General features: G+C 46.9%; 2 protein-coding genes across 6 annotated transcripts; one reads left to right on the top strand and one right to left on the bottom strand.

Annotated features, from left to right (window-relative positions):
• Nucleotides 1–719: 719 nt before the first annotated feature.
• Nucleotides 720–17401, top strand: LOC116371820 (uncharacterized serine-rich protein C215.13). 2 transcript variants are annotated; one of them, XM_031820886.1, is made up of 8 exons: nt 720–844; nt 2706–2847; nt 3400–3493; nt 10018–10093; nt 10425–10547; nt 10961–11024; nt 12585–12845; nt 15201–17401. In XM_031820886.1, exons 2-8 carry the CDS (start codon nt 2727–2729, stop codon nt 16904–16906), a joined length of 2445 nt encoding a protein of 814 aa, XP_031676746.1. In that variant the 5' UTR covers nt 720–844; nt 2706–2726; the 3' UTR covers nt 16907–17401. The 2 variants fall into 2 exon arrangements, with proteins under 2 accessions (XP_031676746.1, XP_031676745.1); XM_031820885.1 differs by lacking the exon at nt 720–844 and having other exon boundaries at nt 15201–16846; nt 17019–17401.
• Nucleotides 17402–19204: 1803 nt separating this feature from the next.
• On the bottom strand, nt 19205–59708 carry LOC109887543 (DIS3-like exonuclease 1). Of its 4 annotated transcripts, none has more exons than XM_031820882.1 (20): nt 59461–59708; nt 58830–58983; nt 49038–49166; nt 44539–44674; nt 43062–43229; nt 40628–40706; nt 38508–38684; nt 37225–37394; nt 36954–37115; nt 35740–35999; nt 27828–27920; nt 26829–26983; nt 25544–25622; nt 25280–25409; nt 24473–24633; nt 23284–23438; nt 22683–22861; nt 22275–22420; nt 20753–20924; nt 19205–20522 (listed from the first exon to the last, which is right to left on the bottom strand). In XM_031820882.1, the coding sequence occupies exons 1-20, from the start codon at nt 59588–59590 to the stop codon at nt 20154–20156; spliced, it is 3204 nt and encodes a 1067-aa protein (XP_031676742.1). In that variant the 5' UTR covers nt 59591–59708; the 3' UTR covers nt 19205–20153. The 4 variants fall into 4 exon arrangements, with proteins under 4 accessions (XP_031676742.1, XP_031676741.1, XP_031676743.1 ...); XM_031820881.1 differs by having other exon boundaries at nt 58830–58986; XM_031820883.1 differs by lacking the exon at nt 58830–58983 and having other exon boundaries at nt 59461–59578.
• Nucleotides 59709–72089: the final 12381 nt, after the last annotated feature.

Genomic DNA, 72089 nt, shown 5'->3' on the forward strand with positions numbered 1-72089 from the left:
AGCTAGGGCCATTCCCCCCAGAAATGTCTGGGAACTTGCAGGTGCCTTGGTGGGGTAACATCTACATAAAAAAACTGGCAAATCTGGTGCAGTCCACGAGGAGGAGATGCACTGCAGTACTTAATGCAGCTGGTGGCCACACAAGATACCGACTGTTACTTTTGAATACGAAGGAGGGAGGAGGGTAACCTTTGACCTGGTGTTATTTGATCTGACTTTATTAACAACACCATTCACCAGAGTAGCCTGTAATTCTCTGTAGATCAGAGAATGTGTGTAATGTAGATAATTCTGCACGGCAGAAGCTCAGATATGTTGCTATAGGGACGAGAGTTCCAGAGAATTCGGGAAATGCAGCTTCTCCGTAATTAGTATTCTAATTAACAGAATTGAATATAATAGCATAGTATAACGCTACTCCAAGACAAAAAAAACACCACGTAATTTCAGGTTGATTGTGCGAATGGTCGCATTTCTCTCATGTGGCACGCCACTAGGTAAAATGTATGCTTTGATTGAAACAAAACAGTTAGAATAGGCCAACAGTTTGTTAAAAACAGTTACTTTGGTAGCTATGTCTAATAAGGTGGAAATCAACTAAACAAATTTGCCATTACACAGTCACTTACATAACATTCTAGACATATACAGAAGAGGGCAGTGTAAACCCCAAAAAACGTTTCTATTCCCAACACGAACGGATAGTTTTGACGACACATGATTGGCTCTTGGTACAAGGAAGCAAACAGTTGATTGGTTCATTGTAAAAAACCCGGCAGAAGACAAGAGTGGACGAACAAAAATAACACAGGAGCCGCTGGAATAGCAACTGTTTATTTGCCAGGTAAAGTGCCCCGGCTACAGTTATTCTCCACATACTAACGACGAAATGTCTTATGATATATTTCCCGCATCACATTGATGGTATGTCGCTTAATTTGTTGAATATTATCAGTTTCCCCGCAACAAACAACAACAACTAGCTAGCTGGTTAGCATAGCGCGGTAACGAACTACTACACTATATCTACAGTAGGTTACTCATGAAAGCTGGAGAAATTAAGTTAGCTGCTAGCCAATCTATCTAGAAGCGCGGGTTTTTATTCGGGTTACGACTGTCTGTTTATATGTGTTGTAAACGTTGATTCCTCACGCTTTGATGTGTGTAGCTAATATTGCACCTAGTTAGCTACCTTGGCTAAGTTAGGTCATATAATGTGAGCCAACCAGTCGGTAAGTTATTAGCTAACATTAGCTAGTAAAACTCAAGAATGACACTGGCTGTAAATCCGGTGCAGAAGCCAGTGTTACATGTCTCTTAGTCCTGTTCCAATACATTACACATAAATTATTGGATGAAGGCGTTTTCTACAAGGGGGGCGTTTTAAGATCCCAACGCTCAGTCTGAACATTTAACACGCGTCGCTGTTTTGGAAGAATATAAGGACCTTATCTTTCATATCAACGCTTGTTTACAGGAGAGCTGACGACTGTAGAGGGAGACAGGAGAGCTGACGACTGTAGAGGGAGACAGGAGAGCTGACGACTGTAGAGGGAGACAGGAGAGCTGACGACCGTAGGGGGAGACAGGAGAGCTGACGACCGTAGGGGGGAGACAGGAGAGCTGACGACCGTAGGGGGGAGACAGGAGAGCTGACGACCGTAGGGGGGAGACAGGAGAGCTGACGACCGTAGGGGGGAGACAGGAGAGCTGACGACCGTAGGGGGGAGACAGGAGAGCTGACGACCGTAGGGGGGAGACAGGAGAGCTGACGACCGTAGGGGGGAGACAGGAGAGCTGACGACCGTAGGGGGGAGACAGGAGAGCTGACGACCGTAGGGGGGAGACAGGAGAGCTGACGACCGTAGGGGGGAGACAGGAGAGCTGACGACAGTAGGGGGGAGACAGGAGAGCTGACGACCGTAGGGGGGAGACAGGAGAGCTGACGACCGTAGGGGGGAGACAGGAGAGCTGACGACAGTAGGGGGGAGACAGGAGAGCTGACGACCGTAGGGAGGAGACAGGAGAGCTGACGACCGTAGAGGGAGACAGGAGAGCTGACGACAGTAGGGGGGAGACAGGAGAGCTGACGACCGTAGGGAGGAGACAGGAGAGCTGACGACCGTAGAGGGAGACAGGAGAGCTGACGACAGTAGGGGGGAGACAGGAGAGCTGACGACCGTAGGGGGGAGACAGGAGAGCTGACGACCGTAGGGGGGAGACAGGAGAGCTGACGACAGTAGGGGGGAGACAGGAGAGCTGACGACCGTAGGGGGGAGACAGGAGAGCTGACGACAGTAGGGGGGAGACAGGAGAGCTGACGACAGTAGGGAGGAGACAGGAGAGCTGACGACCGTAGAGGGAGACAGGAGAGCTGACGACAGTAGGGAGGAGACAGGAGAGCTGACGACAGTAGGGGGGAGACAGGAGAGCTGACGACAGTAGGGAGGAGACAGGAGAGCTGACGACAGTAGGGGGGAGACAGGAGAGCTGACGACCGTAGGGGGGAGACAGGAGAGCTAGGTGAAGTTATGGTAGCTGTATATGTAGTTTACCTTCTTTCCTGTCTTATTGCTTGTGTTTTTATATATTTAATAGTGCTATATATTTATTACTGCATTGTTGGGAAAAGAGTTGTCAAGAAAGGCATTTCACTGAACACGATAATAAAACGTCAAATGTAATCCCCCTCTTCTTCCTTGCAGGAGCCCAGTGATAAAGGAACCATGGTTGATCCGATGGAGAATGGCTTGTTTGACATTCCTGACTATGACAACACAGATGACGAGACCTTTCCTCCTCTCCCCCCTCCCTTCTCACCAGGAGAGGGAGGAGATCCTTTTACAGGTGAGGACAATGACAACTGTAGCTCACCAGTACCTAGCCTGGTTCCAGATCTGGTTGTGCTATTTTGCCGACTGCCATGGTTGCTGTCGTGCTTATGATGATCTGGGACCAGACTAGACACACAATACCCAACACAAACCTGTGTGTCTACAGGTAGACTGATATGACATCATCATTATTATTATTATATACACAGTTGGGAGACTTCCTGCTTACTGACATCACAGACAATATAATGGGTAGATATAGATAAGACATCATTATTATTATTATTATTATTGTTATGATATACATAGCTGGGAGACTTCCTGCTTACTGACATCACGGACAATATAATTGGTAGATATAGATATGACATCATCATTATCATTATATACACAGCTGGGAGACTTCCTGCTCACTGACATCATGGACAATATAATTGGTAGATATAGATATGACATCATCATTATTATTATTATATACATAGCTGGGAGACTTCCTGCTCACTGACATCACAGACAATATAATGGGTAGATATACTTTCCATTGATGGCTGTTGATGTTGTTCAGGGGAGGAGGGAGGAGAGATCTCCAAGCTGGCCGAAGTCCCTGTTGCCAAGAGGAGAGGCGTCAAGAGACCACAGCCGAAACTGGACTCTCAGAGGTACGTGTGTATTAGCCTGGTGACGGGCATGAATGAGCGTTTGGATCAGGAACCTCTACAGGCCAGAATGTTGAATACAATTATATTGTCACATACTTTACTGGTTGTCTGTGTGGCTGGTCGATTTGATGGTAGAAATGTGAGATAATATATTTCACAGGAAAGTTAATAATTACATCAAGCAGAACCATGTGAACAGTCTGGGCCAGTGTGCATGTAGCAGAACCATGTGAACAGTCTGGGCCAGTGTGCATGTAGCAGAACCATGTGAACAGTCTGGGCCAGTGTGCATGTAGCAGAACCATGTGAACAGTCTGGGCCAGTGTGCATGTAGCAGAACCATGTGAACAGTCTGGGCCAGTGTGCATGTAGCAGAACCATGTGAACAGTCTGGGCCAGTGTGCATGTAGCAGAACCATGTGAACAGGCTGGGCCAGTGTGCATGTAGCAGAACCATGTGAACAGTCTGGGCCAGTGTGCATGTAGCAGAACCATGTGAACAGTCTGGGCCAGTGTGCATATAGCAGAACCATGTGAACAGGCTGGGCCAGTGTGCATGTAGCAGAACCATGTGAACAGTCTGGGCCAGTGTGCATGTAGCAGAACCATGTGAACAGTCTGGGCCAGTGTGCATGTAGCAGAACCATGTGAACAGGCTGGGCCAGTGTGCATGTAGCAGAACCATGTGAACAGTCTGGGCCAGTGTGCATATAGCAGAACCATGTGAACAGGCTGGGCCAGTGTGCATGTAGCAGAACCATGTGAACAGTCTGGGCCAGTGTGCATGTAGCAGAACCATGTGAACAGTCTGGGCCAGTGTGCATGTAGCAGAACCATGTGAACAGTCTGGGCCAGTGTGCATGTAGCAGAACCATGTGAACAGTCTGGGCCAGTGTGCATGTAGCAGAACCATGTGAACAGTCTGGGCCAGTGTGCATGTAGCAGAACCATGTCAACAGGCTGGGCCAGTGTGCATGTAGCAGAACCATGTGAACAGTCTGGGCCAGTGTGCATGTAGCAGAACCATGTGAACAGTCTGGGCCAGTGTGCATGTAGCAGAACCATGTGAACAGTCTGGGCCAGTGTGCATGTAGCAGAACCATGTGAACAGGCTGGGCCAGTGTGCATGTAGCAGAACCATGTGAACAGTCTGGGCCAGTGTGCATGTAGCAGAACCATGTGAACAGTCTGGGCCAGTGTGCATATAGCAGAACCATGTGAACAGGCTGGGCCAGTGTGCATGTAGCAGAACCATGTGAACAGTCTGGGCCAGTGTGCATGTAGCAGAACCATGTGAACAGTCTGGGCCAGTGTGCATGTAGCAGAACCATGTGAACAGGCTGGGCCAGTGTGCATGTAGCAGAACCATGTGAACAGTCTGGGCCAGTGTGCATATAGCAGAACCATGTGAACAGGCTGGGCCAGTGTGCATGTAGCAGAACCATGTGAACAGTCTGGGCCAGTGTGCATGTAGCAGAACCATGTGAACAGTCTGGGCCAGTGTGCATGTAGCAGAACCATGTGAACAGTCTGGGCCAGTGTGCATGTAGCAGAACCATGTGAACAGTCTGGGCCAGTGTGCATGTAGCAGAACCATGTGAACAGTCTGGGCCAGTGTGCATGTAGCAGAACCATGTCAACAGGCTGGGCCAGTGTGCATGTAGCAGAACCATGTCAACAGGCTGGGCCAGTGTGCATGTATCATGTCAACAGGCTGGGCCAGTGTGCATGTATCATGTCAACAGGCTGGGCCAGTGTGCATGTATCATGTCAACAGGCTGGGCCAGTGTGCATGTATCATGTCAACAGGCTGGGCCAGTGTGCAAGTATCATGTCAACAGGCTGGGCCAGTGTGCATATAGCAGAACCATGTCAACAGGCTGGGCCAGTGTGCATGTATCATGTCAACAGGCTGGGCCAGTGTGCATGTATCATGTCAACAGGCTGGGCCAGTGTGCATGTATCATGTCAACAGGCTGGGCCAGTGTGCATGTATCATGTCAACAGGCTGGGCCAGTGTGCATGTATCATGTCAACAGGCTGGGCCAGTGTGCAAGTATCATGTCAACAGGCTGGGCCAGTGTGCAAGTATCATGTCAACAGGCTGGGCCAGTGTGCATATAGCAGAACCATGTCAACAGGCTGGGCCAGTGTGCATGTATCATGTCAACAGGCTGGGCCAGTGTGCATGTATCATGTCAACAGGCTGGGCCAGTGTGCATGTATCATGTCAACAGGCTGGGCCAGTGTGCATGTATCATGTCAACAGGCTGGGCCAGTGTGCATGTATCATGTCAACAGGCTGGGCCAGTGTGCATATAGCAGAACCATGTCAACAGGCTGGGCCAGTGTGCATGTAGCAGAACCATGTCAACAGGCTGGGCCAGTGTGCATGTGTCTCCTGCATCAGGTGAAATATGAACGACACCACCAGCGATTGGAACAGTTGTGTAATTCTACTTTCCTGTGGATATACTGAGTACGGTTACATGCACACGATAATGTGATTTATTATGGATAGTCAAATTATAATAATGGTTCAATTTAAAAATGTTTGCATGCTCTGTAAGAAGAAGGATTCCCCCTATTAACCCCGTTTCCACGGAGACGTCTGAAAAAGGCTCCCTGACGTCTCTCTCTGATAAATGCAGAACATCACCAGTCTAAATTAACATCCTACCACAGCGAACATGCATATTTGATTCTGAGTTGGGACATTATTCGTTGCCGCCTGCTATAGACCACCCTCTGCCCCCAGCTGTGCTCTGGACACCATATGTGAACTGATTGCCCCCCATCTATCTTCAGAGTTCGTGCTGCTAGGCGACCTAAACTGGAACATGCTTAACACCCCAGCCATCCTACAATCTAAACTTGATGCCCTCAATCTCACACAAATAATCAATGAACCTACCAGGTACCTCCCCAAAACCTTAAACACGGGCACCCTCATAGATATCATCCTAACCAACTTCCCCTCTAAATACACCTCTGCTGTCTTCAACCAAGATCTCAGCGATCACTGCCTCATTGCCTGCATCCGTAATGGGTCAGCGGTCAAACGACCTCCACTCATCACTGTAAAACGCTCCCTGAAACACTTCTGCGAGCAGGCCTTTCTAATCGACCTGGCCGGGGTATCCTGGAAGGATATTGATCTCATCCCGTCAGTAGAGGATGCCTGGATATTTTTTTTAAATGCCTTCCTAACCATCTTAAATAAACATGCCCCATTTAAGAAATTTAGAACCAGGAACAGATATAGCCCTTGGTTCTCCCCAGACCTGACTGCCCTTAACCAACACAAAAACATCCTATGGCGTTCTGCATTAGCATCGAACAGCCCCCGTGATATGCAGCTGTTCAGGGAAGCTAGAAATCATTATACACAGGCAGTTAGAAAAGCCAAGGCTAGCTTTTTCAAGCAGAAATTTGCTTCCTGCAACACTAACTCAAAAAAGTTCTGGGACACTGTAAAGTCCATGGAGAATAAGAACACCTCCTCCCAGCTGCCCACTGCACTGAAGATAGGAAACACTGTCACCACTGATAAATCCACCATAATTGAGAATTTCAATAAGCATTTTTCTACGGCTGGCCATGCTTTCCACCTGGCTACTCCTACCCCGGACAACAGCACTGCACCCCCAACAGCAACTCGCCCAAGCCTTCCCCATTTCTCCTTCTCCCAAATCCATTCAGCTGATGTTCTGAAAGAGCTGCAAAATCTGGACCCCTACAAATCAGCCGGGCTAGACAATCTGGACCCTTTCTTTCTAAAATTATCTGCCGAAATTGTTGCCACCCCTATTACTAGCCTGTTCAACCTCTCTTTCGTGTCGTCTGAGATTCCCAAAGATTGGAAAGCAGCTGCGGTCATCCCCCTCTTCAAAGGGGGGGACACTCTTGACCCAAACTGCTACAGACCTATATCTATCCTACCGTGCCTTTCTAAGGTCTTCGAAAGCCAAGTCAACAAACAGATTACCGACCATTTCGAATCTCACCATACCTTCTCTGCTATGCAATCCGGTTTCAGAGCTGGTCATGGGTGCACCTCAGCCACGCTCAAGGTCCTAAACGATATCTTAACCGCCATCGATAAGAAACATTACTGTGCAGCCGTATTCATTGATCTGGCCAAGGCTTTCGACTCTGTCAATCACCATATCCTCATCGGCAGACTCGACAGCCTTGGTTTCTCAAATGATTGCCTCGCCTGGTTCACCAACTACTTCTCTGATAGAGTTCAGTGTGTCAAATCGGAGGGTCTGCTGTCCGGACCTCTGGCAGTCTCTATGGGGGTGCCACAGGGTTCAATTCTTGGACCGACTCTCTTCTCTGTATACATCAATGAGGTCGCTCTTGCTGCTGGTGAGTCCCTGATCCACCTCTACGCAGACGACACCATTCTGTATACTTCCGGCCCTTCTTTGGACACTGTGTTAACAACCCTCCAGGCAAGCTTCAATGCCATACAACTCTCCTTCCGTGGCCTCCAATTGCTCTTAAATACAAGTAAAACTAAATGCATGCTCTTCAACCGATCGCTACCTGCACCTACCCGCATGTCCAACATCACTACTCTGGACGGCTCTGACTTAGAATACGTGGACAACTACAAATACTTAGGTGTCTGGTTAGACTGTAAACTCTCCTTCCAGACCCATATCAAACATCTCCAATCCAAAGTTAAATCTAGAATTGGCTTCCTATTTCGCAACAAAGCATCCTTCACTCATGCTGCCAAACATACCCTTGTAAAACTGACCATCCTACCAATCCTCGACTTTGGCGATGTCATTTACAAAATAGCCTCCAATACCCTACTCAACAAATTGGATGCAGTCTATCACAGTGCAATCCGTTTTATCACCAAAGCCCCATATACTACCCACCATTGCGACCTGTACGCTCTCGTTGGCTGGCCCTCGCTTCATACTCGTCGCCAAACCCACTGGCTCCATGTCATCTACAAGACCCTGCTAGGTAAAGTCCCCCCTTATCTCAGCTCGCTGGTCACCATAGCATCTCCCACCTGTAGCACACGCTCCAGCAGGTATATCTCTCTAGTCACCCCCAAAACCAATTCTTTCTTTGGCCGCCTCTCCTTCCAGTTCTCTGCTGCCAATGACTGGAACGAACTACAAAAATCTCTGAAACTGGAAACACTTATCTCCCTCACTAGCTTTAAGCACCAACTGTCAGAGCAGCTCACAGATTACTGCACCTGTACATAGCCCACCTATAATTTAGCCCAAACAACTACCTCTTTCCCAACTGTATTTAATTTTAATTAATTTATTTATTTTGCTCCTTTGCACCCCATTATTTTTTTATTTCTACTTTGCACATTCTTCCATTGCAAAACTACCATTCCAGTATTTTACTTGCTATATTGTATTTACTTTGCCATCATGGCCTTTTTTGCCTTTACCTCCCTTCTCACCTCATTTGCTCACATTGTATATAGACTTGTTTATACTGCATTATTGACTGTATGTTTGTTTTTACTCCATGTGTAACTCTGTGTCGTTTTATCTGTCGAACTGCTTTGCTTTATCTTGGCCAGGTCGCAATTGTAAATGAGAACTTGTTCTCAACTTGCCTACCTGGTTAAATAAAGGTGTTCTCAACTTGCCTACCTGGTTAAATAAAGGTGTTCTCAACTTGCCTACCTGGTTAAATAAAGGTAAAATAAATAAATAAATTATAAAGTTTGTACGTGAGAACTACTTCTAAAACCCAGTATATTCAGTTGTTCCTAACTCACTTCACTAAAGAGGGAGGCTCTCGGCTGGTGTCAGCACAGGTGCAGATCAAACACACCACTTCACTAAAGAGGGAGGCTCTCGGCTGGTGTCAGCACAGGTGCAGATCAAACACACCACTTCACTAAAGAGGGAGGCTCTCGGCTGGTGTCAGCACAGGCACAGATCAAATACACCACTGGGACGCCGGTTTAAGGTGTTTTACACGTCCTAATCATTTGAAAGATTGCTCAGAAAAGCAGGTGTTTTAATTGGCGTATGTTTACTTCAATTATGACCTCACGCCGATGTAAGACAAGCAGAGTAAGGTGTTTACATGACTAATGCCGTACTCGACCTTCTGACACAATCAGTTTAATATCAATAAATAATATCAAATATTTTAAAAAACGATGTAAACATGGTCATTGTCTCACGTTCCTACCTGCAAAAGGACCAACCACACAGACAACTGGTAAAGTAAGTTCAAATATAATTTTATTCAACATTATAGCTTTGTACAGGTCATGAGAGAGAGAGAGAGAGAGAGAACTTTCCTAATCCAAATGGTCATTTATGCCCGACCATGAAAATTGATGTCTGGTTTTGGCATATTGTCCCTGTTCTGTTACAACCGAAGGACTTGATCATCAAAACCTGTGATTTAAAAAAAAAAAGTCATTGTTGATTCTCTTTGTCTTTGCAGCAACATTGCAGAGCTGTTTGATGTTTGGAAGTTCAATAGCCAGTGTTTTTGTTCATGTGTTACTCCAGGCTGACATCAGAAAGAGGACTTCCGGCTCTTCGCAACCTGTTTGACAACGTTCATTTCAAAGGCAAAGGACACGAGGTAAAGGCTAACAGCAGATTCAAGTATTGTGTCTCTTGTTGGGCAGATGGGTCTGTTTTGTCTGTTGTTTTTAAACTCAAAGTGCAAGATGTTTGCCGAAAGGTTATCCAGTTGACTCCCACAGCAGCCAAAGGGTGTTGATGTATGTGTGTTTTCGCCTCCCACAGCAGCCAAAGGGTGTGATGTGTGTGTGTTTTCCACTCCCACAGCAGCCAAAGGGTATTGATGTATGTGTGTTTTCCACACCCACAGCAGCCAAAGGGTGTGATGTGTGTGTGTTTTCCCCTCCCACAGCAGCCAAAGGGTGTGATGTATGTGTGTTTTCCACCAGGCTGAGGACTTGCGGGTGCTGATGCAGAGGATGGAGAACTGGGCTCACAGGCTGTACCCCAAACTACAGTTCGAAGACTTCATAGACAAACTGGAGACGCTGGGCAGCAAGAAAGAAGTCCAGGTCAGACTGACAGGCCCTTGTTGTTCTAACCAACATCCAGGTCAGACTGACAGGTCCTTGTTGTTCTAACCAACATGCAGGTCAGACTGACACGCCCTTGTTGTTATAACCAACATCCAGGTCAGACTGACAGGCCCTTGTTGTTATAACCAGGCCCTTGTTGTTCTAACCAACATCCAGGTCAGACTGACAGGCCCTTGTTGTTATAACCAACACCCAGGTCAGACTGACAGGCCCTTGTTGTTATAACCAGGCCCTTGTTGTTCTAACCAACATCCAGGTCAGACTGACAGGCCCCTGTTGTTCTAACCAACATCCATGTCAGACTGACAGGCCCTTGTTGTTCTAACCAACATCTGGAGGTGTGGTGGTGTCAGTGGAAGTCGTAAGGTCTGAATGTTTTGTTTTCTCAGACGTGTCTCAAGAGAATACGGTTGGACATGCCACTAACACATGAAGACTTCATAGGAGACGACGGTGAGAGGACAACGTCACCAACTACATTTAGTGTTAGAAAGGATTCACCACGTATCAAGTGACTCAGAGTGGGAGTGCTGATTTTAGGATCACCTTGTACACAACAGTGAATAAGATTATACGTACAGGGAGGACCTGATCTGAGATCAGAACTCTGAGACGCTTAACACACACAGTCCCAGATCAATTTTAGTGTCTAGAGGTAGATATGACACAGTCCCAGATCAATAGTAGTGTCTAGAGGTAGATATGACACAGTCCCAGATCAATAGTAGTGTCTAGAGGTAGATATGACACAGTCCCAGATCAATAGTAGTGTCTAGAGGTAGATATGACACAGTCCCAGATCAATAGTAGTGTGTAGAGGTAGATATGACACAGTCCCAGATCAATAGTAGTGTCTAGAGGTAGATATGACACAGTCCCAGATCAATAGTATTGTCTAGGGGTAGATATGACACAGTCCCAGATCAATAGTAGTGTCTAGAGGTAGATATGACACAGTCCCAGATCAATAGTATTGTCTAGGGGTAGATATGACACAGTCCCAGATCAATAGTATTGTCTAGGGGTAGATATGACACAGTCCCAGATCAATAGTATTGTCTAGGGGTAGATATGACACAGTCCCAGATCAATAGTAGTGTCTAGAGGTAGATATGACACAGTCCCAGATCAATAGTATTGTCTAGGGGTAGATATGACACAGTCCCAGATCAATAGTATTGTCTAGGGGTAGATATGACACAGTCCCAGATCAATAGTATTGTCTAGGGGTAGATATGACACAGTCCCAGATCAATAGTAGTGTGTAGAGGTAGATATGACACAGTCCCAGATCAATAGTAGTGTCTAGAGGTAGGTATGACACAGTCCCAGATCAATAGTATTGTCTAGAGGTAGATATGACAGTCCCAGATCAATAGTAGTGTCTAGAGGTAGGTATGACACAGTCCCAGATCAATAGTATTGTCTAGGGGTAGATATGACACAGTCCCAGATCAATAGTAGTGTCTAGAGGTAGATATGACACAGTCCCAGATCAATAGTAGTGTCTAGAGGTAGATATGACACAGTCCCAGATCAATAGTATTGTCTAGGGGTAGATATGACACAGTCCCAGATCAATAGTAGTGTCTAGAGGTAGATATGACACAGTCCCAGATCAATAGTAGTGTCTAGAGGTAGATATGACACAGTCCCAGATCAATAGTAGTGTCTAGAGGTAGATATGACACAGTCCCAGATCAATAGTATTGTCTAGGGGTAGATATGACAGTCCCAGATCAATAGTATTGTCTAGGGGTAGATATGACAGTCCCAGATCAATAGTAGTGTCTAGAGGTAGGTATGACACAGTCCCAGATCAATAGTATTGTCTAGGGGTAGATATGACACAGTCCCAGATCAATAGTAGTGTCTAGGGGTAGATATGACAGTCCCAGATCAATAGTAGTGTCTAGAGGTAGATGTCGTAGTAGATTTGTATTGGTTTATAGCAGTCATGAACTGATTTTACAAAATGAGATTTGGCATTCAGTATTTCATCCATTGATCCAGGTGAGGACGACACCGCGGCGTCGAGAGACGGACGTGTCGTCAACCATGACGACCCAGACCCGTTTGGAGACGGAGGTTTCGCTGAAGACCCCCCAGGACGGGTTCCCTCTACCCCAGCCCCCTCCCTGTTCCCTTCCTCCCAGGCTGGCCCGGTCCACTCCACCCCAGCCCCCTCCCTGACAGAGGAACAGCAGAGACGCATAGAACTCAACAAACGGCTTGCCTTAGAGAGGAGACTGGCCCGCATGCAGCAACACACAGGTCAGACACTACATCACACTCAGAGAGGAGACTGGCCCGCATGCAGCAACACACAGGTCAGAGAGGAGACTGGCCCGCATGCAGCAACACACAGGTCAGACCCGACATCACACTCAGAGAGGAGACTGGCCCGCATGCAGCAACACACAGGTCAGACCCAACATCACACTTAGAGAGGAGACTGGCCCGCATGCAGCAACACACAGGTCAGACAGGACATCACTTAGAGAGGAGACTGGCCCGCATGCAGCAACACACAGGTCAGACCCAACATCACACTCAGAGAGGAGACTGGCCCACATGCAGCAACACACAGGTCAGACCCAACATCACACTCAGAGAGGAGACTGGCCCGCATGCAGCAACACACAGGTCAGACACGACATCACACTTAGAGAGGAGACTGGCCCGCATGCAGCAACACACAGGTCAGACCCAACATCACACTTAGAGAGGAGACTGGCCCGCATGCAGCAACACACAGGTCAGACACGACATCACACTCAGAGAGGAGACTGGCCCGCATGCAGCAACACACAGGTCAGAGAGGAGACTGGCCCGCATGCAGCAACACACAGGTCAGACCCAACATCACACTTAGAGAGGAGACTGGCCCGCATGCAGCAACACACAGGTCAGACCCAACATCACACTTAGAGAGGAGACTGGCCCGCATGCAGCAACACACAGGTCAGACACGACATCACACTCAGAGAGGAGACTGGCCCGCATGCAGCAACACACAGGTCAGAGAGGAGACTGGCCCACATGCAGCAACACACAGGTCAGACCCAACATCACACTTAGAGAGGAGACTGGCCCGCATGCAGCAACACACAGGTCAGACCCAACATCACACTTAGAGAGGAGACTGGCCCGCATGCAGCAACACACAGGTCAGACACGACATCACACTTAGAGAGGAGACTGGCCCGCATGCAGCAACACACAGGTCAGACCCAACATCACACTTAGAGAGGAGACTGGCCCGCATGCAGCAACACACAGCTCAGACAGGACATCACTTAGAGAGGAGACTGGCCCGCATGCAGCAACACACAGGTCAGACACTACATCACACTCAGAGAGGAGACTGGCCCGCATGCAGCAACACACAGGTCAGACACGACATCACACTCAGAGAGGAGACTGGCCCGCATGCAGCAACACACAGGTCAGACAGGACATCACTTAGAGAGGAGACTGGCCCGCATGCAGCAACACACAGGTCAGACCCAACATCACACTTAGAGAGGAGACTGGCCCGCATGCAGCAACACACAGGTCAGACCCAACATCACACTTAGAGAGGAGACTGGCCCGCATGCAGCAACACACAGGTCAGACCCAACATCACACTTAGAGAGGAGACTGGCCCGCATGCAGCAACACACAGGTCAGACACGACATCACACTCAGAGAGGAGACTGGCCCGCATGCAGCAACACACAGGTCAGACACGACATCACACTCAGAGAGGAGACTGGCCCGCATGCAGCAACACACAGGTCAGACCCGACATCACACTCAGAGAGGAGACTGGCCCGCATGCAGCAACACACAGGTCAGACCCAACATCACACTTAGAGAGGAGACTGGCCCGCATGCAGCAACACACAGGTCAGACAGGACATCACTTAGAGGAGACTGGCCCGCATGCAGCAACACACAGGTCAGACCCGACATCACACTCAGAGAGGAGACTGGCCCGCATGCAGCAACACACAGGTCAGACCCAACATCACACTTAGAGAGGAGACTGGCCCGCATGCAGCAACACACAGGTCAGACACGACATCACACTTAGAGAGGAGACTGGCCCGCATGCAGCAACACACAGGTCAGACAGGACATCACTTAGAGAGGAGACTGGCCCGCATGCAGCAACACACAGGTCAGACAGGACATCACACTCAGAGAGGAGACTGGCCCGCATGCAGCAACACACAGGTCAGACCCAACATCACACTTAGAGAGGAGACTGGCCCGCATGCAGCAACACACAGGTCAGACACGACATCACACTCAGAGAGGAGACTGGCCCGCATGCAGCAACACACAGGTCAGACAGGACATCACTTAGAGAGGAGACTGGCCCGCATGCAGCATCACACTCAGGCAGACATTTTGTACAGTCCAAAACATCTAAACTACCTGACATTGAGCTTATTGGTGAGGATCGGCCTGATCAAGGCACAATCACTAATCTATTTGGGATGCGAGATGATTTGTAGATCAGTGATGCGCTGACCCTGTCAATCACACTGACTAACTTCATGTGCTGCATTGTTGACAATCCAATCCATACATTTCCATTTTACCCTTGATGGTAATAATAAAGTCCCTCCCTCTCAGATGGCTCCCAGGAGATGGCCTCCAGCCAGTCAGCAGACAGACCATCTACCTCCCAGTCCCAGGAGATGGCCTCCAGCCAGTCAGCAGACAGACCATCTACCTCCCAGTCCCAGGAGATGGCCTCCAGCCAGTCAGCAGACAGACCATCTCCCTCCCAGTCCCAGGAGATGGCCTCCAGCCAGTCAGCAGACAGACCATCTACCTCCCAGTCCCAGGAGATGGCCTCCAGCCAGTCAGCAGACAGACCATCTACCTCCCAGTCCCAGGAGATGGCCTCCAGCCAGTCAGCAGACGGACCATCTACCTCCCAGTCCCAGGAGATGGCCTCCAGCCAGTCAGCAGACAGACCATCTACCTCCCAGTCCCAGGAGATGGCCTCCAGCCAGTCAGCAGACAGACCATCTACCTCCCAGTCCCAGGAGATGGCCTCCAGCCAGTCAGCAGACAGACCATCTACCTCCCAGTCCCAGGAGATGGCCTCCAGCCAGTCAGCAGACAGACCATCTACCTCCCAGTCCCAGGAGATGGCCTCCAGCCAGTCAGCAGACAGACCATCTACCTCCCAGTCCCAGGAGATGGCCTCCAGCCAGTCAGCAGACAGACCATCTACCTCCCAGTCCCAGGAGATGGCCTCCAGCCAGTCAGCAGACAGACCATCTACCTCCCAGTCCCAGGAGATGGCCTCCAGCCAGTCAGCAGACAGACCATCTACCTCCCAGTCCCAGGAGATGGCCTCCAGCCAGTCAGCAGACAGACCATCTACCTCCCAGTCCCAGGAGATGGCCTCCAGCCAGTCAGCAGACAGACCATCTACCTCCCAGTCCCAGGAGATGGCCTCCAGCCAGTCAGCAGACAGACCATCTACCTCCCAGTCCCAGGAGATGGCCTCCAGCCAGTCAGCAGACAGACCATCTACCTCCCAGTCCCAGGAGATGGCCTCCAGCCAGTCAGCAGACAGACCATCTACCTCCCAGTCCCAGGAGATGGCCACCCAGTCAGCAGACGGACCATCTACCTCCCAGTCCCAGGAGATGGCCACCCAGTCAGCAGATGGACCCTCTCCCTCCCAGTCCCAGGAGATGGCCACACAGTCAGCAGACGGACACTCTACCTCCCAGTCCCAGGAGATGGCCACCCAGTCAGCAGACAGACCATCTACCTCCCAGTCCCAGGAGATGGCCACCCAGTCAGCAGACAGACCATCTACCTCCCAGTCCCAGGAGATGGCCACCCAGTCAGCAGACGGACACTCTACCTCCCAGGAGATGGCCACCCAGTCAGCAGACAGACCATCTACCTCCCAGTCCCAGGAGATGGCCACACAGTCAGCAGACGAACACTCTACCTCCCAGTCCCAGGAGATGGCCACCCAGTCAGCAGACAGACCATCTACCTCCCAGTCCCAGGAGATGGCCACACAGTCAGCAGACGGACATTCTACCTCCCAGTCCCAGGAGATGGCCACACAGTCAGCAGACGGACACTCCACCAGGTCCTCCTCACACCCCTTCCCCAGCCAGCAGCAGCAGGATGGGGAGGATGAAGACCTGTACCAGGGAGACCCAGAGGACAAGGGCCAGAGCAGGCCAGACCACTCCAGGGACAGAGCTCTAAACACGGCTCCCCCTGCTGAGGCTGACTCCCTGGTGTGTGAGGGAGCAGTAGCCAGCCCTGTTCCTGAGATGAGCAACGACAGCAGGGCCTGAGACACACACACAACCGCTGACTCCCTGGTGTGTGAGGGAGCAGTAGCCAGCCCTGTTCCTGTGATGGGCAACGATAGCAGGGCCTGAGACACACAGAACCGCTGACTCCCTGGTGTGTGAGGGAGCAGTAGCCAGCCCTGTTCCTGAGATGAGCAACGACAGCAGGGCCTGAGACACACACAGAACCGCTGACTCCCTGGTGTGTGAGGGAGCAGTAGCCAGCCCTGTTCCTGAGATGAGCAACGACAGCAGGGCATGAGACACACACAGAACCGCTCACCCCCTCCACATCCATGGCTCCAACTGTCAGCATACATACTCACCCAGCACCAAGGGACGCTGTCTTCTAGGACTGACAACTCATCTGAGGATGTTTTCTCTCTGTTCAAGTACATTTTCAATTAAGTTTCTACAAATCTAAAACATCTCATGTGTTGTCAACCATTTTTACTCTTTAATAAATGTTGCCGTATGGGCCAAACATCCTGTTGTGGAGCTGATGTCCTGTTTCCTTTCCTTGTTGCTTTTCTGAGCAAAACACCTCATCACCAGCCGTAGAAAACGCCTCATCACCAGCCGTACAAAACACCTCATCACCAGCCATACAACACCTCATCACCAGCCGTACACAACACCTCATCACCAGCCGTACAAAACGCCTCATCACCAGCCATACAAAACACCTCATCACCAGCCATACAAAACACCTCATCACCAGCCGTACAACACCTCATCACCAGCCGTACAAAACACCTCATCACCAGCCATACACAACACCTCATCACCAGCCGTACAAAACACCTCATCACCAGCCATACAACACCTCATCACCAGCCATACAACACCTCATCACCAGCTGTACAAAACAGAAAGACAGGGCTATTTAATTAAGGTTCCCTGGCCCTTCTGTTGGGTAAAGACAGGGCTATTTAAGGTTCCCTGGCCCCTCTGTGTTGGGTAAGAACAGGTCTATTTAATTAAGGTTCCCTGGCCCCTCTGTGTTGGGTAAAGACAGGGCTATTTAAGGTTCCCTGGCCCCTCTGTGTTGGGTAAAGACAGGGCTATTTAAGGTTCCCTGGCCCCTCTGTGTTGGGTAAAGACAGGGTTATTTAAGGTTCCCTGGCCCCTCTGTTGGGTAAAGACAGGGTTATTTAAGGTTCCCTGGCCCCTCTGTGTTGGGTAAAGACAGGGTTATTTAAGGTTCCCTGTCCTCTCTGTGTTGGGTAAAGACAGGATTTTTACCCCCCCCCCCCCCCCTGGTCGTCAAGAGGAGTGCACCAGCCTTGGCGTCTACTCTGAGCTATTCTATCATTTCAGATCTAAAGGAGTGGGGATACAGAGGGGTAGTTTGGGCATTTAGAAAGGGTTGAGACATGGACATGTGGACCCTGTATGTATCAATGGTGATCCTGAACTGGCAGATCTCAAACATCTAGTCTCTCTCGTTCAGATCACTGTGTCTCAAACATCTAGTCTCGTTCAGATCACTGTGTCTCAAACATCTAGTCTCTCTTGTTCAGATCACTGTGTCTCAAAACATCTAGTCTCTCTTGTTCAGATCACTGTGTCTCAACATCTAGTCTCTCTTGTTCAGATCACTGTGTCTCAAAACATCTAGTCTCTCTTGTTCAGATCACTGTGTCTCAAACATCTAGTCTCTCTCGTTCAGATCACTGTGTCTCAAACATCTAGTCTCTCGTTCAGATCACTGTGTCTCAAACATCTAGTCTCGTTCAGATCACTGTGTCTCAAACATCTAGTCTCGTTCAGATCACTGTGTCTCAAAACATCTAGTCTCTCTTGTTCAGATCACTGTGTCTCAACATCTAGTCTCTCTTGTTCAGATCACTGTGTCTCAAAACATCTAGTCTCTCTTGTTCAGATCACTGTGTCTCAAACATCTAGTCTCTCTTGTTCAGATCACTGTGTCACTTGCATAATTTTGGGGCGACAGGGTAGCCTAGTGGTTAGAGCGTTGGACTAGTAACCGGAAAGTTGCAAGTTCAAACCCCTGAGCTGACAAGGTACAAATCTGTCGTTCTGCCCCTGAACAGGCAGTTAACCCACTGTTCCTAGGCCGTCATTGAAAATAATAATTTGTTCTTAACTGACTTGCCTGGTTAAATAAATAAATAATGCTTGTGTTAATGCTTTTATAAAAATCTCTCGTCATCATGTAGCCTTTTGTCCCATCCTAAATAAAAACAATGTAAACATATTTACCTGGAGCCTTGTGGACATTTGAGGTAACAGCATGATAAGATCTTCACCCAGATCCAATAAACATTTCACTGTTCAACAGGTTTGGTAATGCACTTTAATTCATGTAAAACATACGATGGAATAGAGCACTTGACAATACTTGTTTTTCCACAAGATACCAACTGCCCAAAAATATTACAAAAATATATTTAGGTTAAAATACAATACCAGGCTGTACAATGACATTGTTCTCAGTGCCAGAGGTCATTATACAGTTCAGTGTAAAAACGATGGCCTGAGAATCGATTCTACATCTCCCCAAATGTGTTCAATCAAATACAGAAAATGAGAAATGTTTTGTAAAAACTGAAGCTGCTGTTTGTTCCAGGTGTTGTTTCCATGGTAACTGTCCTGTTGAGTTAAGACCAGAGCTGCTGTTTGTTCCAGGTGTTGTTTCCATGGTAACTGTCCTGTTGAGTTAAGACCAGAGCTGCTGTTTGTTCCAGGTGTTGTTTCTATGGTAACTGTCCTGTTGAGTTAAGACCAGAGCTGCTGTTTGTTCCAGGTGTTGTTTCCATGGTAACTGTCCTGTTGAGTTAAGACCAGAGCTGCTGTTTGTTCCAGGTGTTGTTTCCATGGTAACTGTCCTGTTGAGTTAAGACCAGAGCTGCTGTTTGTTCCAGGTGTTGTTTCTATGGTAACTGTCCTGTTGAGTTAAGACCAGAGCTGCTGTTTGTTCCAGGTGTTGTTTCTATGGTAACTGTCCTGTTGAGTTAAGACCAGAGCTGCTGTTTGTTCCAGGTGTTGTTTCCATGGTAACTGTCCTGTTGAGTTAAGACCAGAGCTGCTGTTTGTTCCAGGTGTTGTTTCTATGGTAACTGTCCTGTTGAGACCAGAGCTGCTGCTTGTTCCAGCAGTGCTGAGCAGCTGTTCCCAGACCTGTTGTTCCTCCCTGCTCCTCCACCACCACCTCATCCATGTTGATGTACCGCAGGACTGAGCAGCTGTTCCCAGACCTGTTCCTCCTCCTACTTCTCCACCTCATCTATGCTGATGTAGCACAAGCCTGAGCGGCTGCTCCCAGACCCCCGCCTCCTGCTCCACAGGCAGCAAGGTCCAGCAAGGCCAGCTCCCTGACCTCCTCCAGGAGAGAGTAGAGGTTGGGACATTTACTCTGTCTGAACTCTCTCTCCTCCGTGGACAGTTTGGAGGCCCGGCCCCTCTTCTCCTCCGCCTGCTGAGAGGCCTCCTCTGCCTGCCGAACCACCTCCTGGACCAGCTGGGACCGGCCCCTAGCCCCCTGGGGCTGGGAGGTCTGGACCTGAGTCTCGGGGGCCTGGTGGGGCCTGTTGCTGACCACTTCCAGACGGATTGTGTCTGAGTGACAACGTGATGGTTCTACTGAGATACGCACCTGAGGGGAAGAGGGGGGAGGGAGGAGGGGGGTAGAACTAGCATTAGTTCATCTGTTAAGACCTGAAGCCTGAGGAGCAGCTGGTTAGACGAATCAGAGGTGTTAGAGTAGGGCAGGAACAAAATCCTGCAGGAAGATGAAGATCGCTCTCCAGGAGGAACGTGGGCCCCCTCGGGACCTGTATTCACAAATAGTCTAACGTAATTGTAAAGTAATTGCGTAGAACTCACGGTGATGTGTTGGAACAGGTTGAAGGTTGAGGTGCCAACAGCAGTAGTGGTAGTGATGTGGTCCAGGTATCTCTGTAGAGAACCAGTCTGCCAGTCACATCCTCCATCTTGTCTCTCACTCACCACCTGGCCCTCTCTGTTCTTCAGGTACACTGCCCCCTTCAGGCCATACCTGGGAACACACACAGTTGTCAGTGCGTTACGGTACTCTTTTTAAATCAACCTATTTATGGATATTTGTTTGAGAAATATCTCAACATAAATCACTGTAGTGATTTCTACTGTATGTTTTTGCTCAGTTCAATGCTAGCCTGGTCTCAGATCTATTTGTGCTGTCTTGTCAACTCCTATGATTTACTTGTTGGCAATGACCATATGAGTTGGTAAGACAGCACCAACTGATCTGGGACCAGCTCTACTGTTATGACCTTACTGTTATGACCTTACTGTGATGACCTTACTGTGGTATGAAGACCAGCTCTACTGTTATGACCTTACTGTGATGACCTTACTGTTATGACCTTACCGTGGTATGAAGACCAGCTCTACTGTTATGACCTTACTGTTATGACCTTACTGTGATGACCCTTACTGTTATGACCTTACTGTTATGACCCTTACTGTTATGACCTTACTGTGATGACCTTACTGTGATATGAAGACCAGCTCTACTGTTATGACCTTACTGTGGTATGAAGACCAGCTCTACTGTTATGACCTTACTGTTATGACCTTACCGTTATGACCTTACTGTGGTATGAAGACCAGCTCTACTGTTATGACCTTACTGTTATGACCTTACTGTTATGACCTTACTGTGGTATGAAGACCAGCTCTACTGTTATGACCTTACTGTGATATGAAGACCAGTTCTACTGTGATGACCTTACTGTTATGACCTTACTGTGGTATGAAGACCAGCTCTACTGTTATGACCTTACTGTGATGACCTTACTGTGATGACCTTACTGTGATGACCTTACTGTGATGACCTTACTGTGGTATGAAGACCAGCTCTACTGTTATGACCTTACTGTGATGACCTTACTGTGATGACCTTACTGTTATGACCTTACTGTGGTATGAAGACCAGCTCTACTGTGATGACCTTACTGTTATGACCTTACTGTGGTATGAAGACCAGCTCTACTGTTATGACCTTACTGTTATGACCTTACTGTGGTATGAAGACCAGCTCTACTGTGATGACCTTACTGTGATGACCTTACTGTGATGACCTTACTGTGATGACCTTACTGTTATGACCTTACTGTGGTATGAAGACCAGCTCTACTGTGATGACCTTACTGTGATGACCTTACTGTTATGACCTTACTGTTATGACCTTACTGTGGTATGAAGACCAGCTCTACTGTTATGACCTTACTGTGATGACCTTACTGTTATGACCTTACTGTTATGACCTTACTGTTATGACCTTACTGTGATGACCTTACTGTTATGACCTTACTGTGGTATGAAGACCAGCTCTACTGTTATGACCTTACTGTTATGACCTTACTGTGGTATGAAGACCAGCATGCCGTTGGCTCTGATGGTGTAGATGACCGCGTCGGCCACACAGCGCTCGTCTGTCTCTGGGTCTTTGTCTCTGAAGTAGAGGCACTGGAATAGCTCTGTGGACACCTTCTGGGCATGCTGTGCTGCCTAGGGTGTCAGAGGGTAGAGGTTAGAGTTCAGGGGTCAATGTCACAAGATAACCATCTTCACAGGGGATTTTCTACAGTAAAAGACTCCACGCACTGTGCTCTATACTCCCATGTCATTTATTGAAACAACGTTGACCCTTTGGCCTTCATCACCCCCAAGTCGTCTGTTTGGAGATGAATGATATCTTCTCTTATCTCATTGGATCTTTATTTCGTTTTTTAATGCTATTGTGGATGTTTGGTATTGCTACGATACTGACCCTGTTCTTGTTGTTGATTTGCTGAGCCACCTCCTCCAACTCTTTGTTACTGGCTAAGGCCTTGGCTGGCCCCGCCCCCTTCTCCATGGCGATGGCTGCGGTGAGCAGGCGGTGGACGATCATGTCGGCATAGCGACGGATGGGAGAGGTGAAGTGGGTGTATCGGTCCAGAGCCAGACCTGAAGGAAGAGACACAGAGGTAAACAAATCATCTCTGTCCAGATATAATCTGGGCCCTGAGAGTAGATCTGTCCAGATATAACCTGGGCCCTGAGAGTAGATCTGTCCAGATATAACCTGGGCCCTGAGAGGAGATCTGTCCAGATATAACCTGGGCCCTGAGAGTAGATCTGTCCAGATATAACCTGGGCCCTGAGAGGAGATCTGTCCAGATATAACCTGGGCCCTGAGAGGAGATCTGTCCAGATATAACCTGGGCCCTGAGAGTAGATCTGTCCATAGTGATAGTACTGGTTCTGAGGACATTAGTTACCATAGTGATAGCACTGGTCCTGAGGACATTAGTTACCATAGTGATAGCACTGGTCTTGATGACATTAGTTACCATAGTGATAGCACTGGTCCTGAGGACATTAGTTACCATAGTGATAGTACTGGTCGACAGGGCAGGCTCCGGTAGAGAAGTAGAGGGCATTAGACATGGCCATGGTAGCCATCACCCTCAGCAGCCGGTTCACCAGCGGGTCCCGGGGGTCCACGGCCCGGTCCAGAGAGTCAGCCAGGGCCTTGTTTGACCTGGGACAGGGAGTCAAGGTTATGGGTTGAACTTTACTGCTATCTGTACGTTTGGATTAGTTGTTATTTTGGTTGACTGGTGTGCAGACATGGGATCAAACACATTTGTCAAATACTTGGGAGTTTTCACTTTTGGGAGTATTCCATTTGTTCCATTGCACAAGGCAAAACTACATGAAGTGCAAGTCAATCATTTGACATATTTAATATGAGACATGTCTGGAATGTTCCACGTCTCTGTTCAAAGATGATAATAATTCCATGCATATCGATGCATATCCATATCGATGCATATCCATATCGATGCATATCCATATCGATGCATATCCATATCGATGCATATCCATATCGATGCATATCCATATCGATGCATATCCATATCGATACATATCCATATCGATGCATATCCATATCGATACATATCCATATCGATGCATATCCATATCGATGCATATCCATATAGATACATATCCATATCGATGCATATCCATATCGATGCATATCCATATCGATGCATATCCATATCGATGCATATCCATATAGATACATATCCATATCGATAGTTCCACGGCTTATAACATAGTTAATAGAAGTGTTATTAACACAGCTTATAACCTGTACCTGGTGTCTATGTATAGTTAAATGGCTGGTTAGTTAGTGACACCATAGTAACAGTCTACCTGGTGTCTATGTATAGTTAAATGGCTGGTTAGTTAGTGACACCATAGTAACAGTCTACCTGGTGTCTATGTATAGTTAAATGGCTGGTTAGTTAGTGACACCATAGTAACAGTCTACCTGGTGTCTATGTATAGTTAAATGGCTGGTTAGTTAGTGACACCATAGTAACAGTCTACCTGGTGTCTATGTATAGTTAAATGGCTGGTTAGTTAGTGACACCATAGTAACAGTATACCTAGTGTCTATGTATAGTTAAATGGCTGGTTAGTTAGTGACACCATAGTAACAGTATACCTAGTGTCTATGTATAGTTAAATGGCTGGTTAGTTCGTGACACCATAGTAACAGTATACCTGGTGTCTATGGTGAAGCCGCGTGCCCGGGCACTGTCCTGCAGCTGGTTGAAGAACTCCTGGCGTGGGGGCGGGTGGTGGCGCAGCAAGGCCTGCTGGGGGAAACTCTCCTGGATCTTACGGGCCACCCAGTGGTTGGCATAAATCATGCACTCTGCCACCTGGAAACACACCCATCTCCATCTTGTTAGCTAGGATGTACATTGGCTAGCTCCTTGATAGGAATGACAAGCAGGATTCGTTGGCTAACATGCTATGGTTTCTACTTCTTCAAATAGTCAGTTACAACAGTCAAACATTACAAAAACAAACATTACAACATTAAACATTACAACAACAAACATGACAACAACAAACATGACAACAACAAACATGACAACATTACAACAATCAACATTACAACAACAAACATGACAACAGTCAAACATTACAACAACAAACATTACAATAACAAACAACAAACATGACAACAGTCAAACATTACAACAACAAACATTACAACAACAAACATGACAACAGTCAAACATTACAACAACAAACATTACAACAACAAACATTACAATAACAAACATTACAACAACAAACATTACAACATCAAACATAACAACAAACATGACAACAGTCAAACATGACAACAGTCAAACATTACAACAACAAACATTACAACAACAAACATTACAAGAAACATTACAAAAACAAACATGACAACAGTCAAACAATTGTATGTATGTTTTTTTTGTCGCACAAGAAAACAGTGAACAGAAATATGAATTCAAACGTCTGTTGCTACAATGATTTGTTCCCCACCGTCTCATGGACCTCCAGTGGCTGTCTGGGCACCAGGGCTGTGATGTTCCTGTCCTCATCCAGCTGCGCCCTCACCTCTACCCCCTCCAGCTCCAACGCTCCTCCCTTGTCCCTCTGGGCACGCAGCTGTCTGGTGGACAGATGTATGGTGCATTTATGGAAGTGTTATCTAATCATTGTTAAAGAATGGTGAACAGAAACCCTCTAGTACCCAACAGACCACGTGGATGAGCCAGTGATTAACAGAAACCCTCTAGTACCTACCTGGCCACGTGGGTGAGGGTCTCCAGGGCCTGGGTGAGCTGGGCCAGCTTAGCATCCCTCTCCCCAGGTGGTAGCTGGGCTATAGAATAATAATCATATAACTTTATTGACAACACAACGAAGAAATAGTAGTAGTGCACTACTTTAGACAGTCTGGAGAAGGGTAGTGCACTACTTTAGACAGTCTGGAGAAGGGTAGTGCACTACTTTAGACAGTCTGGAGAAGGGTAGTGCACTACTGGAGAAGAGTAGTGCACTACTTTAGACAGCCTGGAGAAGGGTAGTGCACTACTTTAGACAGTCTGGAGAAGGGTAGTACACTACTTTAGACAGCCTGGAGAAGGGTAGTGCACTACTTTAGACAGCCTGGAGAAGGGTAGTGCACTACTTTAGACAGCCTGGAGAAGGGTAGTGCACTACTGGAGAAGAGTAGTGCACTACTTTAGACAGCCTGGAGAAGGGTAGTGCACTACTTTAGACAGCCTGGAGAAGGGTAGTGCACTACTGGAGAAGAGTAGTGCACTACTTTAGACAGTCTGGAGAAGGGTAGTGCACTACTGGAGAAGGGTAGTGCACTACTGGAGAAGGGTAGTGCACTACTTTAGACAGTCTGGAGAAGGGTAGTGCACTACTTGAGAAGAGTAGTGCACTACTGGAGAAGAGTAGTGCACTACTGGAGAAGGGTAGTCTCCTCTCCATTCAGCAGTATTATAACCTGATGGTACCTAGTTCTGGGACCTCTGTCTCCTCTCCATTCAGCAGTATTATAACATGATGGTACCTAGTTCTGGGACCTCTGTCTCCTCTCCATTCAGCAGTATTATAACATGATGGTACCTAGTTCTGGGACCTCTGTCTCCTCTCCATTCAGCAGTATTATAACATGATGGGACCTAGTTCTGGGACCTCTGTCTCCTCTCCATTCAGCAGTATTATAACATGATGGTACCTAGTTCTGGGACCTCTGTCTCCTCTCCATTCAGCAGTATTATAACATGATGGTACCTAGTTCTGGGACCTCTGTCTCCTCTCCATTCAGCAGTATTATAACATGATGGTACCTAGTTCTGGGACCTCTGTCTCCTCTCCATTCAGCAGTATTATAACATGATGGGACCTAGTTCTGGGACCTCTGCCTCCTCTCCATTCAGCAGTATTATAACATGATGGGACCTAGTTCTGGGACCTCTGTCTCCTCTCCATTCAGCAGTATTATAACATGATGGTACCTAGTTCTGGGACCTCTGCCTCCTCTCCATTCAGCAGTATTATAACCTGATGGTACCTAGTTCTGGGACCTCTGCCTCCTCTCCGTTGAGCAGAGCCTGGGCCAGCTCATAGTAAAGCTGGTAGGAGGATTGGATTAGTGTACGACCGTACCACACCGTGTTCACCGCCAGGGTCTGGGCATCCAGGTCCCACATGACGCTCATGGCATACCTGGACACACGGACACACACAGAGGGACACACAGACACACACGGACACGCACAGAGGGACACAGAGGGATACACACACAGAGGGACACAGAGGGACACAGAGGGAGACACACACAGAGGGACACAGAGGGAGACACACACAGAGGGACACAGAGGGAGACACACACAGAGGGACACAGAGGGACACATGGACACACAGAGGGACACAGAGGGACACATGGACACACAGAGGGACACAGAGGGACACACAGAGGGACACACAGAGGGACACAGAGAGGGACACACAGAGGGACACAGAGGGACACACAGAGGGACACAGAGGGAGACACACAGAGGGACACACAGAGGGACACACAGAGGGACACAGAGGGAGACACACAGAGGGACACACAGAGGGACACACAGACAGCTGTTAATGAGGCACGGACATACAGCCTCAGACTACTTGATAGTTCCAACCAACGTTATGAGAGTGACCTAAGACTAAATGAATCATCCTGATGAACTTCACTGAGGTTTACAGAGCAGAGGTCAGAGGTCAGTGTGTTGTGGTGTCAGTAAGTATTGTTCTTTCACCTGTCCACTCCTCCCAGCAGAGGTCAGTGTGTTGTGGTGTCAGTAAGTATTGTTCTTTCACCTGTCCACTCCTCCCAGCAGAGAGCAGAGGTCAGAGGTCGGTGTGTTGTGGTGTCAGTAAGTATTGTTCTTTCACCTGTCCACCCCTCCCAGCAGAGAGCAGAGGTCAGAGGTCGGTGTGTTGTGGTGTCAGTAAGTGTTGTTCCTTCACCTGTCCACTCCTCCCAGCAGAGGTCAGAGGTCAGTGTGATGTAGTGTTGATCTCTCACCTGTCCACCCCTCCCAGCAGAGAGCAGAGGTCAGCACTGAGGACAGCAGGCAGCATGTCATACCTGCGGTCGGCCAGGTAGTACGTGGTGGCCCTGAGAACATGACAGAAGAGAGAGTTTACTGGAGATAACACAGTCACCAGCAGGGGGCGACTGACCCCACAACATCAGACCGTACTGACTGTCAGACTGGGGGAGGGAGACGGACAGGAGGGACGTGTCAGAATTGTTGACTTTTGGGTATTCCAGGGTCACTTTAAGGGAGGAGATATCCAACAGTGGGTTAACTGCCCCTGAGGGCAGGGTAGCCTAGTGGTTAGAGCGTTGGACTAGTAACCGAAAGGTTGCAAGTTCAAACCCCCGAGCTGACAAGGTACAAATCTGCCGTTCTGCCCCTGAACAAGGCAGTTAACCCCACTGTTCCTAGGCCGTCAATTGAAAATAAGAATTTGTTCTTAACTGACTTGCCTAGTTAAATAAAAATGATTCACCAAATGATATTTTGAAAGAGGAAGCAAAATATTTTAAGCATTTGTTTTCTTTTCCGTCTCCTCCATTTCCACTGAATGATGTGAACTGTAAGGATTTATTTCCTAATAATAATAATAATGTATAATGAACACATTTACAGAAAGACCTGTGTGAAGGCCAACTTACAGAAGAGGAACATTTTGAGGCAATAAAATCTTTTCAGTCTGGAAAAACACCTTCCATAGCTTGATGGTAAAACACCAGGGCTTGATGGTAAAACATCAGGCCGTGATGGTAAAACACCTTCCATAGCTTGATGGTAAAACACCTTCCATAGCTTGATGGTAAAACACCTTCCATAGCTTGATGGTAAAACATCAGGGCTTGATGGTAAAACACCAGGGCTTGATGGTAAAACACCAGGGCTTGATGGTAAAACACCAGGGCTTGATGGTAAAACACCAGGGCTTGATGGTAAAACACCAGGGCTTGATGGTAAAACACCAGGGCGTGATGGTAAAACACCAGGGCGTGATGGTAAAACACCAGGGCTTGATGGTAAAACATCAGGGCTTGATGGTAAAACATCAGGGCTTGATGGTAAAACACCAGGGCTTGATGGTAAAACACCAGGGCTTGATGGTAAAACACCAGGGCTTGATGGTAAAACACCAGGGCTTGATGGTAAAACACCAGGGCTTGATGGTAAAACACCAGGGCTTGATGGTAAAACACCAGGGCTTGATGGTATACCAGTAGAATCAGACCTTTTCTTGACGTACTCAACAATCCATTATTAGCATGTTTTAATTACTCTTATACAAACGGTAGACTTTCAGGTACTCAACAAGAAGGTCTGATTTCATTACTACTAAAACAGGACCCAGGTGGTATGTATAAAGATCCAGTCTATTTAAAAAACTGGAGGCCTCTAACACTTCAATGTTGTGATGCGAGAAGCCTGGTAAAATGTATAGCACATTGAATAAAAAAGGTTTTTACCAAATATTGTTTATATTGGAGATAATGTACGACAATTTCTTGAAAGAATTGAACATTATGAAACATCGAAGATACCAGGTCTGGTCTTCATAGCAGATTCTGAAAAGGCGTTTGATAAAGTACGACGAGAATTAATGGATTACTTTAACTTTTGGTGAATCTCTTATCCAATGGGTTAAAGTTATGTATAGCAACCCCAGATGTAAAATAGTAAACAATAGTTACTTGTCAGAAAGTATTGAGCTTTTAAGAGGAGTAAAACAAGGCTGTCCGTTGTCTCCATATCTATTTATTATGGCCATTGAAATGCTAGCTATTCAAATTGGATCCATCAAGAACATCAAGGAGTCAGAAATCTAGGGGGTAAAAACTAAAGTGTCAATGTATACCGATGACTCTAGTTCTTTTCTTAAGTCCGCAATCTGGATCCCTGTACAGTCTCAATCTGGATCCCTGTACAGTCTCAATCTGGATCCCTGCACAGTCTCAATCTGGATCCCTGCACAGTCTCAATCTGGATCCCTGTACAGTCTCAATCTGGATCCCTGTACAGTCTCAATCTGGATCCCTGTACAGTCTCAATCTGGATCCCTGCACAGTCTCAATCTGGATCCCTGTACAGTCTCAATCTGGATCCCTGTACAGTCTCAATCTGGATCCCTGTACAGTCTCAATCTGGATCCCTGTACAGTCTCAATCTGGATCCCTGTACAGTCTCAATCTGGATCCCTGTACAGTCTCAATCTGGATCCCTGTACAGTCTCAATCTGGATCCCTGTACAGTCTCAATCTGGATCCCTGTACAGTCTCAATTTGGATCCCTGTACAGTCTCAATCTGGATCCTTGTACAGTCTCAATTTGGATCCCTGTACAGTCTCAATCTGGATCCCTGTACAGTCTAAATCTGGATCCCTGTACAGTCTCAATCTGGATCCCTGTACAGTCTCAATCTGGATCCCTGTACAGTCGCAATCTGGATCCCTGTACAGTCTCAATCTGGATCCCTGTACAGTCTCGTTGAATATCTTGATCCCTTTTCTAGCCTCTCTGGATTACAACCTAATTATGACAAGTGTACCATATTACGTATTGGATCGTTAGAAAACACAGTGTTTACACTACCTTGTAGTTTACTAATAAAATGGACGGATGGTGAAGTAGACATACTTGGTATTCACATCTCTAAAAAATATTAATGAACTTACCACAATTAATTTAAATAGAAAGTTAGCAAAAATAGATAAGATTCTGCAACCATGGAGAGGTAAATAGTTGTCTATTTCTGGTAAAATCACATTGATGAACTCTTTGGTCCGATCCCAGTTTACTGACTAATGGCGCTGCCTACTGCAGACGACTCATTTTTTAGATCATATGAGCAAATAAATATTTCATTTTATTTGGAATGCTAAGCCAGACAAAATTAAACGTGCCTATTTATATAATGAATATGAGTTTGGGGGCTAAAATGATTCAATATTAAAGCTTTCAACCTCTCACTAAAAGATTTATTCATTCATAAATTAAATTTAAACCCAAATTGGTTCTTCAGTAGATTATTAAGAAAAGCTCGTCCTTTGGTTCAAAAATGGCTTTTTTGCCTTTATACAGAATACAACTTCTCATTTCTGACTAATTATTATTATTTATTTTTTTAACCTTTATTTAACTAGGCAAGTCAGTTAAGAACAAATTCTTATTTTCAATGACGGCCTAGGAACAGTGGGTTAACTGCCTGTTCAGGGGCAGAACGACCTTGTCAGCTCGGGGGTTTGAACTTGCAACCTTCCGGTTACTAGTCCAACACTCTAACCACTAGGCTACCCAGTAACATTTTGAGGCAATAAAATCTTTTCAGTTTGGAAAACCACCAGGGCTTGATGGTATGCCAGTAGAAGTGTATCAGACCTTTTTTTTTTGATGTACTCAAAGATCCATTAATTGCTCGTTTTTTGGAAAGGAAATGTTGTTTAAAGTATCGCCCTTTCTTAAACAAGCCATACAAAAGCTGGGTACAAATTTCAGTTTTATCCTCCTGAAAATAAAGAACAAATATTACATCAAATGTCAAACTTAAACTTAAAGTTTAAAGGTTAAACTGAAATATACTGATGCATTAAAAAACATCTTCATGGATAAAAAAAGAAAAAAAAAGAAAAGAAAAATGGTATTATATTTATTAATGATATTAAGAATAGAAATGTAGGAGTTATGTCACATACAGTTATTGAAAATATATGGGAATATCTGCTCAATCCAAACGTACAACCAACTGATTACAGCACTACTTTAAAATGGAGGAGGCAAGTGGAAAAGGGAGAAGGCAGGGAACTAGTTTGTCTGTCATATAGTAAAGATACTAATTGGCTGAAAGGAACTGGCATAAATAGAAAAATATACCAGTTTCATCTGAGGACAAACATGTTGACAGATGCGCCACACAGGTTGCAAAAATAAATGGGAGGAGATTTGCGATGTACCGATTCCATGGTTTATGAACTGGTACAAAAAACTACACTTGATTCAACACTGAGTTTTTCAATTGAAGTTATATCAATTTAAGTGGTGATAGGTTGGGATGGGCTGAGAGGGTGGTCTATGGTGATAGGTTGGGATGGGCTGAGAGGGTGGTCTATGGTGATAGGTGGGATGGGCTGAGAGGGTGGTCTATGGTGATAGGTTGGGATGGGCTGAGAGGGTGGTCTATGGTAATAGGTGGGATGGGCTGAGAGGGTGGTCTATGGTGATAGGTTGGGATGGGCTGAGAGGGTGGTCTATTGTGATAGGTTGGGATGGGCTGAGAGGGTGGTCTATGGTAATAGGTTGGGATGGGCTGAGAGGGTGGTCTATGGTGATAGGTTGGGATGGGCTGAGAGGGAGGTCTATGGTGATAGGTTGGGATGGGCTGAGAGGGTGGTCTATGGTGATAGGTTGGGATGGGCTGAGAGGGTGGTCTATGGTGATAGGTTGGGATGGGCTGAGAGGGTGGTCTATGGTAATAGGTTGGGATGGGCTGAGAGGGTGGTCTATGGTGATAGGTTGGGATGGGCTGAGAGGGTGGTCTATGGTGATAGGTTGGGATGGGCTGAGAGGGTGGTCTATGGTGATAGGTGGGATGGGCTGAGAGGGTGGTCTATGGTGATAGGTGGGATGGGCTGAGAGGGTGGTCTATGGTGATAGGTGGGATGGGCTGAGAGGGTGGTCTATGGTGATAGGTGGGATGGGCTGAGAGGGTGGTCTATGGTGATAGGTTGGGATGGGCTGAGAGGGTGGTCTATGGTGATAGGTGGGATGGGCTGAGAGGGTGGTCTATGGTGATAGGTGGGATGGGCTGAGAGGGTGGTCTATGGTGATAGGTGGGATGGGCTGAGAGGGTGGTCTATGGGGATGGGCTGAGAGGGTGGTCTATGGTGATAGGTTGGGATGGGCTGAGAGGGTGGTCTATGGTGATAGGTGGGATGGGCTGAGAGGGTGGTCTATGGTGATAGGTGGGATGGGCTGAGAGGGTGGTCTATGGTGATAGGTTGGGATGGGCTGAGAGGGTGGTCTATGGTGATAGGTTGGGATGGGCTGAGAGGGTGGTCTATGGTGATAGGGTGGGATGGGCTGAGAGGGTGGTCTATGGTGATAGGTTGGATGGGCTGAGAGGGTGGTCTATGGTGATAGGTTGGGATGGGCTGAGAGGGTGGTCTATGGTGATAGGTTGGGATGGGCTGAGAGGGTGGTCTATGGTGATAGGTTGGGATGGGCTGAGAGGGTGGTCTAGGGTGATTGGTTGGGATGGGCTGAGAGGGTGGTCTATGGTAATAGGTTGGGATGGGCTGAGAGGGTGGTCTATGGTGATAGGTTGGATGGGCTGAGAGGGTGGTCTATGGTGATAGGTTGGGATGGGCTGAGAGGGTGGTCTATGGTGATAGGTTGGCATGGGCTGAGAGGGTGGTCTATGGTGATAGGTTGGGATGGGCTGAGAGGGTGGTCTAGGGTGATTGGTTGGGATGGGCTGAGAGGGTGGTCTATGGTAATAGGTTGGGATGGGCTGAGAGGGTGGTCTATGGTGATAGGGTGGGATGGGCTGAGAGGGTGGTCTATGGTGATAGGGTGGGATGGGCTGAGAGGGTGGTCTATGGTGATAGGGTGGGATGGGCTGAGAGGGTGGTCTATGGTGATAGGGTGGGATGGGCTGAGAGGGTGGTCTATGGTGATAGGTGGGATGGGCTGAGAGGGTGGTCTATGGTGATAGGTTGGGATGGGCTGAGAGGGTGGTCTATGGTGATAGGTTGGGATGGGCTGAGAGGGTGGTCTATGGTGATTGGTGGGATGGGCTGAGAGGGTGGTCTATGGTGATAGGTGGGATGGGCTGAGAGGGTGGTCTATGGTGATAGGTTGGGATGGGCTGAGAGGGTGGTCTATGGTGATAAGTGGGATGGGCTGAGAGGGTGGTCTATGGTGATAGGTTGGGATGGGCTGAGAGGGTGGTCTATGGTGATAGGTGGGATGGGCTGAGAGGGTGGTCTATGGTGATAGGTGGGATGGGCTGAGAGGGTGGTCTATGGTGATAGGTGGGATGGGCTGAGAGGGTGGTCTATGGTGATAGCTTGGGATGGGCTGAGAGGGTGGTCTATGGTGATAGGTTGGGATGGGCTGAGAGGGTGGTCTATGGTGATAGGTGGGATGGGCTGAGAGGGTGGTCTATGGTGATAGGTGGGATGGGCTGAGAGGGTGGTCTATGGTGATAGGTGGGATGGGCTGAGAGGGTGGTCTATGGTGATAGGTTGGGATGGGCTGAGAGGGTGGTCTATGGTGATAGGTTGGGATGGGCTGAGAGGGTGGTCTATGGTGATAGGTTGGGATGGGCTGAGAGGGTGGTCTATGGTGATAGGTTGGGATGGGCTGAGAGGGTGGTCTATGGTGATAGGTGGGATGGGCTGAGAGGGTGGTCTATGGTGATAGGTTGGGATGGGCTGAGAGGGTGGTCTATGGTGATAGGTGGGATGGGCTGAGAGGGTGTCTATGGTGATAGGTTGGGATGGGCTGAGAGGGTGGTCTATGGTGATAGGTTGGGATGGGCTGAGAGGGTGGTCTATGGTGATAGGGTGGGATGGGCTGAGAGGGTGGTCTATGGTGATAGGGTGGGATGGGCTGAGAGGGTGGTCTATGGTGATAGGTTGGGATGGGCTGAGAGGGTGGTCTATGGTGATAGGTGGGATGGGCTGAGAGGGTGGTCTATGGTGATAGGTTGGGATGGGCTGAGAGGGTGGTCTATGGTGATAGGTTGGAATGGGCTGAGAGGGTCATGTGACTGCTTTATATCAAGGTACCATGTTTGTAAAACATATGTATATGTCCCCCGAAGAGGAGGAAGATATGTCTTTCGAAGAGGAGGAAGATATGTCCCCCGAAGAGGAGGAAGATATGTCTTTCGAAGAGGAGGAAGATATATGTCCCCCGAAGAGGAGGAAGATATATGTCCTCCGAAGAGGAGGAAGATATATGTCCCCCGAAGAGGAGGAAGATATATGTCCTCCGAAGAGGAGGAAGATATATGTCCCCCGAAGAGGAGGAAGATATATGTCCCCCGAAGAGGAGGAAGATATATGTCCCCCGAAGAGGAGGAAGATATATGTCCCCCGAAGAGGAGGAAGATATATGTCCCCCGAAGAGGAGGAAGATATATGTCCTCCGAAGAGGAGGAAGATATATGTCCTCCGAAGAGGAGGAAGATATATGTCCCCCGAAGAGGAGGAAGATATATGTCCCCCGAAGAGGAGGAAGATATATGTCCTCCGAAGAGGAGGAAGATATATGTCCTCCGAAGAGGAGGAAGATATATGTCCCCCGAAGAGGAGGAAGATATATGTCCTCCGAAGAGGAGGAAGATATATGTCCCCCGAAGAGGAGGAAGATATATGTCCCCCGAAGAGGAGGAAGATATATGTCCCCCGAAGAGGAGGAAGATATATGTCCCCCGAAGAGGAGGAAGATATATGTCCTCCGAAGAGGAGGAAGATATATGTCCTTTGACGAGGAGGAAGATATATGTCCCCCGAAGAGGAGGAAGATATATGTCCCCCGAAGAGGAGGAAGATATATGTCCTCCGAAGAGGAGGAAGATATGTCCCCCGAAGAGGAGGAAGATATATGTCCCCCGAAGAGGAGGAAGATATATGTCCTCCGAAGAGGAGGAAGATATATGTCCCCCGAAGAGGAGGAAAATATATGTCCTCCGAAGAGGAGGAAGATATATGTCCTCCGAAGAGGAGGAAGATATATGTCCTTTGACGAGGGGGAAGATATATGTCCCCCGAAGAGGAGGAAGATATATGTCCTTTGACGAGGGGGGGGGTGTAGGAGTTAATACACGTTTTCTTTATTTAAATAGATGGAGGACCTGGCACATGCCTCACAGACACTCAAACACACTCCCCCTCTCCCTCTCACCTAGCGCGAGCCTCCAGGTCTGTCAGGGACCCCTCTTTAACAAAGTGTGTGACGTCAGCGATGTGAACACCCAGCTCTAATCTCTCACCCCGCGGGCCGGGGGGGAGGCTGCGTATGGACAAGGTGTCGTCTACGTCCTCACAGCCCCGAGGGTCGACGCTGAACACCAGGTGGGTTTGTCTCAGATCCCGTCTGGTGATCACCTCGGCAGGGTCTACTGACCAGGGGCTCTCAGGGGAGGACACTGGCATCTCACCGAGCTAGAAACACACAAATAGATACGCAGTGATGCATACATCAACATGCAGACACACACAACAAGAAATATACATTTAAAAACTAAAAACAAGCCTCATTTCGACATAAGTACTCCGCTGCATCTACAGGGTTTCCCAACAGGACAAGTTTATGGAAGTAAGGACAACAATTTACATCTTAGTGCAAAGACTGACTTTACTATAACCTACCTGGATACAGATCTCTATGAGGATGGTGTATTATACTATAACTGGATACAGATCTCTATGAGGATGGTATATTATACTATAACCTACCTGGATACAGATCTCTATGAGGATGGTGTATTATACTATACCCTACCTGGATACAGATCTCTATGAGGATGGTGTATTATACTATAACTGGATACAGATCTCTATGAGGATGGTATATTATAACCTACCTGGATACAGATCTCTATGAGGATGGTGTATTATACTATAACCTACCTGGATACAGATCTCTATGAGGATGGTATATTATACTATAACCTACCTGGATACAGATCTCTATGAGGATGGTGTATTATACTATAACTGGATACAGATCTCTATGAGGATGGTGTATTATACTATACCCTACCTGGATACAGATCTCTATGAGGATGGTATATTATACTATACCCTACCTGGATACAGATCTCTATGAGGATGGTGTATTATACTATAACCTACCTGGATACAGATCTCTATGAGGATGGTGTATTATACCCTACCTGGATACAGATCTCTATGAGGATGGTGTATTATACTATACCCTACCTGGATACAGATCTCTATGAGGATGGTGTATTATACTATACCTGGATACAGATCTCTATGAGGATGGTGTATTATACTATACCTGGATACAGATCTCTATGAGGATGGTGTATTATACTATACCCTACCTGGATACAGATCTCTATGAGGATGGTGTATTATACTATAACCTACCTGCGCCTCAGAGAAAGGAGGTACGTGGATGCAATTCTCTATGAGGATGGTTTGGACCTCAGTCTCCAGCTCCCCAGCCCGGCCCAGCACCCTGACACTGTGTCCGTTAGGGTAGAGGGAGGTGCTGTCCCACGAGTCCAGACGAACTATCACCCGGTGATCCTGGAGAGACGGAGGAGATGACAGGCTTCATGTCCTTTCAACAGTCAGAGACTTAAAGCAAGTTCACCTGATTCAACCACTCTACTAATCATCAAGTCTTTGGTCTGACCTGTAGTTTGTCAGCCTGTTGGGTGCTGATTCGGATCTTGGGGATGCGTTGGTCCCAGGGCGTGGCCAGGATACGCTGGGAGTTCCTGCTCTGTGATTGGGTCTCCTCCTTAGGGGGAAAGGTCACGACATAGTCCCTCCAGTTCCTCTGAAGGATCCCTACCACACGACCTGGAGGGAGGAGGGAGGGGTGAGAGAGGTAGGGAGGGAGGAGAGAGGGAGAAGATAGAGAGGAGGGGGAGAGAGAGGGAGAAGAGAGGGAGGGAGAAGGAGGGAGAAGAGAGGGAGGGAGGCGAGAGAGAGGAGGGGGGAGAGAGAGGGAGAAGAGAGAAGAGAGAGGAGAGGGAGAAGGACGAGAGAGAGGAGGGGGAGAGAGAGGGATAAGAGAGAGAGGAGGGAGGGAGAAGAGAGGAGGTGGAGAGAGAAGAGAGAGAGGAAGAAGAGAGAGAGAGGGAGAAGAGAGAGAGAGGAGGGGGAAGAGAGAGGGAGAAGAAAGAGAGGAGGAGGAAGAGAGAGAGGAAGAAGAGAGAGAGAGGGAGAAGAGAGAGAAGAGAGAGAGAGAGGGAGAAGGGAGAGAGAGGGAGAAGAGAGAGAGAGAGGGAGAAGAGAGAGGGAGAAGAGAGAGAGAGGGAGAAGAGAGAGGGAGAAGAGAGAAGAGAGAGGAGAGAGGAGAGGGAGAAGAGAGAAGAGAGAGGAGAGAGGAGAAGGACGAGAGAGAGGAGGGGGAGAGAGAGGGATAAGAGAGAGAGGAGAGGGAGGGAGAAGGAGGGAGAAGAGAGAGAGAGGGAGAAGAGAGAGAGAGGGAGAAGAGAGAGGGAGGGAGAAGAGAGAGAGAGGGAGAAGAGAGAGAGAGGGAGAAGAGAGAGAGAGGGAGAAGCGAGAGGGAGGGAGAAGAGAGAGAGAGGGAGAAGAGAGAGGGAGGGAGAAGAGAGAGAGAGGGAGAGGGAGAAGAGAGAGAGAGGGAGAAGAGAGAGAGAGGGAGAAGCGAGAGGGAGGGAGAAGAGAGAGAGAGGGAGAAGCGAGAGGGAGGGAGAAGAGAGAGAGAGGGAGAAGAGAGAGAGAGGGAGAAGAGAGAGGGAGAAGTGATAGAGGAGTAAATGATATGTTACATTAATGTAATTCTCATCTTTATACTGTATGTACTGTCTAGTATCTCATCCATTCAGGAAAGACAGAGGTGAGTAATTGAGACAGGAATTAGGTCAGTAGTGTGTGTGTGTGTGTGTGTGTGTGTGTGTGTGTGTGTGTGTGTGTGTGTGTGTGTGTGTGTGTGTGTGTGTGCACCTGTGGCCATGGGTTGGCTCTGTGTCTCGTCTCCCTTCTCCTCCCCCTGTCCCTCCGTCAGTGCTGTGGTTCTCCCCCTCCACTCCCCCTTCGGCAACAGCTCCACGGCAACCATATCGCCATGCACCGCCCGGTTACGATTCTTCCCCCCACACACCAGCACATCACTGTTCAGCTCTGGGAGAGGATGCACAGTGACACACGTTGTTGTGTTGTTTTTGGCTCTCTGGTCCTCCAGCACTTTGGATTTGAAATGATATGACGACGATGATGATGTTACGATGATGATGATGAGGTTAACGTGCCGACTGGCAGCTTTCATTTGAGGGGATTTTATCATCTATATATTTGTGTACAGGGGCGGCAGGGTAGCCTAGTGGTTAGAGTGGAGTTGCGGCAGGGTAGCCTAGTGGTTAGAGTGGAGGGGAGGCAGGGTAGCCTAGTGGTTAGAGTGGAGTTGCGGCAGGGTAGCCTAGTGGTTAGAGTGGAGGGGCGGCAGGGTAGCCTAGTGGTTAGAGCGTTGGACTAGTAACCGGAAGGTTGCAAGTTCAAACCCTTGAGCTGACAAGGTACAAATCTGTCGTTCTGCCCCTGAACAAGGCAGTTAACCCACTGTTCCTAGGCCGTCATTGAAAATAAGAATTTGTTCTTAACTGACTTGCCTAGTTAAATAAAGGTAATTAAAAAAACATAGTTGCCCCATTTTAGGGGACCAAACGTTTTGGGACAAATTCACCTGTATTTGTATTAAAGTTGTAAAAAGTGGAAGTATTTGGTTCATGGTACTCAATGACGACATCAAGCTTGTGACTCTACACATTTGCCGTTTGTCTTGGTTGTTTTCTGTGCCCAATAGAAATGAATGGTAAATCATGTTTGATTGTAAATAAGAATAGTCTACATTCATGTGGAACCTACCCTGATTAAGGATAATCCTGAATGTGAATAATGAGGAGTGAGAAAGTTACAGACCCACAAAATATCCTACCCCCAAGACATGCTAACCTCCCCCCCATTACAATAACAGAGGAGATTAGCATGTTATATCCTACCCCCAAGACATGCTAACCTCCCCCCCATTACAATAACAGAGGAGATTAGCATGTTATATCCTACCCCCAAGACATGCTAATCTCCCCCCCATTACAATAACAGAGGAGATTAGCATGTTATATCCTACCCCCAAGACAGGCTAACCTCCTCTCATTACAATAACAGAGGAGATTAGCATGTTATATCCTACCCCCAAGACATGCTAACCTCCTCCCATTACAATAACAGAGGAGATTAGCATGTTATATCCTACCCCCAAGACATGCTAACCTCCCCCCCATTACAATAACAGAGGAGATTAGCATGTTATATCCTACCCCCAAGACATGCTAACCTCCTCCCATTACAATAACAGAGGAGATTAGCATGTTATATCCTACCCCCAAGACATGCTAACCTCCTCCCATTACAATAACAGAGGAGATTAGCATGTTATATCTACCCCCAAGACATGCTAACCTCCCCCCTATTACAATAAGAGAGGAGATTAGCATTTTATATCATACCCCCCAAGACATGCTAACCTCCCCCCCATTACAATAACAGAGGAGATTAGCATGTTATATCATACCCCCAAGACATGCTAACCTCCCCCCCATTACAATAACAGAGGAGATTAGCATGTTATATCCTACCCCCAAGACATGCTAACCTCCTCCCATTACAATAACAGAGGAGATTAGCATTTTTAAGGGGGTATGATATTTGTGCGTCTGTAACTTTCTCTCTCATCATTATTCCTGATTCATGTAGGATGACCTGTAATCATGGTATCAGTAATAAACTCAACTGGGTCAGAACGTCTGCAGGTACTCCTGAACATAGAAACAGAATCTCATTATGCCCTGATTGACTTGAATGGGCAGGGCCTGTTCTACTCATTCTAGTTCTGTGCTCCTGAAGACCAAGAGACATGCACACTGGCTGATCATATAGGAGATGTTTAATCCTGTGTTCAGTATGTGTAGGCTATGTGATCCCTGCAGGGGAATTGAACCCACAACCTCACGCTGAAGGTCAAACAGAACAGTTTGAGGTCATAGGGTCGGTTAAGTTGAGGAACTCACCTGAGCTCTTGTTAGAAGAGCCCTCAAAGCGGACGAAGGCTTCATGCTGGGCACGGTGCTTGTTCACATTCAGAGTGCCCTGGAATGGAAGGACAGAGAGACATAGAGACTTAGTGCCCTGGAATGGAGGGACAGAGAGACAGAATACTTAGTACCCTGGAATGGAATGGAGGGACAGAGACACAGAAGACTTAGTACCCTGGAATGGAGGGACAGAGACACAGAAGACTTAGTACCCTGGAATGGAGGGACAGAGACACAGAAGACTTAGTACCCTGGAATGGAATGGAGGGACAGAGACACAGAAGACTTAGTACCCTGGAATGGAGGGACAGAGAGACAGAAGACTTAGTACCCTGGAATGGAGGGACAGAGAGACAGAAGACTTAGTACCCTGGAATGGAGGGACAGAGACACAGAAGACTTAGTACCCTGGAATGGAAGGACAGAGAGACAGAAGACTTAGTACCCTGGAATGGAGGGACAGAGACACAGAAGACTTAGTACCCTGAAATGGAATGGAGGGACAGAGACACAGAAGACTTAGTACCCTGGAATGGAGGGACAGAGAGACAGAAGACTTAGTACCCTGGAATGGAGGGACAGAGAGACAGAAGACTTAGTACCCTGGAATGGAGGGACAGAGACACAGAAGACTTAGTACCCTGGAATGGAAGGACAGAGAGACAGAAGACTTAGTACCCTGGAATGGAGGGACAGAGACACAGAAGACTTAGTACCCTGGAATGGAGGGACAGAGATGCAGAAGACTTAGTACCCTGGAATGGAGGGACAGAGACACAGAAGACTTAGTACCCTGGAATGGAGGGACAGAGACACAGAAGACTTAGTACCCTGGAATGGAGGGACAGAGACACAGAAGACTTAGTACCCTGGAATGGAGGGACAGAGACACAGAAGACTTAGTACCCTGGAATGGAGGGACAGAGAAGAAAACTTTTTTTAATGTAATTTAGCAGACGCTCATATCCAGAGCAACTTACAGGAGCAATTAGGGTTAAGTGCCTTGCTCAAGGGCACATCGACAGATTTCACCTAGTCAGCTCTAGGATTCGAATCAGCAACCTTCTGGTTACTGGCCTAACCGCTTAACCGCAAGGCTAGCACCCAGCCCACATTGGGGGGACATTTTCATTTCATAGAAATTTGTATTTCTTTGTGTTTTCGGTGTTTGCTTTTCTCCAGAGTTGTTGTTTTTCTAGGCCTCAAAATGGCTGTTGAGGAGGACCTTCACATCTGGGTGTAGTTTGGAGTAAAGAGGAGGACCTTCACATCTGGGTGTAGTTTGGAGTAAAGAGGAGGACCTTCACACCTGAGTGTAGTTTGGAGTAAAGAGGAGGACCTTCACACCTGAGTGTAGTTTGGAGTAAAGAGGAGGACCTTCACATCTGGGTGTAGTTTGGAGTAAAGAGGACCTTCACATCTGAGTGTAGTTTGGAGTAAAGAGGAGGACCTTCACATCTGAGTGTAGTTTGGAGTAAAGAGGAGGACCTTCACATCTGGGTGTAGTTTGGAATAAAGAGGAGGACCTTCACACCTGCGTGTAGTTTGGAGTAAAGAGGACCTTCACATCTGGGTGTAGTTTGGAGTAAAGAGGACCTTCACATCTGAGTGTAGTTTTGAGTAAAGAGGAGGACCTTCACACCTGAGTGTAGTTTGGAGTAAAGAGGACCTTCACATCTGGGTGTAGTTTGGAGTAAAGAGGACCTTCACATCTGAGTGTAGTTTGGAGTAAAGAGGAGGACCTTCACATCTGGGTGTAGTTTGGAGTAAAGAGGAGGACCTTCACACCTGAGTGTAGTTTGGAGTAAAGAGGACCTTCACATCTGGGTGTAGTTTGGCGTAAAGAGGACCTTCACATCTGAGTGTAGTTTTGAGTAAAGAGCAGGCACTTCACATCTGAGTGTAGTTTGGAGTAAAGAGGATCTTCACATCTGGGTGTAGTTTGGAGTAAAGAGGACCTTCACATCTGAGTGTAGTTTGGAGTAAAGAGGAGGACCTTCACACCTGAGTGTAGTTTGGAGTAAAGATTACCTTCACATCTGGGTGTAGTTTGGAGTAAAGAGGAGGACCTTCACACCTGAGTGTAGTTTGGAGTAAAGAGGACCTTCACATCTGAGTGTAGTTTGGAGTAAAGAGGACCTTCACATCTGAGTGTAGTTTGGAGTAAAGAGGAGGACCTTCACACCTGAGTGTAGTTTGGAGTAAAGAGGACCTTCACATCTGAGTGTAGTTTGGAGAAAAGAGGAGGACCTTCACACCTGACACAGTCTGCTCTTCATGACTTTATGTGTTACAGTGTGCTTCTGAGAACACACACACACACACACACACACACACACACACACACACACACACACACACACACACACACACACTGCTGTTTAAACACAGTCATGCCCCCTCCACCTGCCTGTATGTATCGGCCAGACTTAATGCCAGCCTCCAGGACCTCGGCAGGCAGGTGTTCAGTGTACTCTCTCTCCGTCCCCTCGCTCCCTTTCTCCTGCAGGGACTGAGCGATGGAGCAGTACAGCTCCAGGGCAGCCTGCAGCTCCGGCCAGAACGTCTGCAGGTACTCCTGAACATAGAAACAGAATCTCATTATCTCCTGATTGACTTGAATGGGCAGGGCCAGTTCTACTCATTCTAGTTCTGTGCTCCTGAAGACCAAGAGACATGCACAAGGTAATGATACACTGGCTGACAATATAGGAGATGTTTTATCCTGTGTTTAGTAGGTGTAGGCTATGTGATCCCTGCGAGGGAATTGAACCCACAACCCTGGGTCTCACTCTTACCAACGGAGCCACACAGGACCGACAACACAGTATACACTATACCAACTGAATGAAAACTGATCTGAACCCATCCCGGCTTCCTGTTTGGGTCCTTTGACTGATGTTCCCTGAGGTTCCATTACCCAGGTATTCTCCTATAGAGGTCCAGTATACAGCAGGGTTCTCATTACCCAGGTATTCACCTATAGAGGAGTATTCAGCAGGGTTCTCATTACCCAGGTATTCACCTATAGACGAGTATTTATCAGGGTTCTCATTACCCAGGTATTCACCTATAGACGAGTATTCAGCAGGGTTCTCATTACCCAGGTATTCACCTATAGAGATTCAGTATTCAGCAGGGTTCTCATTACCCAGGTATTCACCTATAGAGGTCCAGTATACAGCAGGGTTATCATTACCCAGGTATTCACCTATAGAGGTCCAGTATACAGCAGGGTTCTCATTACCCAGGTATTCTCCTATAGAGGTCCAGTATACAGCAGGGTTCTCATTACCCAGGTATTCACCTATAGAGGAGTATTCAGCAGGGTTCTCATTACCCAGGTATTCACCTATAGAGATTCAGTATTCAGCAGGGTTCTCATTACCCAGGTATTCACCTATAGAGATTCAGTTTACAGCAGGGTTCTCATTACCCAGGTATTCACCTATAGAGATTCAGTATTCAGCAGGGTTCTCATTACCCAGGTATTCTCCTATAGAGTTTTCAGTATACCATGGATTCATCTTTAATATTGTTAGCACCATTCAAGGGCAATGGGACAGAACAGGCATTTGAGTACCTGGCGTGTACTATAGTGTTGTACCTGTGTACAGAGGACGTAGACACCACAGTTGAGGCTGTGTGTACTATAGTGTTTACCTGTGTACAGAGGACATAGTCACCACAGTTGAGGCTGTGTGTACTATAGTGTTTACCTGTGTACAGAGGACATAGACACAACAGTTGAGGCTGTGTGTACTATAGTGTTTACCTGTGTACAGAGGACATAGTCACCACAGTTGAGGCTGTGTGAACTATAGTGTTTACCTGTGTACAGAGGACGTAGACACCACAGTTGAGGCTGTGTGTACTATAGTGTTTACCTGTGTACAGAGGACGTAGACACCACAGTTGAGGCTGCTGTACTCTGCCACAGCGTTCTGGTCTTCAGTGATCATCACTACTGGCTTCAGACCTGCCAGGTGGTCATGGTACCACACCGCAGCATGATACACACACCTACAGGGAGGGAGACGAGGACACACCTGCATTACCACACACCTACAGGGAGGGAGACGAGGACACACCTGCATTACCACACACCTACAGGGAGGGAGACGAGGACACACCTGTATTACCACACACCTACAGGGAGGGAGACAAGGACACACCTGTATTACCACACAGATACACACACCTACAGGGAGGGAGACGAGGACACACCTGCATTACCTGTCTCAGCCTCCAGTATTTATGCTGCAGTAGTTTATGTGTCGGGGGGCTGGGGTCAGTTTGTTATATCTGGAGTACTTCTCCTGTCCTATTCGGTGTCCTGTGTGAATCTAAGTGTGCGTTCTCTAATTCTCTCCTTCTCTCTTTCTTTCTCTCTCTCGGAGGACCTGAGCCCTAGGACCATGCCCCAGGACTACCTGACATGATGACTCCTTGCTGTCCCCAGTCCACCTGGCCATGCTGCTGTTCCAGTTTCAACTGACCTGAGCCCTAGGACCATGCCCCAGGACTACCTGACATGATGACTCCTTGCTGTCCCCAGTCCACCTGGCCATGCTGCTGCTCCAGTTTCAACTTCCACCTGACTGTGCTGCTGCTCCAGTTTCAACTGTTCTGCCTTATTATTATTCGACCATGCTGGTCATTTATGAACATTTGAACATCTTGGCCATGTTCTGTTATAATCTCCACCCGGCACAGCCAGAAGAGGACTGGCCACCCCACATAGCCTGGTTCCTCTCTAGGTTTCTTCCTAGGTATTGGCCTTTCTAGGGAGTTTTTCCTAGCCACCGTGCTTCTACACCTGCATTGCTTGCTGTTTGGGGTTTTAGGCTGGGTTTCTGTACAGCACTTTGAGATATCAGCTGATGTACGAAGGTCTATATAAATAAATTTGATTTGATTTTGATTTGATTTGATTACCACACACCTACAGGGAGGGAGACGAGGACACACCTGTATTACCACACACCTACAGGGAGGGAGACGAGGACACACCTGTATTACCACACACCTACAGGGAGGGAGACGAGGACACACCTGTATTACCACACACCTACAGGGAGGGAGACGAGGACACACCTGCATTACCATACAGATACACACACCTACAGGGAGGGAGACGAGGACACACCTGCATTACCACACACCTACAGTGAGGGAGACGAGGACACACCTGCATTACCACACACATACAGATACACACACCTACAGTGAGGGAGACGAGGACACACCTGCATTACCACACACCTACAGGGAGGGAGACGAGGACACACCTGCATTACCACACACCTACAGGGAGGGAGACGAGGACACACCTGCATTACCACACACATACACACCTACAGGGAGGGAGACGAGGACACACCTGCCTTACCACACACCTACAGGGAGGGAGACGAGGACACACCTGCATTACCACACACATACACACCTACAGGGAGGGAGACGAGGACACACCTGCATTACCATACAGATACAGGGAGGGAGACGAGGACACACCTGCATTACCACACAGATACACACACCTACAGGGAGGGAGACGAGGACACACCTGCATTACCACACACCTACAAGGAGGGAGACGAGGACACACCTGCATTACCATACAGATACAGGGAGGGAGACGAGGACACACCTGCATTACCACACACCTACAGGGAGGGAGACGAGGACACACCTGCATTACCATACAGATACAGGGAGGGAGACGAGGACACACCTGCATTACCACACACATACAGGGAGGGAGACGAGGACACACCTGCATTACCACACACCTACAGGGAGGGAGACGAGGACACACCTGCATTACCACACAGATACACACACCTACAGGGAGGGAGATGAGGACACACCTGCATTACCACACACCTACAGGGAGGGAGACGAGGACACACCTGCATTACCATACAGATACACACACCTACAGGGAGGGAGACGAGGACACACCTGCATTACCACACACCTACAGGGAGGGAGACGAGGACACACCTGCATTACCATACACATACACACACCTACAGGGAGGGAGACGAGGACACACCTGTATTACCACACACCTACAGGGAGGGAGACGAGGACACACCTGCATTACCACACACCTACAGGGAGGGAGACGAGGACACACCTACATTACCACACACATACACATACACACACCTACAGGGAGGGAGACGAGGACACACCTCCATTACCACACAGATACAGATACAGAGTGATGCATAAACACACAATTCCAATGTACGTATTATGTACCTACAAATGGCAACAAACTTGACTTGCATTAACTGGCTTAATATTGGGTTTTACAGTAGGCGGAGGAGGATGAAGAGGATGATGAAGGCAGAGGAGTAGGAGAAGGAGGAAGAAGGCGGAGGAGGATGAAGAGGAGGATGAAGGCAGAGGAGTAGGAGAAGGAGGAAGAAGGCGGAGGAGGATGAAGAGGAGGATGAAGGCAGAGGAGTAGGAGAAGGAGGAAGAAGGCGGAGGAGGATGAAGAGGATGATGAAGGCAGAGGAGTAGGAGAAGGAGGAAGAAGGCGGAGGAGGATGAAGAGGATGATGAAGGCAGAGGAGTAGGAGAAGGAGGAAGAAGGCGGAGGAGGATGAAGAGGATGATGAAGGCAGAGGAGTAGGAGAAGGAGGAAGAAGGCGGAGGAGGATGAAGAGGATGATGAAGGCAGAGGAGTAGGAGAAGGAGGAAGAAGGCGGAGGAGGATGAAGAGGATGATGAGGGCAGAGGAGTAGGAGAAGGAGGAAGAAGGCGGAGGAGGATGAAGAGGATGATGAAGGCAGAGGAGTAGGAGAAGGAGGAAGAAGGCGGAGGAGGATGAAGAGGATGATGAAGGCAGAGGAGTAGGAGAAGGAGGAAGAAGGCGGAGGAGGATGAAGAGGATGATGAAGGCAGAGGAGTAGGAGAAGGAGGAAGAAGGCTGAGGAGGATGAAGAGGATGATGAAGGCAGAGGAGTAGGAGAAGGAGGAAGAAGGCGGAGGAGGATGATGAGGATGATGAAGGCAGAGGAGTAGGAGAAGGAGGAAGAAGGCAGAGGAGGATGAAGAGGATGATGAAGGCAGAGGAGTAGGAGAAGGAGGAAGAAGGCGGAGGAGGATGAAGAGGATGATGAAGGCAGAGGAGTAGGAGAAGGAGGAAGAAGGCGGAGGAGGATGAAGAGGATGACGAAGGCAGAGGAGTAGGAGAAGGAGGAAGAAGGCGGAGGAGGATGAAGAGGATGATGAAGGCAGAGGAGGATGAAGGCAGAGGAGTAGGAGAAGGAGGATGAAGGCAGAGGAGGATGAAGGCAGAGGAGGATGAAGGCAGAGGAGTAGGAGAAAGGCAGAGGATGATGAAGAGGATGATGAAGGCAGAGGAGGATGAAGGCAGAGGAGTAGGAGAAAGGCAGAGGATGATGAAGAGGATGATGAAGGCAGAGGAGGATGAAGGCAGAGGAGTAGGAGAAGGAGGAAGAAGGCGGAGGAAGGGGATGATGAAGGAAGAGGATGATGAAGGCAGAGGAGTAGGGGAAGGAGGAAGAAGGCAGAGGAGGATGAAGGCAGAGGAGTAGGAGAAGGAGGAAGAAGGCGGAGGAGGATGAAGGGGATGATGAAGGCAGAGGATGATGAAGGCAGAGGAGTAGGGGAAGGAGGAAGAAGGCGGAGGATGATGAAGAGGATGATGAAGGCAGAGGAGGATGAAGGCAGAGGAGTAGGAGAAGGAGGAAGAAGGCAGAGGATGATGAAGAGGATGATGAAGGCAGAGGAGGAGAAGGAGGAAGAAGGCAGAGGATGATGAAGAGGATGATGAAGGCAGAGGAGTAGGAGAAGGAGGAAGAAGGCAGAGGATGATGAAGGCGGAGGAGGATGAAGGGGATGATGAAGGCAGAGGAGGATGAAGGCAGAGGAGTAGGGGAAGGAGGAAGAAGGCGGAGGAGGATGAAGGCAGAGGAGTAGGAGAAGGAGGAAGAAAGCGGAGGAGGATGAAGAGGATGATGAAGGAGGAGGATGAAGGCAGAATAGGATAAAGAGGATGAAGGCATGGAGGATGAATAAGGAGCGGGATTTTATTTGATTTATTTTACCAGTCAAGTCAGTTAAGAACAAATTCTCATTGACAATGACGGCCTAGGAACAGTGGGTTAACTATCTGTTCAGGGGGCACAACGACAGATTTTTACCTCGTCAGCTTAGGGATTCGATCTAGCAACCTTTCAGTCACTGGCCCAACACTCTAACCACTAGGCTACCTGCTGGTTACTGGCCCAATGCTCTAACCACTAGGCTACCTGCCACCCTAGGATGAAGGAGGAGGATGAAAACGGAGGATGAAGGCGGAGGATGAAGACGGAGGAGGTGGTGTAGGAAGGCCACTCACCTGGTCTGCCATTTGTCCTGCGGCTCTCCCTTTTCTCTGGGGCAGTAGGAATACTCCTGGAACTCGTTGGCAAACAGGATACAGTGATGACGGGGGTCCTTCAGCAAGCTGCGTAGCCGGTTGTACTGCCTGATAGAAACAATTCATTTTCTACTCAAAGTGCATCGTTGTGCTGATATAAAGTGGGATAAAACAAATACCTTCAAATAGTAGACAAGACATAAACAACGTAAAAGATAACAAGAAATAGCAGAGAGGGCAACTCATGAAGTACCATGAAGTACCATGAAGTATGGTCTCATGAAGTACCATGAAGTATGGTCTCATGAAGTACCATGAAGTATGGTCTCATGTAGTACCATGAAGTATGGTCTCATGAAGTACCATGTAGTACCATGAAGTATGGTCTCATGAAGTACCATGAAGTACCATGAAGTATGGTCTCATGAAGTACCATGAAGTACCATGAAGTATGGTCTCATGAAGTACCATGAAGTATGGTCTCATGTAGTACCATGAAGTATGGTCTCATGAAGTACCATGAAGTACCATGAAGTATGGTCACATGAAGTACCATGAAGTATGGTCTCATGAAGTACCATGAAGTACCATGAAGTATGGTCTCATGTAGTACCATGAAGTACCATGAAGTATGGTCTCATGTAGTACCATGAAGTACCATGAAGTATGGTTTCATGTAGTACCATGAAGTATGGTCTCATGAAGTACCATGAAGTACGGTCTCATGAAGTACCATGAAGTACCATGAAGTATGGTCTCATGAAGTATAGTCCTAGATCTGACACCAGCTACAGCAGTAGCTTTAAAGTACTTAAGTAAAAATACTTAAAAGTACTACTTAAGTCGTTTTTGGGGGGTTATCTGTACTTTACTATTGTCACGTTCGTTGAATGGAGGATGTGATGTGAATACATTCTTCTTTTTAATGAAACGAAGAACACTTAAACAAACTTTACAAAACAACAAAATGAAAGTGAAGCTATATATATATATAAGCAAGTGCAGACACAGGCACTAACACATAGACAATAACCCACAAAATAACCCAAGGAATATGGCTGCCTAAATATGGTTCCCAATCAGAGACAATGATAAACAGCTGCCTCTAATTGAGAACCAATCTAGGCAACCATAGACATACATAACACCTAGACTACTAAACACCCATAGACATACAAATCCCCTAGACAGGGTCAAAAACACATACATCACCCATGTCCCACCCTGACCTAACCAAGATAATAAAAGAAAACTAAGAATACTAAGGTCAGGGCGTGACAACTATTTACATTTTTGACAACTTTAACGTCCTTACATTCCTAAAGAAAATGATGTATTTTTTATTCCATACATTTTCCCTGACACCTAAAAGTACTCGTTACATTTTGAATCCTAGCAGGACAGGAAAATTGTTTAATTCACACACTTGTCAAGAGAACATCCCTGGTCGTCACTACAGCCTCTGATCTGGCGGACTCACTAAACACATGCTTGGTTTGTAAATTATGTCTGAGTGTTGGAGCGTGCCTCTGGCTATTTGTAAATTAAAAACACAAGAAAATGATTCCGTCTGGTTTGCTTTATATAAGGAATTTAAATGATTTATACTTTTACTTTGACTTTTGATACTTCAGTATATTTTAGCAATTATATTTATTTGTAATACTTTAAGTATATTTAAAACCAAATACTTTCAGACTTTTAAGTAGTAAGTAGTGAAGTAGTATTTTACTGGGTGACTTTCACTTTTACTTGAGTCATTTTCTATTAAGGATCTTTACCTCTACTCAGGTATGACAGTTGTGTACTTTTTCCACCACTGCTAATAACCTTGTAACCTAATAACCTTGTAGACTACAGTAAGTAGCCTAATAACATTGTAGCATACAGTATGTAGCCTAATAACCTTGTAGACTACAGTATGTAGCCTAATAACCTTGTAGCCTACAGTATGTATCCTAATAACCTTGTGGCCTAATAACCTTGTAGCCTAATAACCTTGTATCCTAATAACCTTGTGGCCTAATAACCTTGTAGACTACAGTATGTAGCCTAATAACCTTGTAGCCTACAGTATGTAGCCTAATAACCTTGTAGCCTACAGTATGTAGCCTAATAACCTTGTGGCCTACAGTATGTAGCCTAATAACCTTGTAACCTACAGTATGTAGCCTAATAACCTTGTAGCATACAGTATGTAGCCTAATAACCTTGTAACCTACAGTATGTAGCCTAATAACCTTGTAGCATACAGTATGTAGCCTAATAACCTTGTAGCCTAATAACCTTGTAGCCTACAGTATGTAGTCTAATAACCTTGTAGCCTAATAACCTTGTAACCTACAGTATGTAGCCTAATAACCTTGTAGCCTACAGTATGTAGCCTAATAACCTTGTAGCCTAATAACCATGTAACCTACAGTATATAGCCTAATAACCTTGTAGCCTAATAACCTTGTAGCCTACAGTATGTAGCCTAATAACCTTGTGACCTACAGTATGTAGCCTAATAACCTTGTAACCTAATAACCTTGTAGCCTAATAACCTTGTAGCCTAATAACCTTGTAGCCTACAGTATGTAACCTAATAACCTTGTAGCCTAATAACCTTGTAGCCTAATAACCTTGTAGCCTAATAACCTTGTAGCCTAATAACCTTGTAGCCTAATAACGTGTAGCCTACAGTATGTAGCCTAATAACATTGTAACATACAGTATGTAGCCTAATAACCTTGTAGCCTACAGTATGTAACCTAGCAACCTACATTATGTAACCTTGTAGACTACAGTATTTAACCTACAGTATGTACCCTAATAACCTACAGTATGTAACCTACAGTATGTATCCTAATAACCTACAGTATGTAACCTTGTAGCCTACTAACCTTGTAGCCTACAGTATGTAGCCTAATAACATTGTAGCCTACAGTATGTAGCCTAATAACATTGTAGAATACAGTATGTAGCCTAATAACCTTGTAGACTACAGTAAGTAGACTAATAACCTTGTAGACTACAGTAAGTAGCCTAATAACCTTGTAGCATACAGTATGTATCCTAATAACCTTGTAGCCTAATAACCTTGTAGCCTAATAACCTTGTAGCCTAAAGCCTTGTAGCCTAATAGCCTAGTAGCCTAATAACCTTGTAGCCTACAGTATGTAGCCTAATAACCTAGTAACCTACAGTATGTGGCCTAATAACCTACAGTATGTAACCTTGTAGCCTACAGTATGTAGCCTAATAACCTAGTAACCTACAGTATGTAGCCTACAGTATGTAGCCTAATAACCTTGCAACCTACAGTATGTAGCCTAATAACCTTGTAGCCTAATAACCTTGACACCTACAGTATGTGGGCCTACAGTATGTAGCCTAATAACCTTGTAGCATACAGTATGTAGCCTAATAACCTTGTAGCCTAATAACCTTGTAGCCTACAGTATGTAGCCTAATAACCTAGTAACCTACAGTATGTATCCTAATAACCTAGTAACCTACAGTATGTAGCCTAATAACCTAGTAACCTACAGTATGTATCCTAATAACCTAGTAACCTACAGTATGTAGCCTAATAACCTTGTAGCCTACAGTATGTAGCCTAATAACCTAGTAACCTACAGTATGTATCCTAATAACCTAGTAACCTACAGTATGTAGCCTAATAACCTTGTAGCCCACAGTATGTGATAACCTACAGTATGTGATAACCCAGAGTATGTGATAACCTACAGTATGTGATAACCCACAGTATGTGATAACATACAATATGTGATAACCCACAGTATGTGATAACCCACAGTATGTGATAACCTACAGTATGTGATAACCCACAGTATGTGATAACATACAGTATGTGATAACCTACAGTATGTGATAACCCAGAGTATGTGATAACCTACAGTATGTGATAACCCACAGTATGTGATAACATACAATATGTGATAACCCACAGTATGTGATAACCCACAGTATGTGATAACCTACAGTATGTGATAACCCACAGTATGTGATAACATACAGTATGTGATAACCTACAGTATGTGATAACCCACAGTATGTGATAACCTATAGTATGTGATAACATACAATATGTGATAACCTACAGTATGTGATAACCCACAGTATGTGATAACCTACAGTGTGTGATAACATACAGTATGTGATAACATACAGTATGTGATAACATACAGTATGTGATAACATACAGTATGTGATAACATACAGTATGTGATAACTCAATACAAATCTTTCCTACCAACAGGATAGCGTGTCAGTGGGTATAACAGAGTCTCCCTGACTCAGCGGTTCGTCCTGAGGTCCCCTGTGTGTTGTAGTGAATAGAGCTCTGCAATTTAACCAACTACACAGCATGACATCAGCACAACACACAACACACACGCGAACGGTCGCACGCACACACACACACAAACACGCACAAAACCGAAGACTCTGAAAAGTGAAGCCTCGTCACGTTAACGATGCAACAGATTTATAAAACGGGAGCTAACGTAAACAAAAGGAGACCAGGACGAGGCTGCTGAAAGTCTACCGGGACTGTTATTTACACTAAGTCATCAACTTTTAACAAGAACAAACACCAATGTGTGTGTATTGTATAAGAAGCCGTATACTGTATACTGTTAGAAGGGTTGTGTAATAACCAGTTAGTGGCTACATTATTCATCCACAGGCCACATCCTGTTTAAGCTTGATCAGCATAGCCGTGCTGTAATGAGGTTGTTTTTATTACCCACTCTCGATTGGTGGATTTCTATTGAAGGTAATATGGAGGAAGTTGCCCTCTACGTGTCACTCGATCACCTCTGACGAGGACTTGAGCCTACACTACACGTCGCCTCAGAGAGGTCTCGGCATGGCCGTGGCTGTGCGTACACCTAAAGAGCTGTCTTTGAGGCGGTGTTGAGGATGCACCATTGGCCATTTAGGTCTATTACACCTGTGTCCTCCGCTATGATAGATATGTCATAATGTGTAACTGGCATCACTCACGTCAGCAACTGGCATCACTCACATCAGCAACTGGCATCACTCACATCAGCAACTGGCATCACTCACGTCAGCAACTGGCATGACTCACGTCAGCAACTGGCATCACTCACATCAGTAACTGGCATCACTCACGTCAGCAACTGGCATCACTCACGTCAGCAACTGGCATCACTCACGTCAGCAACTGGCATCACTCACGTCAGCAACTGGCATCACTCACGTCAGCAACTGGCATCACTCACGTCAGCAACTGGCATCACTCACGTCAGCAACTGGCATCACTCACGTCAGCAACTGGCATCACTCACGTCAGCAACTGGCATCACTCACGTCAGCAACTGGCATCACTCACGTCAGCAACTGGCATCACTCACGTCAGCAACTGGCATCACTCACGTCAGCAACTGGCATCACTCACGTCAGCAACTGGCATCACTTGGTGTCAGCAACTGGCATCACTCACGTCAGCAACTGGCATCACTCACGTCAGCAACTGGCATCACTCACGTCAGCAACTGGCATCACTCACGTCAGCAACTGGCATCACTCACGTCAGCAACTGGCATCACTCACGTCAGCAACTGGCATCACTCACGTCAGCAACTGGCATCACTCACGTCAGTAACTGGCATCACTCACGTCAGTAACTGGCATCACTCACGTCAGTAACTGGCATCACTCACGTCAGTAACTGGCATCACTCACGTCAGCAACTGGCATCACTCACGTCAGCAACTGGCATCACTCACGTCAGCAACTGGCTTCACTCACGTCAGCAATTGGCATCACTCACGTCAGCAACTGGCATCACTCACGTCAGCAACTGGCATCACTCACGTCAGCAACTGGCATCACTCACGTCAGCAACTGGCATCACTCACGTCAGCAACTGGCATCACTCACGTCAGCAACTGGCATCACTCACGTCAGCAACTGGCATCACTCACGTCAGCAACTGGCATCACTCACGTCAGTAACTGGCATCACTCACGTCAGTAACTGGCATCACTCACGTCAGTAACTGGCATCACTCACGTCAGCAACTGGCATCACTCACGTCAGCAACTGGCATCACTCACGTCAGCAACTGGCATCACTTGGTGTCAGCAACTGGCATCACTCACGTCAGCAACTGGCATCACTCACGTCAGCAACTGGCATCACTCACGTCAGTAACTGGCATCACTTGGTTTCACTGATCTTTGGGGCTGCAGTCTCTACGGTTTACCTTGGTGTCACTGATCTTTGGGGCTGCAGTCTCTACGGTTTACCTTGGTTTCACTGATCTTGGGGCTGTAGTGTCTACGGTTTACCTTGGTGTCACTGATCTTTGGGGCTGCAGTCTCTACGGTTTACCTTGGTGTCACTGATCTTTGGGGCTGCAGTCTCTACGGTTTACCTTGGTGTCACTGATCTTTGGGGCTGCAGTCTCTACGGTTTACCTTGGTGTCACTGAGCTATGACCTGCAGTCTCTACGGTTTACCTTGGTGTCACTGATCTTTGGGGCTGCAGTGTCTACGGTTTACCTTGGTGTCACTGATCTTTGGGCTGCAGTCTCTACGGTTTACCTTGGTGCCACTGAGCTATGACCTGCAGTCTCTACGGTTTACCTTAGTGTCACTGATCTTTGGGCTGCAGTCTCTACGGTTTACCTTAGTGTCACTGATCTTTGGGCTGCAGTCTCTACGGTTTACCTTGGTGTCACTGATCTTTGGGGCTGCAGTCTCTACGGTTTACCTTGGTGTCACTGATCTTTGGGGCTGCAGTCTCTACGGTTTACCTTGGTGTCACTGATCTTTGGGGCTGCAGTGTCTACGGTTTACCTTGGTGTCACTGAGCTATGACCTGCAGTCTCTACGGTTTACCTTGGTGTCACTGAGCTATGACCTGCAGTCTCTACGGTTTACCTTGGTGTCACTGAGCTATGACCTGCAGTCTCTACGGTTTACCTTAGTGTCACTGATCTTTGGGCTGCAGTCTCTACGGTTTACCTTGGTGTCACTGAGCTATGACCTGCAGTCTCTACGGTTTACCTTAGTGTCACTGATCTTTTGGCTGCAGTCTCTACGGTTTACCTTGGTGTCACTGATCTTTGGGGCTGCAGTCTCTACGGTTTACCTTGGTGTCACTGAGCTATGACCTGCAGTCTCTACGGTTTACCTTGGTGTCACTGATCTTTGGGCTGCAGTCTCTACGGTTTACCTTGGTGTCGCTGATCTTTGGGCTGCAGTCTCTACGGTTTACCTTGGTGTCACTGAGCTATGACCTGCAGTCTCTACGGTTTACCTTGGTGTCACTGATCTTTGGGGCAACAGTCTCTACGGTCTACCTTGGTGTCACTGATCTTTGGGGCTGCAGTCTCTACGGTTTACCTTTGTGTCACTGATCTTTGGGGCTGTAGTCTCTACGGTTTACCTTGGTGTCACTGATCTTTGGGGCTGTAGTCTCTACGGTTTACCTTGGTGTCACTGATCTTTGGGGCTGCAGTCTCTACGGTTTACCTTGGTGTCACTGATCTTTGGGGCTGCAGTCTCTACGGTTTACCTTGGTGTCACTGATCTTTGGGGCTGCAGTGTCTACGGTTTACCTTGGTGTCACTGAGCTATGACCTGCAGTCTCTACGGTTTACCTTGGTGTCACTGAGCTATGACCTGCAGTCTCTACGGTTTACCTTGGTGTCACTGAGCTATGACCTGCAGTCTCTACGGTTTACCTTAGTGTCACTGATCTTTGGGCTGCAGTCTCTACGGTTTACCTTGGTGTCACTGAGCTATGACCTGCAGTCTCTACGGTTTACCTTAGTGTCACTGATCTTTTGGCTGCAGTCTCTACGGTTTACCTTGGTGTCACTGATCTTTGGGCTGCAGTCTCTACGGTTTACCTTGGTGTCGCTGATCTTTGGGCTGCAGTCTCTACGGTTTACCTTGGTGTCACTGAGCTATGACCTGCAGTCTCTACGGTTTACCTTGGTGTCACTGATCTTTGGGGCAACAGTCTCTACGGTCTACCTTGGTGTCACTGATCTTTGGGGCTGCAGTCTCTACGGTTTACCTTGGTGTCACTGATCTTTGGGGCTGTAGTCTCTACGGTTTACCTTGGTGTCACTGATCTTTGGGGCTGTAGTCTCTACGGTTTACCTTGGTGTCACTGATCTTTGGGGCTGTAGTCTCTACGGTTTACCTTGGTGTCACTGATCTTTGGGGCTGCAGTCTCTACGGTTTACCTTGGTGTCACTGAGCTATGGGCTGCAGTCTCTACAGTTTATCTTGGTGTCACTGATCTTTGTATCAAACTATTTGTCGTGGAATCGTATTCCAGTGGGTGTACCCAGCAAGAAGGCAGTAACTGCCGTCTAGGGTCAAAGGTCATGTCACAGGTCAGGGTCAATATGAATAACAAGTAACCTCGTAGTAAGACAACAGATAAACACATCTGATCTAACTACAATTCATTTGGTTGGACAATAAAAAAAAAAACCTTGAAGTCATTTCTCTGTTTCACTCTATGAGCAGTTACTGTTATTTTGCTTGTTAGGACAGTACTGTTCTGTACCCATGAGATAGTCATTGGAGAGGTGTACTGTTCTGTCCCCATGACATAGTCATTGGAGAGGTGTACTGTTCTGTCCCTATGTCATAGTCATTGGAGAGGTGTACTGTTCTGTCCCCATGACATAGTCATTGGAGAGGTGCACTGTTCTGTCCCCATGACATAGTCATTGGAGAGGTGCACTGTTCTGTCCCCATGACATAGTCATTGGAGAGGTGCACTGTTCTGTCCCCATGACATAGTCATTGGAGAGGTGTAAGTCTACTGTTCTGTCCCCATGACATAGTCATTGGAGAGGTGTACTGTTCTGTCCCCATGACATAGTCATTGGAGAGGTGTAAGTCTACTGTTCTGTCCCCATGACATAGTCATTGGAGAGGTGCACTGTTCTGTCCCCATGACATAGTCATTGGAGAGGTGCACTGTTCTGTCCCCATGACATAGTCATTGGAGAGGTGTACTGTTCTGTCCCCATGACATAGTCATTAGAGAGGTGTACTGTTCTGTACCCATGACATAGTCATTGGAGAGGTGTAGTGTTCTGTCCCCATGACATAGTCATTGGAGAGGTGTAGCTACTGTCTGCCCCAACACCAATGGTAGATGTCTCATTACTACTGTCTGCCCCAACACCAATGGTAAATGTCTCAGTACTACTGTCTGCCCCAACACCAATGGTAGATGTCTCAGTACTACTGTCTGCTCCAACACCAATGGTAGATGTCTCATTACTACTGTCTGCCCCAACACCAATGGTAGATGTCTCATTACTACTGTCTGCCCTCTGACTAATGGTAGATGTCTCATTACTACTGTCTGCCCCAACACCAATGGTAGATGTCTCATTACTACTGTCTGCCCCAACACCAATGGTAGATATCTCATTACTACTGTCTGCCCCAACACAAATGGTAGATGTCTCATTACTACTGTCTGCCCTCTCACTAATGGTAGATGTCTCAGTACTACTGTCTGCCCCAACACCAATGGTAGAGGTCTCATTACCACTGTCTGCCCCAACACCAATGGTAGATGTATCAGTACTACAGTCTGCCCCAACACCAATGGTAGATGTCTCATTACTACTGTCTGCCCCAACAGTTTCATTACTACTGTCTGCCCCAACACCAATGGTATGAAGGCCTAGTTACTCAACCTGTGTTACAGTAATTATCTATATGTACGGTGTAGGCATGTAGCTCCTGTACCTGCGTCCTCTGCTGTGTTGGACAGCCTGGCAGGCAGTCTGAGTGAACACTATCCCCTGGATCTCTCTAAACTCCAGAATCTCCATAAAGTCCCTCGCCACGCCTGCATCAGGCATCACATAGTGAGTCACCTCTCCAGACAGCACCTTGCCCTCTGCTGGGACAGAACAGGGAGAGAGAGAGGGTTAATCTGTCAACTAATCAATCTAGAAAAGGGATAGTGAATGATGAGGGTGTTTGAGCAGGTGTACTCTGTTCAGACTCTACCATGTCTTGATGGAGATCATTTCAAACACAGCAACACTGTTGTCAACAACATCCGCGTCTATTCGTAGCTATTCGCATTTATGCACAGGTGTCTAAGTCGTCTTATCTACCTTTACTGTGAAGGCCATCGTCATTATTTTATTGCTATTGTACTCAGGAACTAGCTGTTAAAAGGGTGACACGTGTTGTTACGGTGTAACAACTAACATCACGTGACAGTGTGATACAAAAGAGAAACATCCTAGTTTACCTTATGCCTTGTTGTAATTTAGCTAGTTAGCATGTTACATTTACGTTTCCCTAAAATGTGACGGACATCAAAAGGAAGACTTAGAGTATTTTATTTTGTAAAACCTGACTTTACCGTTGGCGCATTGTGCCTGACAGAGAGAGCTGTAGCAGGGAACATGTTCTCTCAAATAATGTTCCCGGACCACACGGACCTTCCGTCCTCGGGAACTCTTCAAATGCAACACCTTCTCGGTCTTAATCATTGTCACCCCGCTTCATAGAAAACGCTTTTGGGACGATTGTTTTTGAAAGATTAGCTGCTGTTGACAAGACAAGCGGGAACCGATTCCGAAGTTGTAAACAAACCATTCAAATCCAGGAAGCAAACTGCGCAAACGCGGCGGGCTCGTTGAGTTGACGTCATCAATTCCATACACACACACACACACACACAGACAGACAGACACACACACACACACACACACGCTTTTTCTTACAGATTATAAATGCCAGTGTCTTTAGAAAAGCGGAAAACAATATGTTAACATATCCAGTTTAAACCTTTGTTGGATGCAGTGCACTGTCCTGAGTGACTTGAATGTGCTTATATATCCCTGCCCTGACACCAGAAATTAAATTCCCTTTGGAAAATAAACGTATTTAAGTCCATTTAAAGCCAAAGCGAATTGCACCGATGATTGATCTCTCAACTGATTCATTGTGACAATATGCAACAGTTTGTTTCTCCACCGATGTTAATATTCTATGCTATTTTTTTTATTTTTAGATATGAGTTAATCAAACTATATAATAATCATATCCAAACCAATGTGATCTTTTGATGTTATAATTCATTAATATCGTTATATTACGTGATATTGTTTAATTTATTTTTAATTTTTAATCCCAGGACCCCGTCCCCGTTTTTAGGTATCTCTTTATGTAGTGTTGTGTTGCTACCATGTTGTTGTCATGTGGTGTTGCCATGCTACGTTGTTGTCTTTAGGTCTCTCTTTATGTAGTGTTGTGTTGTCTCTCGTGTTGTGATGTGTGTTTTGTCCTATATTTATATTGTAGTTTTTATTTTATTTTAATCCCAGGCCCCTGTTCCCGCAGGAGGTCTTTGCCTTTTGGTAGGCCGTCATTGTAAATAAGAATTTGTTCTTAATTAACTGACTTTCCTAGTTAAATAATATTTTTAATAAATAAATAAAATATATAAATATATATTTATGAATGGGCACATGTCCATGTAGGCCTGGCCAAATCGAATAGAAGTCAGTCAATTCAGGAGGTTAATTTAAATAACTTTTTATTTTTTATATTTAAAAAACTGCATCTATTTTCAAAATGACAGCAGAAGCTATTTATGTCAAAAGTGTTTCAATTTTTTTTATTTTGAATAAAAATCCCTTTCTGAAATGACTGCTTTCAATCTGAATTGACCCCAACCCTGGTACCGGAGATGAGAGCGTATCTGAATTGACCCCAGCCCTGGTACCGGAGATGAGAGCGTATCTGAATTGACCCCAACCCTGGTACCGGAGATGAGAGCGTATCTGAATTGACCCCAGCCCTGGTACCGGAGATGAGAGCGTATCTGAATTGACCCCAGCCCTGGTACCAGAGATGAGAGCCTTCGTGACGTCACTGGTATTTAAATGATCCGCGCTCGAGCGCCAGTTGCAGTGTGGATAGAAGCGATGCGCGAGAGAAGTGAGGAGCGAAGATCATTGAAGCTTTATGGGGCTTGACTGTACAACCTTACGCGACAATTTATCCACAATTGAATCGACTTTCGCCACAGGAAATATATTATCCTTATTTACCAGGTGCGTAAGACACCGTTGAACGATAGGCTACACAGCTAAAGACTGTCTCTGGGAAGGAAGAGATCACAGAACACAGAAAAGGTAGGCTTCTCTGTCTCCGGGAATTTTTCTAATGCCATTGAGTTCAGCAAAGTTCTCCAGAGTCTATTTTGATGCCCATTAATTGCTCGTCTTTGGTAAATGTCACGTCTCAAGTGCTGCTGGGATAATTGCTATGTCTCAAGTGTTGTTGCAAGGTCTGATTATGCTTGTTAATTAGTTGCGGTGTGATAGAGTAGTCTATAATGTGATTGGGTCCTTCAAAGATATTGATGCTGAGAAGTATTGTGTTTGTGAGTATGCTTCCGTTAGGCTACAAAACACAATTCAACCTATCTGCTTCTATTCGAGTTCAATTGTAAATGTAATGTCAATTCATTACATGCATTTGATTAGAATTACCACGTTATTAGCATGTTGCCACGTAACAATGAGACAGGAAGTGCTTACATCTAAAGAAGACCACGCTATATCATCATACCTCCAGCTGAGAGGTATTGTTGATGAGTTGTTTGATTATTCGGATCTCCTTGAACCCACAACGGGGGGGGGGGGGGGGGGGGGGGGGACTTATCTCCCAACAGTCCTAAAAAAACAAACATAAACACGTCAAATATGTTACAGTGTTAAAGTATTTTACAGTAGCCTAGAAAACCATTGGAGTATTTTACAGTAGCCTAGAAAACCCGGTGGAGTATTTTACAGTAGCCTAGAAAACCCGGTGGAGTATTTTACAGTAGCCTAGAAACCCGGTGGAGTATTTTACAGTAGCCTAGAAACCCGGTGGAGTATTTTACAGTAGCCTAGAAACCCGGTGGAGTATTTTACAGTAGCCTAGAAACCCGGTGGAGTATTTTACAGTAGCCTAGAAAACCCGGTGGAGTATTTTACAGTAGCCTAGAAACCCGGTGGAGTATTTTACAGTAGCCTAGAAAACCCGGTGGAGTATTTTACAGTAGCCTAGAAACCCGGTGGAGTATTTTACAGTAGCCTAGAAAACCCGGTGGAGTATTTTACAGTAGCCTAGAAAACCCGGTGGAGTATTTTACAGTAGCCTAGAAAACCCGGTGGAGTATTTTACAGTAGCCTAGAAAACCCGGTGGAGTATTTTACAGTAGCCTAGAAAACCCGTTGGAGTTGAATCCCCTTGAATTACCACTGTCTCTGTGGGACGAGATTCAAGAACGTTCACTTTATTCACAAGTTGCTGTGAGAAAGTGAACGTACAAAGCAATAGGAGGGTTTTTGATGTTGATGAGGTCTGACAGGAGGCCGTCAATGGTCTAAAATGAGGTGGGTTTGGTTCCCAAAAGGCTCCCTTAAATTACCAATATAGTGCACTACTTTAGACCAAAGCTGATCGAAAGCAGTGCACTATATAGTGAATAGGGTGCCAGAGTCCTACTGACCCTGGTCAAAAGCAGTGAACTATATAGGGAATAGGGTGCCAGAGTCCTACTGACCCTGGTCTAAAGCGGTGCACTATATAGGGAATAGGGTGCCAGAGTCCTACTGACCCTGGTCTAAAGCAGTGCACTGTGTAGGGAATAGGGTGCCAGAGTCCTACTGACCCTGGTCTAAAGTAGTGCACTATATAGGGAATAGGGTGCCATTTGGGACAGACCCGTGATCTTCTGCTCTGACCTTCAAGTTGAATGAGGCACCAATCAAATCACTATTGATCCCTGCGTGGAAGCTGTAAAATCAGGCATTGTTGTGCAGCAGAGAGAAAGAGGGGTGTTTTGCATAGTGACACACGGGACAGATTCACCACTAACACTATAGGTGGATGGCTATATGGCTTACGGCTCTAGTACTGTTGCTGCTTTTGGTTACCTAGAACAGATGAGGACAGTTTCATTTCAAACGCCAACTGCTTTTTAAGTCTGTATTGCTAATCAGGCTATTGCTACAATTCCCTTTCCTTTCATTTGTCAGATAAAAAGAGAAAAACATTTACTAACCATGTTCTTATACCACTGTCAGTTTGGCCCCCCCACCCCCCTACCTAACCATGTTCTTACACCACTGTCAGTTTCTCCAGAATCCCACCAGGTCTGAGTTTGGCCCCCCCACCCCCCAACCCCCTACCCAACCATGTTCTTATACCACTGGCAGTTTCTCCAGAATCCCACCAGGTCTGAGTTTGCCCCCCAACCCCCTACCTAACCATGTTCTTACACCACTGTCAGTTTCTCCAGAATCCCACCAAGTCTGAGTTTGTCCCCCCCAACCCCCCAACCCCCTACCTAACCAAAATAACCTGTGTCAGCCACTCACAAAGTATATACTACTGATGGCTGTCCATGGTTCTGAAACTGTAACCGTCAACGCGGCTGCCTATCCATGAACTATCAGGTTACGCGGTGCTAGTGCTTGTAGTAGTGTAGCCTGTAGCTGTGCTTTAATGGATGCTAATCCTAACGTTTATATTTCACCCAGCCGATTGGCCGACGGTGGCCCAATACTGATCTTTAGAATGCTGGCTGCTCGGCAACAATGGAATTCCTTGTTCAGTAATTAAAGTGAGAAAGTCGAACGTTGTAGATTGTGAAAATGAATTTCCGATGCAACAGCGTACTAAAGCAAGAAGGCCAGGAAGAAATGTTATATATGTTATCATGTTACAACCTACGTGTTGTGATACTTCAAATCAAATTTTATTTGTCACATGCTTACTGACAAGCCCTTAACCAACAGTGCCGTCCAAGAAATAGAGTTAAGAAAATAAAGAAGAAATGTAAAGTACCTGTAACGGTTTTCTGGTGAAAGAGAGGCGGACCAAAATGCAGCGGGGTTTAGTTTTGTACATCTTTATTAAAGATGAAAATATACAACAATCTACAAAACAAGAAACGTGAAAAAACCCAACAGTCCTATCTGGTGCCACAAACACAAAGACAGGAACAATCACCCACAAAACCCAACACAAAACAGTCCTATCTGGTGCCACAAACACAAAGACAGGGACAATCACCCACAAAACCCAACACCAACAGTCCTATCTGGTGCCACAAACACAAAGACAGGAACAATCACCCACAAAACCCAACACAAAACAGTCCTATCTGGTGCCACAAACACAAAGACAGGAACAATCACCCACAAAAACCAAAACAGTCCTATCTGGTGCCACAAACACAAAGACAGGGACAATCACCCACAAAACCCAACACCAACAGTCCTATCTGGTGCCACAAACACAAAGACAGGAACAATCACCCACAAAACCCAACACAAAACAGTCCTATCACCCACAAAAACAGTCCTATCTGGTGCCACAAACACAAAGACAGGGACAATCACCCACAAAACCCAACACCAACAGTCCTATCTGGTGCCACAAACACAGGAACAATCACCCACAAAACCCAACACAAAACAGTCCTATCTGGTGCCACAAACACAAAGACAGGAACAATCACCCACAAAACCCAACACAAAACAGTCCTATCACCCACAAAAACCAAAACAGTCCTATCTGGTGCCACAAACACAAAGACAGGGACAATCACCCACAAAACCCAACACCAACAGTCCTATCTGGTGCCACAAACACAGGAACAATCACCCACAAAACAGTCCTATCTGGTGCCACAAACACAAAGACAGGAACAATCACCCACAAAACCCAACAGTCCTATCTGGTGCCACAAACACAAAGACAGGAACAATCACCCACAAAACCCAACAGCAACAGTCCTATCTGGTGCCACAAACACAAAGACAGGAACAATCACCCACAAAACCCAACAGTCCTATCTGGTGCCACAAACACAAAGACAGGAACAATCACCTACAAAACCCAACAGCAACAGTCCTATCTGGTGCCACAAACACAAAGACAGGAACAATCACCCACAAAACCCAACACCAACAGTCCTATCTGGTGCCACAAACACAGGAACAATCACCCACAAAACCCAACAGTCCTATCTGGTGCCACAAACACAGGAACAATCACCCACAAAACCCAACAGTCCTATCTGGTGCCACAAACACAGGAACAATCACCCACAAAACCCAACACAAAACAGTCCTATCTGGTGCCACAAACACAGGAACAATCACCCACAAAAACCAAAACAGTCCTATCTGGTGCCACAAACACAGGAACAATCACCCACCAAACAGTCCTATCTGGTGCTACAAACACAGGAACAATCACCCACAAAACCCAACACAAAACAGTCCTATCTGGTGCCACAAACACAGGAACAATCACCCACAAAACCCAACACAAAACAGTCCTATCTGGTGCCACAAACACAAAGACAGGAACAATCACCCACAAGAGACCTAAAAGAATATGGCTGCCTAAATATGGTTCCCAATCAGAGACACCGATAAACAACCTGCCTCTGATTGAGAACCACTCTAGGCAACCATAGACTTACCTAGAGTACTACTCTAACCACAATCCCATAACTACAAACAAACCCAGACAAAACAAACCACATAAATCCCCATGTCACACCCTGGCCTAACCAAAATAATACCGAAAACACAGAATACTAAGGCCAGGGCGTGACAGTAACACAGTAGAATTACATAACAATAACGAGGCTATTGCGTTGTTTGTTCTGCAACCTGTTAGTTCATATGCCTTGCCACCGTGATATAGAGGCCTAAAGGCCGAGACGATAAGAAGACACAGTGGCAGAATAAATTTAACCGCACCTTTGTTTCGTTACGAAACCAGGGAGCAACATTTGATCTGTGAAGTCAAGTCCACAAAACATATTGGATGGAACAAACAGTTCCACGTCCTACAACATGGTCAGTCAAGGTAATGTTTCCTACATTTTCGGACTAGCCACCAGAAGACAACGACACAACGAGATGCAACAATATACGTTTTTTTTCTTCTGTCAATGAGTTTGGCTTCGGATGTGATGTGATTGGTCTGAAGCCAAATCCAAACTGGCTTCCCTTTGTATTTTTTGTTGTTGTTGGGTGCGCCAGGGCCATTCACAGCTGAGCTCACTCAGTTTAGAGCAACGCTGATTGGCCACCCATAGCATTCAAATGCTACGGTTGGCAACAATGTCATACTCTTTTTTTTGACCAGACAGCGTCAGATAGATACGCTACACATACTGAGACAGAGGGGCGCTGATTCATTTGATCGGATGCTTTCTCCGGTGACATACATTCAGCCTCTTGCAAATTTAAGGAAATTTATGAAACACAGAGAGATGTATGGGTTTTTTTTTTGTAAAAAAATGTGGGTTAACCTGGCATCCTGTGGCATCCATGAATACACCCTACTACAAATAATACAACCAGTCCACCATCAAAACAATAGTTTAGTATGGATTGTTTATGCAGACATTGTAGTCTAGCCTACTAGCCTATCTATAGCTATATATAGTATTTATCTGGTAGCCTATTATATTACACATTGGAGCTCAGACTCCACGCTGTCGGGGCTATCCGTCTCATCACTCGTAGATTTACAAGTGTCCACAGAAGGGGGTGTCGCTCTCATGAGCGCCACTGGGTCTCTGGCAGTCGACAGCTGTGAGGAGGAGAAGGGTGGGGGCCGGCATCTCACTAGAGGAACTGTCACTATTCTCGAGGGGAAGGAATACGAGGAGGTGCAAGGCCACTGTCATTGCCAGGCCGTGCAGTGAGGTCTCTGTCTAGTCCTGATACTGCATAAGACCTACTAGCAAGGGGGGTAGCTTTGCTGATGTGGTTATCTTCGGTAATTTGGCACGAGCTTGAACAACGCACTCAACTCTCCATCCGAGTCCGATCTGATTCACCTAACTTTTTAAAAGATTTAATAGCCAATTAGGTGAGGAGGACGAGGTAGGGTTGCCGCCGGCGCCGGAGAAACAGGCTAACAAGATGTGTGACAACTATACTGAACAACAATATGAAAGAAGCACGTAAAGTGTTGGTCCCATGTTTCATGAGCTGAAATAAAAGATCCCAGAAATTGTCCATATGAACAAAAAGCTTATTTCTGTCAAATTGTTGTGCACACATTTGTTTACATCCCTGTTAGTGAGCATTTCTCTTTTGCCAAAATAATCCATCCACCTGACATGTGTGGCATATCAAGAAGATGATTAAAGAGCATGATAATTACACAGGTGCACCTTGTGCTGGGAGACAATAAAAGGCCACTCTAAAATGTGCAGTTTTATCACACAACACAATGTCACATGTCTTAAGTTTTGAGGGAGTGTACAATTGGCATGCTGACTGGAGGAATGTCCACCAGAGCTGTTGCCAGAGAATTGAATGTTCATTTCTCTACCATAAGCCACTTCCAACGTTGTTTTAGAGAATTTAGCAGTACGTCCAACTGGCCTCACAACCCCAGACCATGTGTAACCACGCCATCCCAGAACCTCCACATCCCGCTTCTTCACCAGCAGGGTCATCTGAGACCAGCCACCCGGACAGCTGATGAAACTGTGGGTTTGTCTGAGACCAGCCAGCCGGACAGCTGATGAATCTGTAGGTTTGTCTGAGACCAGCCACCCAGACAGCTGATGAATCTGTGGGTTTGTCTGAGACCAGCCACCCAGACAGCTGATGAAACTGTGGGTTTGCACAATCGAAGAATATCCGTCTCAGTGAACCGTCTCAGTGAAGCTAATCTGCGTGCTTGTCATCCTCACCAGGGTCTTGACCTTTGAACTGCAGTTCAGCATTGTAACCAACTTCCGTGGGAAAATGCTCAACTTTGATGGCAACTGGCACGCTGAAGAAGTGTGCTCTTCTCTGATGAATCCCTGTGTCAACTGTACCGGGCAGATAGCAGACTGTGTATATGGCGTTGTGTGGGTGAGCGGTTTGCTGAGATCCTGATGCCCATTGTCGTGCCATTCATCCCCCGCCATCACCTCATGTTTCAGCATGATAATGCACGGCCCCATGTCGCAAGAATCTGTACAGAATTCCTAGAAGTTTCTCAAATTCCTGGCCTGCATACTCACCAGACATATCACCCATTGAGCATATTTGGGATGCTCTGGATCGACGTGTACAACAGCGTTCTCCAGTTACTGCTAATGTCCAGCAGCTTCACACAGCCATTGAAGAGGAGTTGGACAACATTCCACAGGCCACAATCAACTGCCTGATTAACTCTATGTGAAGGAGATGTGTCTCGTTGCATGAGGCAAATGGTGGTCACCCCAGATACTGACTGGTTTTCTGATCCACACCCCTACCTTTTTTTTAAGGTATCTGGGACCACCATATCAAATCAAATGTATTTATATAGCCCTTCTTAAATCAGCTGATATCTCAAAGTGCTGTACAGAAACCCAGCCTAAAACCCCAAACAGCAAGCAATGCAGGTGTAGAAGCACGGTGGCTAGGAAAAACTCCCTAGAAAGGCCAAAACCTAAGAAGAAACCTAAAGAAACCTAGAGAGGAACCAGGCTATGAGGGGTGGCCAGTCCTCTTCTGGCTGTGCCAGGTGGGTGCTGCGGGTGCTGCGGGTGCTGTGGGTAATGTGGGTGCTGTGGGTGTTGCGGGTGCTGTGGGTGCTGTGGGTGATGTGGGTGATGCGGGTGCTGTGGGTAATGCGGGTGCTGTGGGTGCTGCGGGTGCTGCGGGTGCTGTGGGTGATGTGGGTGCTGTGGGTGCTGTGGGTGTTGGGGGTGCTGTGGGTGCTGTGGATGCTGTGGATGTTGTGGGTGCTGTGGGTGCTGTGGGTGTTGTGGATGCTGTGGGTGCTGTGGATGTTGTGGGTGCTGTGGGTGTTGTGGGTGCTGCGGGTGCTGTGGGTGCACCAGTGACATATAAAACAGAAGAGAAGAGACTGACTTTTCTATCAGGTTAACTTCTAAGAACCAGAGGTGGCCTGTTACGACAATGAGAAGCATTTTAACGGAACAGCACTGTGCTGGTGAACGTTATGGGTCCCCACTGGGTTGGTGCATTTTGAAATAGTTTTATTACACCATGTCACAGATTCATCACAACCGGACTTTGGCAATCAGAGTAATGCAGCTTTTGACGACTGAAGCTCTTAGCCTAATTAAGCAGGCTTTTTATTCTGCTTTGAGGATGCTGCTCAACAGTGTGTGTATGTGTGTGTGTGTATGTCTGTGTGTCTGTGTGTGTATGTGTGTGTGTGTGTGTGTCTGTGTCTGTGTCTGTGTCTGTGTCTGTGTATGTGTGTGTGTGTGTGTATGTGTGTGTGTGTGTGTCTGTGTGTCTGTGTGTGTATGTGTGTGTGTGTGTGTGTGTGTGTGTGTGTGTGTGTCTGTGTCTGTGTCTGTGTCTGTGTCTGTGTGTGTGTGTGTGTGTGTCTGTGTCTGTGTGTGTGTGTGTGTGTGTGTGTGTCTGTGTGTGTGTCTGTGTGTGTCTGTGTGTGTCTGTGTGTGTCTGTGTGTGTCTGTGTCTGTGTCTGTGTGTGTGTGTGTGTCTGTGTGTGTCTGTGTCTGTGTCTGTGTGTGTGTGTGTGTGTGTGTGTGTGTGTGTGTGTGTCTGTGTGTGTGTCTGTGTGTCTGTGTGTGTGTGTGTGTGTGTCTGTGTGTGTGTGTCTGTGTGTGTCTGTGTGTGTCTGTGTGTGTCTGTGTCTGTGTGTGTGTGTGTGTGTGTGTCTGTGTCTGTGTCTGTGTCTGTGTGTGTGTGTGTGTGTGTGTGTGTGTGTGTGTGTGTGTGTGTGTGTGTGTGTCTGTGTGTGTGTCTGTGTGTGTGTGTGTGTGTGTCTGTGTCTGTGTCTGTGTGTGTGTGTGTGTGTGTCTGTGTCTGTGTCTGTGTGTGTGTGTGTCTGTGTCTGTGTGTGTGTCTGTGTGTGTGTGTGTGTGTGTCTGTGTCTGTGTGTGTGTGTGTGTCTGTGTCTGTGTCTGTGTCTGTGTGTGTGTCTGTGTGTGTGTCTGTGTCTGTGTCTGTTTCTGTGTGTGTCTGTGTGTGTCTGTGTCTGTGTCTGTGTGTGTGTGTGTGTGTGTGTGTGTGTGTGTGTGTGTCTGTGTGTGTGTGTGTCTGTGTGTGTGTGTGTCTGTGTCTGTGTGTGTATATGATTGCGTCCAACGAGATTTTTTGCTCTTCTAAATGTTTTAGAACCAGTTGTAATTGTCATATACTGTACCTATTTCCTTTCAAATGATTCATGTCTCCTCCTGTTCCTGAATAGAGCTGTATAAATGACTCATAGGATTCATGCCATTTTTAATCAAAGCAATGAATAATGTTGAATCATTAATTTAATTTAATGATAAGACCTTGGTCAAGCTGAAGATGAATGAATATGAGTTGTACAGCGGTATGACAACATGCCCTTGGATGCTTCCGAAATGGCACCCTATTCCCTATGAAGTGCACTACTTTTGGCCACGGCCTATAGGGCTCTAGTCTAAAGTAGTGCACTATAAAGGGCATAGTGTGCCATTTGGCAGAGACGTTATGAGTTGTACAGCACCGACGACAACTAGATGCCCTTGAATCAGGACTAGCCCCTCCATCCTATGAATAATACTATGTGTGTGTGTGTGTGTGTGTGTGTGTGTGTGTGTGTGTGTGTGTGTGTGTGTGTGTGTGTGTGTGTGTGTGTGTGTGTGTGTTGTGTGCGTGCGTGCGTGTGTGTCTGTGTGTGTGTATGGAAAAACAAATAGAGCATGCTGGGAAATATGATGAACTAGGTACCAGTCTGATAGACCATTATATTAACTAGGTACCAGTCTGATAGACCATTATATTAACTAGGTACCAGTCTGATAGACCATTATATTAACTAGGTACCAGTCTGATAGACCATTATATTAACTAGGTACCAGTCTGATAGACCATTATATTAACTAGGTACCAGTCTGATAGACCATTATATTAACTAGGTACCAGTCTGATAGACCATTATATTAACTAGGTACCAGGTTATACAGGCAATACATTAACTTGTTGAGCTGAACTCTCTAATTGGTGGGGAGATTCCCCATGTTGGATAGGCTTATTTTAGCTTAAATGATGCAGGCAGGGGTAGGCTAATGCAGGGGTAGGCTAATGCAGGGATAGGCTAATGCAGGGGTATGCTAATGCAGGGCTAGGCTAATGCAGGGCTAGGCTAATGCAGGGGTAGGCTAATGCAGGGGTAGGCTAATGCAGGCAGGGATAGGCTAATGCAGGGGTAGGCTAATGCAGGGGTAGGCTAATGCAGGGGTAGGCTAATGCAGGGATAGGCTAATGCAGGGGTAGGCTAATGCAGGCAGGTGTAGGCTAAGGCAGGCAGGGGTAGGCTAAGGCAGGCAGGGGTAGGCTAATGCAGGCATGGGTAGGCTAATGCAGGGGTAGGCTAATGCAGGCAGGTGTAGGCTAAGGCAGACAGGGGTAGGCTAATGCAGGGGTAGGCTAATGCAGGCATGGGTAGGCTAATGCAGGCAGGGGTAGGCTAAGGTAGGCAGGGGTAGGCTAATGCAGGGATAGGCTAATGCAGGCAGGGGTAGTCTAATGCAGGCAGGGGTAGGCTAATGCAGGCAGGGGTAGGCTAATGCAGGCAGGGGTAGGCTAAGGCAGGCAGGGGTAGGCTAATGCAGGCAGGGGTAGGCTAAGGCAGGCAGGGGTAGGCTAATGTAGGGATAGGCTAAGGCAGGCAGGGGTAGGCTAATGCAGGGGTAGGCTAATGCAGGCAGGGGTAGGCTAAGCCAGGCAGGGGTAGGCTAATGCAGGGGTAGGCTAAGGTAGGCAGGGGTAGGCTAATGCAGGGGTAGGCTAATGCAGGCAGGGGTAGGCTAATGCAGGGGTAGGCTAAGGTAGGCAGGGGTAGGCTAATGCAGGGATAGGCTAAGGCAGGCAGGGGTAGGCTAAGGCAGGCAGGGGTAGGCTAAGGCAGGCAGGGGTAGGCTAAGGCAGGCAGGGGTAGGCTAATGCAGGCAGGGGTAGGCTAAGGCAGGCAGGGGTAGGCTAATGCAGGCAGGGGTAGGCT

Source organism: Oncorhynchus kisutch, unplaced genomic scaffold, assembly GCF_002021735.2.
Source record: "Oncorhynchus kisutch isolate 150728-3 unplaced genomic scaffold, Okis_V2 scaffold3717, whole genome shotgun sequence".
Lineage (NCBI taxonomy): Eukaryota > Metazoa > Chordata > Actinopteri > Salmoniformes > Salmonidae > Oncorhynchus > Oncorhynchus kisutch.

Excerpts from the sequence above, each read along its gene's own strand:
- LOC116371820 (XM_031820886.1), top strand. The coding sequence starts at position 2,727 with ATGGTTGATCCGATGGAGAATGGCTTGTTTGACATTCCTGACTATGAC. Across the intron at positions 3,494-10,017 it reads CCGAAACTGGACTCTCAGAG|GCTGACATCAGAAAGAGGAC; the intron begins GTACGTGTGTAT and ends GTGTTACTCCAG. Across the intron at positions 11,025-12,584 it reads AGACTTCATAGGAGACGACG|GTGAGGACGACACCGCGGCG; the intron begins GTGAGAGGACAA and ends CCATTGATCCAG.
- LOC109887543 (XM_031820881.1), bottom strand. The coding sequence starts at position 59,590 with ATGATTAAGACCGAGAAGGTGTTGCATTTGAAGAGTTCCCGAGGACGG. Across the intron at positions 49,167-58,829 it reads CAACACAGCAGAGGACGCAG|GCAGTACAACCGGCTACGCA; the intron begins GTACAGGAGCTA and ends TGTTTCTATCAG. Across the intron at positions 40,707-43,061 it reads AGTCTGGCCGATACATACAG|GGCACTCTGAATGTGAACAA; the intron begins GCAGGTGGAGGG and ends CTTCCATTCCAG.